This window comes from Myotis daubentonii, chromosome 2, assembly GCF_963259705.1.
Source record: "Myotis daubentonii chromosome 2, mMyoDau2.1, whole genome shotgun sequence".
Classification (NCBI taxonomy): Eukaryota; Metazoa; Chordata; class Mammalia; order Chiroptera; family Vespertilionidae; genus Myotis; species Myotis daubentonii.
In genome coordinates, this window is record NC_081841.1 from 166,062,872 (window position 1) to 166,134,960 (window position 72,089).

The following is a 72,089-nucleotide window of genomic DNA, read 5'->3' on the forward strand; positions in this document are numbered from 1 at the left end:
GGAGAGGGAAATATCAGTGGGCTGCCTCTGACATGCCCCCTATTAAGGATTGAGCCTGCCACCCAGGAAATGTTCCCTGACAGGGAATAGAACCAGTGACTTCTTGATGCATGGTACAACACTCAACCAACTGAGCCACACTGGCTAAGGCCATAATATTAAAATCCTAACTCATATATCAGTTGAAGAAAAAGAAGTGCTGAGGTCTTTGAATATGTATTCTTTGGGGGAGGGAGAAGGGAAGATTTATGTCTATTTACTCCACTAGCACCTGTGCTAGGTGTGTGAACACTCAAAAAAAGGAATAAACTGACTGTGCCAGATGGGGACAAGAGTACCCTCATTCTCCACCCAGGTTAGTGAAGTGTGAAACCAGGTACTCTTCTCCTTTAGCCTCCTTCTACCACCCACTTTGGGTATAGCCATATACCTGTTCAAAACTTGGACAATCTAATATCCCCAAAGTAGTGCCAAAGCAGCAGTATTTAGGTTTAGTATTAAGCCACTAATTTAATTAAAACAAGCCCCTACTATATTCAAAATACTATAATAAATCCTCTGAAAGATATAAAGAAGAATGAGATATAGTCTTTGCCATCCGGCAACTGACAATCTAGTTGGGAAAACTTGTTTGGAAGTAATGGCAGTTTATAAAAGAGATCCTAAACGGCATGACAGCATCATTCTATTTAACAAAGATTCAGTTAGCATCTATGAATCAGTATCTAGGTGCTATACTAGACATTATTTGTATAAAAATTAGTAATCCTCAAGAAGCTAATCTAACCAGGGAGACTCAGGTAGATGAAGTTAACTACACTGTGATGTGATTTATTGTTCTATGTGATGAATAAAATGGTGCATGGGTGTCCAAAGGAAAGTTGTGTGTGGGCAGGAAAATCAGTCATGAGGATGGCTTTCTTATAAGGCTAACATTTAAGATGGACCCAGGAAACAAAGACAATGTATTACTACGCAGAATATAAGAAGAGGACTCATGAGGCAAGACATTAAGTTAAGAAAACATGTAAAAGTGTGTTTGCACTGGGGAGGGAAACTGGGGTAGTGGAGAGAGAGAAATCATTGTAGCCAGATTGTTCAGTGTCTTGATTTATTGTCTTGTTTTTAAGTATATTTTTATTGATTTCAGAGAGAAGAAAGAGGGAGCAAGGGACAGAAACATCAATGATGAGAGAGAATCATCGATTGGCCACCTCCTGCATGCCCTGACCGGGAATGGAACCATGACCTCCTGGTTCATAGACCAATGTCCAACCACTAAACCACATCAGTTGAGCTTGAGTTTTTGAATAGGTTAATAAAGAACTTTAATTTTTAAAACAATAGAGTATTTAGTTTACATTAAATATTCTGAGTGCACTTTACCTTATCACAGCAAAAGAGTTGGGTTTATATCAATAAATTTGGAACTTATATTTGGATTGATGAGCCTTAACACATAAAATTCTTGATATATGCTGAATTCACTTTGGGAGCCATAGGAGCAGGCGTCCTCCTATACAACTGAGAAGCTTCTTTGAGCCCATTAGGAGAGACCTAGCAACAAATTAACATACTATCAACAAAGGAATAAGTAGCAAATTTTCCAAATTGCAGGCATTAATTTGAAGTCAACCTGCTTCTCATTAGTTTATTCATTTAATAAAGGCCATTTTTATTTAATGATGGTTAATAATTCCCTCTTTCAACACCAGAGAGTCTAGTCAGTATGATGGTGCGCATGGTGATAATAATTTAATAAGAGCTCATATTTGAGGCTTTTTGAGTAGTTTTGTAGAATGAAATTTATCCTAAAACCATTATGTGCATTGCATTGTTGTTATCACAAAACTTCTATGAGGTACACACTGTTTTTATTCCTTGGCCCTTAAAGAAACTGAAGCTTAAAGAGATGATGTGTTTCTACCAAGGTCATGCACTTAGTTGCAAATTCAGCTCTCAAATTCTACCTGACTTTGGAAATGACATTTTCAATGTTGCTCGCGTGTTGTTGTTTTACAAAGCTAACTCTAGCAGTAAGTGAAAGGCAAAACAGGCACAAGCTAACTAGAAAGAGAAAGCAAGCTAAGAGCCTGGAACAGTTACCCAGGCAAGAAATGAACAAAGCCTGGTGTCACACACTGACCAGGAGGAGGATGTAAGGCAAACAGATGCCAGAGTCATCTGTGAGATTGTGTTGACCAAACTTGGACATCCATTGGATGTGAAGGATAAGAAGAGACAAGAGTCAAAGGTGATTTTAAAAATAGCTCAAGTGACTAGGCAAACGATGATAACATCAACCAACACAGGGCAGGCAAAGGAGCAGGTTGTAGTGGGTCATTCACAGGAGTGGTTGGAACTGAAGATATAACTTTTAAAATCAGTTTGATTTTAATAATACCAATACTATAGGGGTAGATGTCTTGACTCAGGGAGAATCTATAGTAAGATGAGATAAGGAAACAAGCTGGAATCCTGGAAAAATTCCCAAATCCCAGGTATACCCGTGGTCAAAACAGGTGCTCTGAGCGTTTGAAGAAGGCAGCATTTAATTCTGGCTGAGGGTCTCAAGCAGGCATTTTGGAGGAGGTAGGATTCACAGTGGAATTATTTATTTATTTATTTATTTATTTATTTATTTATTTAGAAGAAGGGAGAGAGAAAGATCAATTTATCATTCCACTTACTTATGCATTCATTGGTTTCTTCTTATATGTGCCCTGACCTGAGATAGAATCCACAGCCTTGGTGTATTGGGACAATGTTTTAACAAACCCGGCCAGAGCTATGGTGGAATTTCTTTTTTTAAATTTATCTTTAATTGTTGAAAGTATTACAGATGTCCCTTGGTTTGATGTCCTCCCCCATTGACTCCCCTCACCCGGAACCCCGCCCCCCTCCCAGGCCTTCACCACTCTATTTTCTGTGTCCACGGGTTATGCATATATGCATATAAGTTCCCCAGTTAATCACTCCCCTCCCTTCTCCCTCCCTCCCACTTTCCCTCTAAAATTCGTCGGTCTGTTCCATGCCTCTATGTCTCTGGATCTATTTTATTCATCAGTTTATTTTGTTTGTTAGATTCCACATATGAATGAGATCATGTGATACTTATCTTTCTCTGACTGGCTTATTTTGCTTAGCATAATATTCTCCAGGTCCATCCATGCTGTTGCAAATAGTAAGAGTTCTTTCTTTTTTACATCTGGGTATATTCCATTGTGTAAATTTAGCACAGTTTTTTTTATCCACTCATCTGCTGATGGGCACTTGGTCTGTTTCCAAATCTTAGCTATTGTAAATTGTGCTGCTGTGAACATAGGGGTGCATATATTCTTTCTGATTGGTGTTTCTGATTTCTTAGGATATATTCCTAGAAATGGGGTCACTGCACAAGTGTACATTCTCACCAGCATTGTACTAGGGTTCCCTTTTCTCCACATTCTCGTCAATACTTATAGTTTTGTTGATTTGTTGATGATACCCATTCTGACAGGTGTGAGGTGATACCTCATTGCCATTTTAACTTGCATATCTTGGCTGATCAGTGATTTTGAGCTGATCTTGTCTCTTGACCTTCTGTATGTTCACTTTGGAGAAATGTCTATTTATGTCCTTTGTGCATTTTAAATTTGTCTTCCTTTTGTTAAGCTGTATGATTTCCCTGTATATTTTGGAAATTAACCCCTTGTCAGATTTATCATTGTCAAATATGTTCTCCCATGCAGTGGGCTCTCTTTTCATTTTGTTGATGGTTTCTTTTGCTGTGCACAAGCTTTTTATTTGGATATAGTCCCATTTGTTTATTTTCTCTTTAGTTTCCTTTGCCCTAGATGTATCCCTAAACATATTGCTACAAGAGATGTCTGAGATTTTGCTGCCTATGGTTTCTTCTAAGATTTTTATGGTTTCACAACTTAACATTTAAGTATTTTATCCATTTTGAGTTTATTCTTGTGTATGGTGTAAGTTGGTGGTCTAGTTTCATTGTTTTGCATGTACCTGTCCAGTTTTCCCAACACTATTTATTGAAGAGACTGTCTTGACTCCATTCTATGCTCTTGCCTCCTTTGTCAAATATAAATTGAGCATAATGACTTAGGTCAATTTCTGAGTTCTCTCTTTTGTTCCACTGATCTATATGCCTGTTCTTGTGCCAGTACCAGGCTGTTTTGAGTACAGTCACTTTGTAGTATAACTTGATATCTGGTATAATGATTCCTCCAACTTTATTCTTCTTTATTAAGATTGCTGTGGCTATTCGGGGTCTTTTTTGGTTCCATATAAATTTTTGGAGGTTTGTTCTAGATATGTGAAATACGCCATTGATATTTTAATGGGGATTGCATTGAATCTATGGATTGCTTTGGGTAGTATACCCATTTTAATTATGTTGATTCTACTAACCCATGAACACGGTATATTCTTCCACTTGTTTATATCTTCCTCTATCTCTTTTTTCTATGTTTTGTAGTTTTCTGAGTACAATTCTTTTACCTCATTGGTTACATTTATTCCTAAGTATCTTAATTTTTTTTGTTGCAATGGTAGGTGGGATTGTTTTTTATTTTTTAGTTTCTCTTTCTGAGAGTTCATTATTGGTGTATAAAAATGCCATCAATTCCTGGGTGTTAATTTTCTATCCTGCAACATTGCTGAATTCATTTATTAAATCTAGTAGTTTTTTTATGGAGCCTTTAGGGTTCCATATATACAATATCATGTCATCTGAGAATAATGACAATTTTACTTCCTCTTTTCCAATTTGGATGCCTTTTATTTTTTCTTCTTGTCTGATCGCTATGACTAGGACTTCTGGTACTATATTGAACAAGAGTGGTGAAAGTAGACATCCCTGTTTTGTTCCCGTTCTTAGGGGAACTGGTTTTAGTTTTTGCCCATTGAGTATGACATTGGCTATAGGTTTGTCATATATGGCTTTTATTATCTTGAGGTATGATCTCTCTATTCCCACTTTGCTGAGAGTTTTTATAAAAAAGGATGCTGGATTTTGTCAAATGCTTTTTCTGCATCAATTCATATGATCATGTGATTTTTGTCTTGCAATCTGTTTGTGTAATGTATCACATTTATTGATTTGTGAATATTCTACCAGCCTTGCATCCCCAGAATAAATCCCACTTGGTCATAGCGTATGATCTTTTAATGTATTGCTGGATCCAGTTAGCTAATATTCTGTTGAGGATTTTAGCACCTATGTTCATCAGGAACATTGGCCTGTAATTCTCTTTCTTTGTGGTGGCTTTATCATAGATAAATTTTTGAAAATGCTGGCTGATAGATCCTCCCTTCCCCCAACTGGTGGGTGGAGTATGATGTAACCTGCAGCCTGGAAATACCTGAGTGACTAACCATGTACCTTATATGGACTATACATTGGACCACCAATCCACACCTGCCAAATACCCTAAGCCCTTGTCCTATATAGACAATGCAGTAAACCACCAATCAGTGTGCGCCAAGTACACTAAGCCCCCCACCCCTTCCCATTCCTCTCCTCAAAAGGCGTGCCCACCCCTGCATGTGCTGCTGTCCTCCCCTTGTGAGACAGCCTGGCAGGTCCTTCTCCTCTAATAAAGCCTGTAGTCCTGGTTTTCGGCCTCTGTCTGATCTTTCACTGGCCTCATAGAAAGAGCTTGGAAGTGTTCCGTCCTTTTTAATGTTTTGAAATAGTTTGAGGAGGATAGGTGCTAGTTCTTTGAATGTTTGGTAAAACTCCCCTCATCCAGACCAGGGCTTTTATTTGCCAGAAGTTCTTTTTATTACTGCTTCAATTTCATCAGTAGTTATTGGCCTATTCAGGTTTACTGATTCTTCCTGATTGAGTTTTGGAGGATTGTATTTTTCTAGGAATATGTCTATTTTGTTGGAATATGGTTGTTCATAGTATTTGTTTTACAATCCTTTGTATTTCTGTGAGGTCAGTTGTTACTTCACCTCTTTCCTTTTGGAAGATTTTATTTTTCTAAGAATATGTCCAATTTGTTGGAATATAGTTGTTTATAGTATTTATTTTTATAATGTTTTGTATTTCTCTGAGGTCAGTTGTTATTTCAACTTTTTCATTTCTGATTTTGTTTATTTGGGTCCTCTCTCATTGTTTCTTGATGAGTCTGGCACAGGGGTGGGCAAACTTTTTGACTCGAGGGCCACAATGGGTTCTTAAACTGGACCAGAGGGCCGGAACAAAAGCATGGATGGAGTGTTTGTGTGAACTAATATAAATTCAAAGTAAACATCATTACATGAAAGGGTACAGTCTTCTTTTTTTTTAGTTTTATTCATTTCAAACGGGCCGGATCCGGCCCGCGGGCCGTAGTTTGCCCACGGCTGGGCTAGAGGCTCCTCAATCTTGTTTATCTTTTCCAAGAACCAGGTCTTCATTTTATTGATCTTTTGTATTTTTTTAGTCTCTATGTCATTTATTTCCACTTTGATCTTTATTATTTCCTTTCTTCTGATTATTCTGGGATTTTCCTGTTGTTCTCTTTCTCATTTTTTTATGTTGTAGGGTTAGATAACTTATTAAAAGTTTTCTTGTTTTTTGATGTAAGCCTTTAATGAACTTCCCTCTCAGGGCTGCTTTCACTGGCCACAGTGAAATTTAAAGGTTCAGATGAGAGAGCTGTAAAAGATGAGAATTCCATTCCAAGAGAATAGTTTGAATAACAGTTGATGAACACCACTCCAGGAACTTAGCGTGTTCACAGGAGGGATGAAGTTGGGGTGGGAAGGAGAGAAATTGTGCTGTGGTTGGTAGAGCTGGATCATTGAAGGGTTTAACTTGTAGAAGATGTGTACTGGTGTGGAAGAATTTTGTGCAGGAGAATTGTGTGATCATTCTAAGTTTCAGGAAGAAAATTTGTAGAAGTCTCTCCATGGGAAAATAAGAGGCTCTAACCTCTTCCAGGCCAGATCTCCAATTGACTGCAATGTGTTAAGGAACCAAGGAAGGGTGCCTTAGGCTTTCTTAGGCTGAAAAGGAGATGGAAGAATATGTTTTCTTTTTCATAAATCCTAGGAAATCTTTAACTCAGACCCGTATCTGACCCACGAACTAAAGAAACGGACTCATTAATCATATAATTATGAAATATCTGGCTTTTAACTTGAGCAAATTTATAAACTAGTTATGACAGCATTTCAGAAGGAAAATATCTTTCATCATCCCTGTAACTTAAAGAACAGAATCTTAAATTATATATTTTTTACAGTGTTAAAAATTTGGATATTGTTCAAAAGTTTGCCACTCTGAAGAATAAATTATTTGTGACTTTATAATTATACTTCAGATATGATGTATTTACTCTTCCAAGTAGATAAATTAAAATTTAAAAAGATTTTTTTTCTGATCTAGGAAGTTACATAGCTTCCTTTATTTATACATCTCAGTGATTTATGAAACATATTTTTATGCTACATTTTATTTTTTTAAATGCTCCAAGAATTTCTATTCCTGGAAATAGTTCTGTTTATTCAACACTATTAAGTTTTCTTAAAACAACTTAAAGAGGTCCTACCATTGTGTTTTACTTTTCATTTTATACACTTTTTTTTTCAGAAATACTAATATTGAAATGTGAATTTTCAGGGAAATATAGAAATGATATTATCAAAAAGGCATCAAAAAATAATAAAAAGAACCAGGAAGTATTACAGTAACATTTTAAATACGGATGTTCAAAAGCTTTTCCTGTCCTTTGTTTGCTATTTTCAGAAAGGGTTAGAAGTTTCACTAGCTAATGTCGACAGTTGTTTAGAAAAGTTTTCACAGGAGTTTGGAAGGAAATATGGCCTTCCCATGAGAAAGGGGGAATAGGGATTCTGCTGGGCTGACTTTAACCTTAAGCAACAGAGACGGAAATGGAAACTCATTCTTCTGAGAGAATTAACAACAGTGTCCTGTACTCTCCCTGGAGAGTCTGTTGCTAAATTTGTGCTCAGCAATGTTCATACTTGGTTCATATTACATAAAAGAAAGGTCAGAGATGTTTAAAGCCATTTATTTTAAACAGCCTGAGAATTTGATTCCCATGGGAGTAGGATCCCCCTCACCTCCATAATGAAGACGCCACTGGTATCTTTTTTATTTCTGTGAAGAACCACAATAAGGAGAGATGCTATGATAGAATCAGACCTCGTGTAAGCATGAGTTTTCTCTCAGCATGGACCCAGACACTGAGGATTTATATAACTTAAACTTAAATATTCATGTCAATTAGATAACAGAACGATACTAAGACATAAAAGATCAGAAAGGCAGTTTTCCCAAACTGTGTTTTAGATATATTCATATGTTCCTTAAAAAATGAAAGTACATCTGAGAAATGAAGAATCAAATACAATTAAACAGGTTTCTTTACTTTAGGAACTATGAAAACTATTAAAAGTAATAATTTGTTTTTCACTCCAAAAAGTTGATTATGAAGCATTGCTCAAATTTATACACTTTTCCAGAAAAGTATGTTAGAACAAAGTTTGGATAATGCTGAAGTAACAACATGAATGAATAGATGAATGAATGAATGAATGACAAATGAACATTACTGGTATGTCTACTATTTGTCAAGCACTTTTAAAAAGATACACACACACTTAATGCTTACTAAAATAATATGTATTAGTTACTATTATTATTCCCATTGTTCTGATGAGAACCTGGGACACATTCCCAAAGTTCTCTAGATAGAAAATGCCTCCTCCAATTCATGCTCTAAATTTTCTCTAATTCAGTGATAACGAAATATATTTGTTCATTAACTCATCAGTAAAAGTTTAAAATGTACTGGCATAACTATAAAAATATAAGTATTGCTATGTTAATGTATTATATCTATAATAAAATATAGCAAAAGTAAAAAGAGTAGAATAAAAATAAAATGATTACTTTAAAATAATTCTTTATTGATTATTAACTGTAAAAAAATAAATTTGCTCCTACTACAAATGATAAGACCACCATCATTGAATATAGTTAATTTTAAAATTAATGTTTTGTGATGCAGTGACTTTAAAATCTGATTCTAAGGTTCAGTAAATATTAATAATTGGTTTGGCAGTTGAAATGTTGGAAAAAAGACGTCTCAAAATAGTACTATATAAAAAACATAAGGTGTGGTTTTATTGCTAATGCTAGTAAATATAAATCCATATTTTACGTACTTTTTTTTCTCAGGCTTTCTTTCAGACTATCATTGTTTTTTCCATTTATCTTGACCGATGAAGAACTTAGACTTGGAGCTTTGTCATTTTCTTACTGCTCACTTGCATTACAAGAATTAAATGTTTAAGCTTATGTTTGGGCTTTAAGTATTATGTTAGATTAGTTTAAAAGAGATAATAATATGAGCAAGTGCACTTAATCCAGAAAACATAACTGTCAAATATTGGTCTATCCTGAAAGCAAAGTACTAATGAGAAAGTGATATTAACCCTCTACTCTCCCTCAGCATCCTGCTTACCACATATGAAATGAATGATACTTGGATGAGACCTTTGAAGTCACTAGTGTGTATCCCTGTATTAAATATTAAGAAAACTTAATTCTTATTATTTTTAATGGAAAACATAGTTATGCTCTTTCTATACTCCAGTAGGGAGCTTCCATCTCACTTTGGAGGCTATTCTTCTAAACCATTTAGTAAAAAAAAGAAAATTTGCTTGGAAACATTAATTTCATTAAAAACAAACAAACAAAAAACACACCATCTTTTTTTGAGAGAAAAACAATTTGTTACCTCTTGAAAAGTAACACTTTTGAATAGAGAATAGCATTTTATTCACAATAAATTTATTCAGTAAGCTAGAGCTATTCACTTAAGCAAATCTCCTTTAAAGTGACAATCAGCCTATCTTTATCTTTTTTTATGGTATACATAAATCCAGTATAATAAGCTCCAAAAGATATCCATTTATTCTAAGTTGAAAATTTCATTTCCTATGTTCATAGATAACATGTAGGGTTGAGAGTACACTTTTGGCAGGTAGGAGTTGTTAAAGAAATTGAAGAACTGCCTCTTTGTAACTAGATAGGAAAATGATGCCAGAGTTTGGCAATTGCCAAGTTCTATTTTTCCCTTAACTAAAAACAGAACCTCTTATTTCTGTAAAGCATTTTAGTGATCATGTATTAATCCAATTCTCCTACTTCACAGGAGGCAAACTGGATTAATGACTTGCCTGCAGTTACACAGTTAGCAACAGTCAGTATCAGAATCCAGTTCTCCTCATGGTTGCTCTGTTTATTCCACATTTTATCACTTATGAACAATACCCACAAGTGCCCTTTGTAGAAGGATAGCCTTGCAGCCAAGGTGCAAAGCATTTGTGCAAATTATTTACTCTCAATAATTCACTGTATTTAAATAAATGAACAAGGCATTTCTTTGAACAATCAAGCAAGTAAAAAATAGTCCTATTTTATAAGGCATCCTTTCTTTTATTTATACATATACTAGAGGCCTGGTGCACAGATTTGTGCACCAGTGGGGTCCCTCAGCCTGGCATGAACCCTCTCACAATCTGAGACCCCTCGGGGGATGTCAGATAGCTGGTTTTGGCCGGATTCTCGCAGGCCTGATCCTGTGCATTGAGTGTCTGTCCCCTGGTATTCAGTGCACATCACAGCAATTGGTTGCCTAGACTTTTATCTATCTATCTATCTATCTATCTATCTATCTATCTATCTATCTACCTACCTATCATCTATCTACTATATAGGTAGATATAGTAGATAGATGATAGGTAGATAGATAGATAGATAGATAGATAGATAGATAGATAGATAGATAAGTAGATAGATAGATGGACTGATTTCAGAGAGGAAGGGATAGGGGGAGAGAGAGATAGAAACATCAATGATGAGAAAAAATCATTGATTGGCTACCTCCTGCACACCCCAGACTGGGGATTGAGCCCCAAATCTGGGCATATGCCCTGACCAGGGATCAAATTGTGACCTCCTGGTTCATAGGTTGACGCTCAACCACTGAGCCACGCCAGGGGGGCAAGGCACCCATTCTTGATGTGCCTTTGTTGCCCTGGAATTTTATCTGTAAGATATGTCCCTGCTGAACTGCTTCATAAAATTCTAGGTTTCCCTGAAACCTAACATCTTTATCACTGTCTTTCAATGAGTAATGTACACTCGTAGCTTCCAACTCCTACAGGTGTGAGAGAGAGAAAGCAAATCTGGGATAATATAAATAATACAATGACCTTGGATAGGACACACTTTAGAAGTGTTACCGAGTTACTCACTTTGGTCACCTTATGCACATAGATTGCATTACTGACCACAGGAGCAAAGTGTGTGGGAGGGTGTAAGAAAACGTTGGCTCTAGCATGAATGTGTACCCATCAGGAGGTCCAGGGCCCCATGCTGCCATTGGTTTGCATGCATGGCGGGTCTGATAGGACTAGATCCCAACACTCCTCTCCATGGTGCAAGGCCAGGCCCTGTCCTCTGGTGTAGGAGGATGTGCTATCAGAGGCTAAGTTTGTTCTCTAAGGACATAACAGTGTAATTATGTTCCAGAAAAGAAAGGGTTCCCATCAATTAGATTTGGCAGAGACTGTGCAGGACATTGAGGTTGCTAGAGCTTGGAGAGCTTTTACCGAGTATTATGCCTCAGGTAATGCCAACACCCTAGTGCAGTGGTTGGCAAACCGCGGTTCGCGAGCCACATGTGGTTCTTTGGCCCCTTGAGTGTGGCTCTTCCACAAAATACCATGTGTGGGCGCGCACATACAGTGCGATTGAAACTTTGTGGCCCATGCGCAGAAGTCAGTTTTTGGCCTGGGCGAGTCTATTCTGAAGAAGTGGCGTTAGAAGAAGTGGGGGGTGTCGGCCAGGCAACAGGAGATGCAGCGCAAGTGGGCCATGGGATATGCAGTGTGGGTGAGGCACCAAATATCAACAATACTTAAACTATATAGGTAGGTTAATAATAATGTACCTACCTATATAGTTTAAGTTTAAAAAAACTGGCTCTCAAAAGAAATTTCAATTGTTGTACTGTTGATATTTGGCTCTGTTGACTAATGAGTTTGCCGACCACTGCCTTGGTGTCTCAAAACTAGCCTCAGGGGTCCATCCGGAGTTTAGGTGTCTTCCCTGGTCCAGGAGCAGTCCTGGGAAATGCGGGTCACCCTGGGAGAGAAACAATGTGACTCCTCAAAAGCGGTGTTGACTTTCATCACACTCCTTCCTCATGAGCAGAATGAGAAGGACTCTAGAGCAGGAAGAGAATTAAAAGGCAGCTGTTCAGCCGCCATATCTTGCTTAACCACAAATCTAAAACTGAAACATCAAAGCCATCGGTATCAGGAGAGACAGGCGGTCACATCAGAGATTGGTATGATTAGGAGATATGAAGACAATTGGAGATAAAGAGGAACTCACATTTACCAACCACCTACCAGGATCTAGGTGATGTGCTTAAAAATGCACTTATCTTTATATGTAATACTTCAAACAATAAAAAATAAAAAAAAATGCACATACCTTATCTTATCATGAATTCTAAAAAAGCTTGAGAGGTATTACTTTTTGCTTCAATAAGGATAAAGAAACTCTGAGAGGTTAAGCACTCACCCAAGGTCACACAGCTTTCTTCTGGTAGAGATCAAATGAGGGTGTTACAGACTTCAAAGCTCATGTTCTTTCTGGGATAAGGCACCAATGAATAATAGAATAAATAAATAAACTGCACTATTTATTTTTGTAGGAAATTACTCCTTTAGTAAAATAAGCAATCAAACTAATAAAATGATTCAGAGGAGTCTTAGTTAGAGTGTGCTTCCCACCAGCACATATATTCCCTGTAAAAGTTCAACCTACACTGATGATATTGACAGGACAATACTGTAGTTTAATCTGTTGTGGTTCCACGTGGGAAAACAGGAGTGGGAGCAAATGAGTGAAGGAGAGAGGGAGATAGAACAAGGCACCTGACCCTTCCTTCTGGCTAAGATGCTGGTAGGTCACTACCTCATGCTCAGAGCAGTGACTGCCACAGGGAATTATAGATATCTTCTTCTCAGAAAGATTCCCCAGAAATTTATGTTTAAAATTTAAAAGTAATTTCTTTCTTGGCTATATAAGTGAAATAGGCAGACAGAGAAAGATAAATACCATATGATTTCACTTATATGTGAAATCTAAAGAACAAAATAAACAAAATAAAAACAGACTCATAGATACAAAGAACACAGTGATGATAGACAGAGGGGAGGGGGCTGGGGAGGGGAATTGGGTGAAAAAGATGAAGGAGTTAAGAAGTACAAATTGTTAGTTACAGAATAGTCACAGAGATGTAAACGATAGCATAGGGAATATGGTCAATAATTCTATATAATAAAAGGCTAATATGCAAATCAACCAAACGGTGGAACAACTGTTAGCTATGACGTGCACTGACCACCAGGGGGCAGATGCTCAATGCTGGTGCTAAGTATGCACCCACAGGAGGAGCGCCGCTCAGCCAGAAGCTGTGCAGCGGTGGTGGCGGGAGCCTCTCCCGCCTCCATGGCAGCACTAAGGATGTCCAACTGACAGCTTAGGCCCAGCTGAGGGACCCCCCTCTCCAAGTGCATGAGTTTCGTGCACCAGGCCTCTAGTATTGTAATAACGATGTATGAGACCAGGTAGGTACTTGAAATATCAGGAGACCACACTATAAAGTACATGAATGCCTAACCACTATGTGGTATACCAGAAACTAATACAAAATAATATTGAATGTAAACTGTAATTTAAAAATAAAAATAAAAAAGTAATTTTTTCTTTTCTCAATGTCTAAGCGTTTCTTTTCAACTATCACCATTATAGTACATTTAAAAATGAATAAACTAGAGCCTCTCTTGTATTAAGTACTTTTGTGTGTGTGTGTGTGTGTTTTTAATATGGTGGGTTTGTTTTTTTTTATTGATTTCAGAGAGAGGAAGGGAGAGGGAGAGAGAGATAGAAGCATCATCAACTGGCATGCTGAGCCTGCAACCAGGACATGTGCCCTGGCCGGGAATCGAACCGTGACCTCCTGGTTCATACGCAGACGCTCAACCACTGAGTCACGCTAGCCAGGCAGTACTTTTGTGTTTTAATACCTGCTGAACAAACACGGGTCAAAGAATCAAGGCAAAGGCTGCAGAACTAGTGCTAACTCATATTAGTAGAGAAAGGGACTAAAGAAATTATAAGAATTTCTTCTATAAACTTTCATAGTTTGGCTTAGTATGAAATTCAGCTACTGTTTTATATTAACTCAATGAATTATGCAATCAAATTTTGAATTAATTAGACTGTCATGTAAACCAAATCAATTACTTAGTGGCTCCACCCTCGTTTTCTTCTCCACTTCTCTTTAGGAATTTCACCTAGCAGGCTGCAGGATGTGTGAGCGCTGGGTACAGAGGGTGAGGAGGCGAGCCAGGCACCCCTTGCATGTGGGCCTTATCTAAGAACTACCGGGAGGCAGGACTCCGGGTCCTTACATTTTACTACAGTGACTGAAGTCAGCTTTTTTATGTGTCTAAATGGGACATAAATTATTGTTAACTTGAAATAGAACACGGTGATTTAGCATGGTTTTAATTGGATTTGGGCAATAAAAATACCCTTTGCTACTGAAAAAAGGAATGCAAAATTTGAAAATGAAGGTTATATAACCTCTTTATGGCAAAAAAAAGAGCAGTCTTTTGAAAGGTTGTCCTTCTCACAACGCTGATTTTATATTCCTAATGAGGCCTGGTAGACAAAAATCGGCTTTTGAAATGTTTCCACTCTCTTCAGTGTTCTCTATTTAATTAGAATTACTCCCTATACTAATCTCCCCAGCTAGCAATCTAATAGCCATTAGCAGAATTTATTTACTGTTTAAATTGCTACTTAAAGTTTAGGCTGGGTTCCAAGAATTTAAGCAGGTAACTAAGAGAAGGTTTGGCATTTTAAGTCAAACCCATGTCTCATCTCTCCCTTCAATGTATGTATAAGAACTTCCCTTGCAAAAAAATAAAATAAACTTAAAGTCCTAGAAAAGCAGACCTGTTTTTTTCTGGGAGGGTAGGGTGGGGATGGGGATGGGGGGGCAGGGTAACAGGACAAGCAGATAATTCTACCTGGATGTACCTGCAAATCTGTTGACCTTGGAAAACGTTTAAGTCGATTCTTTTTTATTTTTGGTAAGCACATTTGCAGAATCTTTGAGCTTAATAATATAAGAGACAGACAGCAAATTAAAACAATAAAAATGGATCTGTCCTACCCAATAGGCAACATCTTTTTATTTCCTGTAGGGGAGAAAAGAAAGCTAGAGTAGTAACCAACGTAGAATTTGGGAAGTTCACTATTTTAACTTCAGTATATTTTGGAGACAACCTTTATTTTCAGGTTCTATCAAATTCAAATAAAATACAAAATTAAGTGTTTTAGTTTTAAAATCCATAACTCTTATTTTTTATATTAGTCCTGTTTTTAGATTTAGAATCACAAAATAATTGCATTCTGTAGTTATTAGGGTTAGAAAAATCAATTAAAATAAAATGGTATGTTTTCAAATGATAGCCGACCAAAAACTTCAATGAAAAAATTTGAGTAAACTATTACATAAATTGTCCTTAAATTTAAGGACCATGGAAGAACTATTTTATGTTGTTCAACTTTCTCAATTCTGGTTCATTAATTGAAACACACAGAAAGCTTAGAAAATATATTTTCATGGCTTTCTTTTTAGATATGTTTCCAAATTAAGAGTTTGCATGTCAAAAATAAAAAAGTCTGTTTTTTCTTTCATTATTTTGTAGGGTTAGAATTGCTGAGAGTAACTAGATGAGATCTATTACTAATGAACTGATTTGAAGGAATAATAGCAGTGGCAATGACAATTACAACAAAAATACTGTTGGGCCTCATGTAAGATGTTAGCTTGGAATATCTTAATTTTAAATAATAATCTGTTGCCCATGTATAAAGATGCCAGAACAAAAATATCATCAATGAAGAATACATTTAACAGCTATTTTTCTACAAGCATTGATAGAAAGAAATAACTGTGATATAAGCAAAGTATGGGACTTGGAATAAAAAGTCTGGACTAGAAGAAATTTTCACTTGCTTACTATGTAATTTGGAGCTTACTATATGACTCTCTCATCTACAGAAACTCTAATTTCCTCTTATGTAAAATAAGAATATCAATGTCTGTCCTACAAGCATCTCCGGGCCAGCTGTGAGGATCAAAAGTCAAATGAGATACTGTATGTGAAAGCAACGAGTCAACAGTAGAGTTCTGTAATGTAAGTCATTACCATAAGATGTAATGAGTTACTATAATTTACACAGATGTGGTCCTAATTTCCACATTAAGGTCTCTGTCGAAAAGTCAGGGTATAAAACAGAAGTAGGGTACATTGCTACATAATTAAAGATATTTAATCTAAAATGGTTTTATTTCTTTCCTGCTTCATCCTACAAAGGAAGTGCAGTGGCTGCCTAACAACCAAAGCTGCTATTCATTAAGTGCTTTGTTTATTGGCATGCATTCATGCCACAAACATTGCAAATCCAAGGCATGTGTTAGATACTGGGGGCAAAATGGCCCTTGCCTTGTCAAGGATTGCAAAAACTAACTTAACGAAGGCAGAGGTGATATGCCATAGTTTTAATTATGAAACAATTTACAAAAAGAATAATTTTAATTCCTCTTTTATATGTGAGTAAACTGATGCTCAGAGATGTTGAGTAACCACCCCAAGGCCTTCAGCCAGCAAGGTGGGCACCAACAAGAGATGCCATCAAGTTCAAACGTTAATGATTTTGACTGCTATGTTTGTATTGCATCAAAATAAAAATTTTGGTGCTTTCCTAGAGACCCACTAAAGCTCTAATAGGTAGTCCAGACATTAAATTGTTCAATTATAAAGTTATTTACATACACAGTGATATTATAAATATACTAGAGGCCTGGTGCACGAAATTAGTGCATGGGCAGGGTGGTCCCTCAGCTTGACCTGCACCATCTCCAATCGGGGAGCCCTCGGGGAATGTCCAACTGCCAGTTTAGACCCGATCCCACAGGGGTCGGGGGCCCCTAACCACTCACCTGCCTGCCTGCCCTAACCACTTTGCATGCCTGCCTGATTCCCCTAACTGCCCTCCTCTGCCGGCCTGGTTGCCCCATTAACTTTTTAAAAAATCTTATCCCCTTCGCACACAATTGTATTTGACTTCCTTATTGGCTTCTCCATCTCACACAATTTTTCTCTCCCCTTTATGTAACACTTTTTCCTACTGACTCATCATTTATAAACTTTTCTTTCCTCCTTATTTCCTACTTCTATTCCATCATCCTTCTTCCCATCTTTTTCCTACCCTCCCTCCCTCCCCAGATTCCTTCTTTCCTTTATCTTTACCCTTGCCCTCCCTCCCCTTTTCCTTCCTTCCCACCTTAATTTTTTCTTCACTTCCTCCCTCGGACCTGCTTTGCTCCCTCCCCCATTTCTTCCTTCTTCCCATTCTCCTTTTAAGCTCTACCTGCTCCCCTTTAAAACTTTTTTTACCTCCCTCTTTCTCTCTCATCCTACCTTTCCCATACATTCTTCTCTACTTACTTCCACTGTTTTAATATCTATCTACCTGCCTAATTATTCACTATCATTTTTTTTTTCTTTTCTGACCCCTACTTTTAAGATCTATCCCCGGTATACAACTATACTTGATTTTCATTATATCTCCTATAGTTCACTCATACAACCTCTTTCCTTCTTTAACTCTGCTCTCTACTGATTCCTTTATAAAGTTCTTCCCTCCCTCCTTCCCTTCTTAAAGCTTCTGTTCAGAGGGGGACGGGGGGGGGGGGTGTGTTAACCTCAAGCCCAGGGATCAGCCCCGGCCTGGTGTTTGCCACCCCCACTTCCCTGGCCTCCCTGCCGCTGTCCTGCTCCCATTCCCTGCCTGGGACGCCTGGCCCAGCGAGGGTGGCCGAGGCCCGTGTGGCCCTGGTACTGCTGCTGTGAAGCAGGCGCGCCTCTGCCCAGAAGGCCTCGGACCACCCACCACTCTGTCCCGGACCCGTGGGTGCCTCCCTGCCAATGGCCCGCCTCGGGGACCACCACCCTCTTCCTACATCTGGGCAAGCCTCCCCACTCCGAACTGCCTGTGGCCTGCGCCTCCCTGGGCACACCTGCTCTGCCCCCCTGCGGTCGCCACCCCCTCTCACGTGCAGCCCTATGTTTCCTCCCCTTTTCCATTCCTGCATCTTTTTCTTGTTCCCTTTCTGTATTTCTGTTTCTTCTCTCGGCTTGTCTGCATGCAGGCCTGCCTTCCTCTCCCTCTCCTTTCTTATCCCCTCCTATCGTATCCTATCCTACCTGGGGCCTTGCAGCTGCCTGAGCAGAGGGTGGGGACGCAGCCTGCTGATCCAGTTATGACGTGATGCTGTAACTGACAATTTGCATATTCCTCTACTATTATATAGGATCAGTTTTCAGAAAAGAAAAGTATTTTATATTTTTTAACATGACTTTCTGTTTAATACAGGAGGTTTAATGTACCATTTTTTTAAAGTCCCATCCTTTTTTCACCAAGCAGTGAGTGCATGATGTATTGATGAAGCAAATCAGAAATAACTATTCTAATTAAGAACCAAGTGTTAAAAGAAAGAAAAAAAAAGTACCAAGTGTTTCCCTAGGTCCTTTTTGCTTGTGATAGTAAGTTTTATATGTCAACTTGGCCAAACCATGGTACCTAGATATTTGGTCAAACATTATTCTGTGTTTCTGCAGAGGTGCTTTTTTCAGATGAGATTAACATTTAAATCTGCAGACTATGGATTGCTCTCCATAATGTGGGTGAACCTCATCCAATCAGCTGAAGGTCTTAATGTTTATGTACTTCCTCCATGAAAGAAGGAAATTTTGCCAGCAGATGCCTTTAAACTTGAATTGCAATATTGGCTCTTCCCTGGTCTCTAGCCTGCTGGTCCAGCCTGCAGCTTTGGATTTGCCAGCCTCCATAATCACATGAGTGAACTCCTTAAAGTAAGTACTCTATTGGTTCCTTTTCTCTGGAGAACCTTGACTAATGCACTGCTCAAGGGGTGATTAGCAGACCTACAAGAACTGCACAACTAGTATCAAGGGAGCTTTCTGGAAATGCAGAATCTCAGATCCCTCCCTTGACCTATTGTTCGAAATCTGCATTTTATCTGGGTCCCCAGGTGATGGGTGTGCACAGTTAATTTTAAGAAGTCCAACCTAGGATCATTAGAAATTCAAGCCCCCCCCCCTTTTTTTATAAGCATATCTCTGTTAGACTTGGCATTTGTCTTCAGGGTGTTTGAAGGTGGTTTTATTTCCAGCTAGTTGAGTACTTTGGGGCAGTGAAGGAATTGGTGAGGGAAATCATTGCTAGTTTTATTTGACCACTACCAAAGGTTCAAAAAACTTGATAAAACTTTGTTCAATGTTGTGATCTAATTCATTGCCAAGCACTGGGAAAGTCTAGTACATATTTCTATTTGGATTGATGGGGTAGATGCAGAGGCTGCTCAGCTAACAAAAAATATTTTGAAGGGTCACGAATATCTAAAATAAGAAATACATACATATAAAATCATAGTAGACCTATCTCTATAATTGTGGTTAATAAAAACCCATTCATTCAAATGAAACTTACAGAGCATCCACGTTGTGCCAGGTATTGTGATGAACGCTGTAGACAGAAAGAAGACCTCATCCTGTCTTTAAGAACCTTACACTCATTTCAGGAGAAAGATGGTGTAAGTAAAAGCAATAACATGATGCAATTGCCACCCTCCCCCCCCCCCCAACAAATGTCCATGAAAAGAGGAAAAAGTAAGCTTTTCTTTAACTAAACTCTTACTTTCTAATTCATTCCACATAAAATAATCAGCTGAGTTTTCCAAAATGGCTACTTCTTCATACCTTTCCTTTCTTAGACAGCATCAATATATGTTTACTTTTTATTTAATTAATTCATTCATTTATTCATCAAAGACTTATTGATCACCTCCTATGTACCAGATGCTGGGCTCAGCCCTCAAAATCCAACTCTACACCAAATTAAAAAGATCTAAAGGAGAGAAAAATGAAAGAAATAATCACACAGATAACTATATATCTACATTTATAATATGTGCTAGGAAAGAAAAAGACAGACTAATATGACAGCAAATCACAAGAGGACATTATCTAGACTCAGGTTAGAAGGAGATTCCCCGAGAGGTGACATTTTCACTGAATCTTAAAAGAAGTATAGGAGTATCTCAGGTGAATGGATGTGGGATGAGGCTAAGATTCCATGGAAAGGCAGTAGTATTTGTGTAGGATGACATCAGAAAAAGAGAGAGGCAGACCCTTATGGCTCATGAGTGAAGGGGCAAAAAGAATAGGTATTGGAGTGAAGAACCATAGTATTCAGGATCTTGAAAGAAATACAACTTTGTTCAAAGAGCAAAAGAAAGTCATCATCAAATCTGTGTAACAAGGGATCAAAATGTTTAGAGTACACTTTTGAAGGACCACTCTTACTGCCAGCTGGAAAATGTTATGGAATGGCCCAAAATAGATTTTGGGAGACAGGTTAGAATCAAATACAGGTTCTTTGGTTTGACATTCAGATTCCTCAGAGTCGAGGCCAAATCTATCTTCCTAGTCTTTATTTCCACTCTCCCTTACATTAATGTGCAGTTCAGCTGGATTGGTCCATTCTTAAACTCTCCTGAACAATACTTTGCTTAATCTAGATATTTGACTTTCCAGAACACTTCCTCACCACCAGTTTTTTCAAGAGTTAGAAAAAATGTAATCTATCCTCGATACTCTGGTTGAATATTGCTCATTTCTCTAAATATCACAACTGACTACCATATTTCTGAACATTTAAGACACTGCAGGTTGTAAGAGACACCAACATTTTGAACTACAAATAAGTGAATAACTTCATAACAAAATTTTAATAGTAGTCTGTTGAAGTATATAAATTGGTCATTCCAGCTTAGCATTGCTTTAAAATTTTTCCCATCTTGTGGATCTCTCCTTTTCTTAGGTTATATAAAACACTTAGTTGCTTTTTGTAAGAAAAATTACATTGTAATAATTTATCCAAACTGTATTAAAAACTCATACATCTCAACACTAAAAACCCCCACAAAAATCCAATTAAAAAATGCATAGACACTTCTCTAAAGGGGACAAACTGATGGCCAATAGACATACGAAAAGATGCTTAATGTCACTAATCATCAGAGAAATGCAAATTAAAACTTCAATGAGATATCACTTTAGATCTGTCAGAATAACTGTCTATCATTAACAAATTCAGAAATGACAAGTGTTGGCGAGGATGTGGAAAATAAAGGGAACCCTCGCGCACTTTTGGTGGGAATGCAGACTGTTACAGTCACTATGATAAATGGTATGGAGGTTTTTAAAAAAATTAAAAATGGAACTGCCTTATGACCCGGCAATTTCACTTTGGGTATATATCTAAAGAAACCCAAATCACTAATTCGAAAGAATATATGCACCCCTATGTTCATTGCTGCGTTATTTACAATAGCTAAGATATGGAAGTAACCCAAGTGCTCATCAATAGGTGAGTGATTTAAAAAGTGGTGGTACATATTATACAATGAAATATTACTCTGTCATAAAAAAAAAAGAATGAGATATTACCATTTGCCACAGCATGGATGGGCCTAGAAAGAATTAAGCTCAGCAAAATAAGTCAGTCAGAGAAAGACAAGTAACATATAATTTCACTTATATGTGGTAGCTAAAGAACAAGATAAATTAATAAAATCAAAAAAGAGCCCTAGCTGGTTTTGCTCAGTGGATAGAGCGTTGGCCTGCAGACTGAAGGGTCCCAGGTTTGATTCCGGTCAAGGGCACATGTCCAGGTTGCAGGCTTGATCTCCAGTAGGAGGCGTGCGGGAGGCAGCCAGTCAATGATTCTCTCATCATTGATGTTTTTATCTCTCTCCCTCTCCCTTCTTCTCTGAAATCAATAAAAAATATATTTATATATTTAAAAAAAGAAAAGAAAAAGACACACAGATACAGAAAGCAAAATGATAGTTGCCAGAGGGGAGGTGTGTTGAGGGACTGGGTTAAAAAGGTGAAGGCATTAAGAAGTACAAATCAGGCAGCCCCTGCCCGGCTCGGAGGCTCCTGGCGGAGAGGAGGCGGCGCCCCGAGGGGCTGCGTAGGCCCTGGACAGAGACAGGGCAGGGCATTGTTCCTGCACTGACCGCCCTCAGCAGCCCCGGCATGACCTCAGGGAACGGATATTCTGCCTCCAGCATCGCCGGCATTGCCCCCCCCGCCCCCTCCCCCCCCCCCCCCCCCCCCCCGCAGAATGGTAAGAATAAACCACCACAGGCCAGTGTGAAACCCCAAACCCTGACGCATGTTATCGAAGGGTTTGTGATCCAGGAGGGGGCGGAGCCTTTCCTGGTGGGACGCTCGTCCCTGCTGGTGGGGAATCTCAGAAAGAAGCATGCACAGGGGTCTCTGCCTGAGAAACTTCCACAGCAGGGCCACACCACCGCCACGGACTCCGAGATGGAGGAGCCCTGTCTGCAAGAATCCAAAGAGGAGGGGACGCCCCTCAAACTCAATTGTGAGCTCTGCGGCCGGGTGGACTTTGCCTACAAGTTCAAGCGTTCCAAGCGCTTCTGTTCCATGGCCTGTGCAAAACGGTACACTGTGGGATGCACCAAACGAGTGGGGCTTTTGCACTCAGGCCGAAGCAAGTTGCAGAGAGCAGGAGCCACGGCCCACAACCGCCGTCGGGCCAGCAAAGCCAGTCTGCCAACTCTTACCAAGGAGCAGCCAACAGGCTCTGTACCCCTTTCGGTTACTGCTGCATTGCAGCTAACCCATAGCCAGGAAGACTTCAGCCGCTGCTCAGGTAACTCAAGCTACGAGGAACCCCTGTCACCCATCCCAGCCAGCTCATCCACCTCCCGCCTGCGACAAGGCCCACGCGACCTGGAGCTCCCTGACATGCACATGCGGGACCTGGTGGGCATGGGACACCACTTCCTGCCAAGTGAGCCCACCAAATGGAATGTAGAAGATGTCTACGAGTTCATCCGCTCTCTGCCAGGCTGCCAGGAGATAGCAGAGGAATTCCGTGCCCAAGAAATCGACGGGCAGGCCCTGCTGCTGCTCAGGGAGGACCATCTGATGAGTGCCATGAACATCAAACTGGGGCCAACCCTGAAGATCTACGCTCGCATCAACATGCTCAAGGACTCGTAGGGCTGGCCGGGCAGCCACGGTTCTGGCCCAGGACGCCTCCACTCAGCTGAGCAGAGCCAGACAGACATTCCTGAGGGGCCCAGACATGGGGCCAGTCGGAGGGCAGGGGCTCTCCCTGTGGAGCATGGCTGGTGGGGAGGTGTTGGCACCTCCCAGTGGCTCTCAGGGGCCTTTCTTTCTGTGGGAGGGGCTGAGAGGTAGGTGGCGCAGAAGATGGGGCTTTCTGCTTGTAAATACTGATAGCACTGGCTTCCTCCAAAGTCCCAACACTCTAGCCCCACGCTCTTCCCATCTTTGTCCCCCATTTTCCAGGGGGTATGTGGTCAGGCTCCCAACCTGAGTTGGGTTACTTCCCAGGGCAGCCGTCAGGCCTGGATAGAGGCCTTGAAAGCCCTTCCTGCCTTCCTCCCACTTCCTTCTCCAGGCCTGGCTAACGCTCCCGACGCAGCTTCTCCCCCTTCAGCTTGTTTCTGAAGCAGCCAGGTGTTTCCCGCCCTCACCCTCTGCAGGTGGAGAGAGAGAAGCTGGGCCCAGTTTGCCATGCCTGCTGGCACAGACGCCTTAAACGCTGTGTGTGACTGTATGACTGTGTGGGAGCCTGGACTGACAGATAAGCCAAGAGCCACACTCTGGCATCTCCAGGTGTTTTGTAGCAAACAGCCACTTAGTGCTTTGTCCCGGACTCCACTCGGCCTCAGGATGGGGAATAGAAAGGAAGGGCGGCCCCAGTGCAGAGAGGCAAGATCAGAACTCGAGTTAGATGCTCCTCTCCAGACTGGCCACGATGCCTCTAAAGTCCCTTCCCCACACTGTGAAGGCCCCCCGACTGCCCTGCTGTCACAAACATTAAAGAAGCTGCCGGCCACAGTGCTGGTGGGCGGGCTGGGTCAGGCTGAGCCTCCTGCTCGCTGCCAGGGGATCCCAGTGGTGAGGCCCAGACAACCTCTGAGGGAGAGAAGAGCTGGAGTGACCACTGATGTGGAGAAGGCAGCCTCTGGCCTCCCGCTCCCACACTTGGCCTTGCGAACCTGCTCCCAGCAATCAGCTGCCTGCGGAGGAGGCAGGGCAGGAGGGGCGAGGTCTGCCTCCCACGTGCCCTGTACTCGGCAGCTCCCCGGGGGCAGGGGGCCTCTCCGGGAAGAGGTGGCTGCCTTCCTCAGCTTGTTCTGTTCCCCACTCACACCCCTGGCAGGGTTGGAGATGAAGGACTTTTTTAACCATTTGTTTTTGTTTTTTTAAAATAAATCTGTAAAATCTGAAGAAAAAAAAAGAAGTACAAATCAGTAGTTAAAAAATCATCATGGGAATGTAGAGTACAGCATAGGGAATATAGTCAATAATCTATATTAATAAAAGGGTAATATGCTAATTAGATCAGATAGATGGGACGTTTTCTGGACGTCCTTCTGGACAAAGCCACAGTGGCGGGGATCGAGGCAGAGGTGGTTAAAGGTGATCAGGCAGACAGGCAGAGGGGTTAGGGGTGATCAGGCAGGCAGGCAGGTGAGAGGTTAGGAGCCAGAGGTCCTGGATTGTGAGAGGGATGTCTGATTGTCAGTTTAGGCCCAAACCCTGTGGGATCGAGCCTAAACTGGCAGTCAGACATCCCCCCGGGGGTCCTGGATTGGAGAGGGTGCAGGCCGGGCTGAGGGCCTCCTCCATGTGTGAATTTCATGCACCGGGCCTCTAGTATTGTAATAACTATGTATGGTGCCTAGTGAATACTGGAAATATTGGGGGAAAAACACTTTATAAAGTAAATTATTGTCTAACCTCTATGCTGTACACCTGAAACTAATACTAATATTGAATGTAAACTCTAATTGAAAAATATAATTTAAATTAAAAGAAATGCTGTACTTGAGGTTCAAAAAAATCAACTGAGATTCAAAATATGATTAAATACTCTTTAGTACTTACTTTGTACCAATCACAAGGGTTAATATTTCACACATGTCTTTTTAGTCTTCATAACAACCTTTGGGTCACAAATTATCTTTCGGATGAAGACATTAGGCTTACAGAAGTTAAGTAACTTGCCTGTGGCTATACAATTAGTAACAGAGGAGGGCATTTGCAAAGGAGTTTGTCTCTAAAGCTCATGAACTTGAAGTACTGCAGGAATGTAGGTGTACTGAACTTATACAGATATTTACAAATGTAGGGCATCTTTCCACTAGAAGAATTTCAGATGCTTCTCACTCAGAATGAAAATTCCAAAGTTATGGTTACAGTGATCTCCCCACATCTTTAACCTCACCCTCCCTCATACAGCTGACAGCCTTTATCGCCACATGGTCAGAAGGACATGTTACAGTTTCCCCTCTATTCCTCCGTTTCCTCTGTTGCAAACTCCATATTATGGGAAGTTTGAGCTGAATACTTCTTGTTATGGGGCACTGTCTTGGGCATTGTAGAATGTTTAGCAGCATCCCTAGCTTCTACCTGCAAGATGCCAATAGCTCCTTTCTCCAACCCCTAACAGTGAAAATCAAAAATGTCTTGAGGCTCTGCCAAATGTCCTCTTGGGGGCTCAAATTGCCCAGGACAGGAAGTGAATAACACTACCAGTCATTTTTCTATGACTTAGAACCTAAGTCATAGATTATTAGCTTCCACAAGGCTATTAGCATCATTCTTAATTTAATTTGCTAGTGCACAGTCACAGATGCAGTGAATGCTCTTTCTTCCTCTTACTGTAATGTCTGTGACGCTGAAGGTACACAATAAATACTGCATCAGTGACAAGTATTGCACCTGGGCCTGCAGTTTTGAGTGTCCATGTGGCAGGGCAAAGACCCAGAAGACACATTACTGGGTGACCCTATGACTTTGCACAGATGATTAGAATCATACCAAGAGCCCATAAAAGAATCTATTTTCAAAGTTTAAAGTATAGTGTTACCAAATGTTGGGAACTGAGTCAAATAGGCTCCATCCTAATTGCATGCATCAAAATCCAGGTGAGCCCTAGCTGCTTTGGCTCAGTGGGTAGAGCGTCGGCCTGCGGACTGAAGGGTTTCAGGTTTGATTCCAGTCAAGGGCACTTGCCCGGGTTGTGGGCTCCATTCCGGTACAGGAGGCAGCTGATCAGATTCTCTCTCATCCTTGATGTTTCTATCTCTCTCTCTCCCTCTCCCTTCCTCTCTGAAATCAATACAAATAGATAAAAAAGAATAGACCTGGATGCAAATGTTGACTGTGTGGATGCTCATGCTCCTGGGTTCAGTTCCTCACAAGCAGAGTGACGCATCCCAACATCTCTTGGGGCACCGGGTCATTAGTGTGCCAACATAGCAGGCACTAACTGAATCCCGAGGCCCTGTGCCACTGCCTGATGCTGCTAGGCCGCTTGGTCACCAGGCTTTATATGCTCACAGTGACCGTTAGATAGATAGGCATCCTTAAATGCTGTTCTGAATTTACAAAGATGACTTTCTAACAGGAACGTCTGGAACAGTCTTCTGGTGTGACCAGCCAGGCACAAGGATACTTTGTGTCTACTTTAGAGCCGGTTTGGGGATGACAAAGGGTGTGCTGAGCCTATGAAGAGCTTGGAGAAATGAAGGATGATACAAAAATGTTGCTTACCAGAACACTGCCTGACTGTAAGCCCTACTGATGAAACTCAATAAACCAGATACTATTCAGAGCACAAAACCATTTCAAAATGGACGTTGTATTAACTTAAGAACCACGTGGACCTGAGCAGCCTGTTTTTTGACAAGGGCAGAATTGCTCCAAAGTTCACCACTTCCTCTCACACTTTCACAGACACTTTCTCCTCAGCTTGATTATCCCCAATTCATTCGTCACAAATATTCATTCTACTCTATGTACAGAAGCAGGCTAAAACTATGGGTTAATGACAAGAAGTGAATTCCAGCAAAACTGGATTTGCAAGAATAGATGGACCTTTCCAACTTATTTCTTAAACATCTTAAAAATGTATTTTTCAACCCATATTTTTTAGGGAAAGGTATTATTGAGTTTTGAACCTTTAAGAATAAACATAGCAAAACATAGCTGTCCAACTATTAATCCAGCATTTCTACATTTCATTTAGGATTTAGAATATTAATAAATTTACAATGTTATTTCATGAGTAATACTAATTCTGTTTTATCTCTCCTAGCAAAAACTCTTTGGCTATTTAAATAGTGGTACCCATTGCCCTGGCTAGTGTGGCTCAGTTGGTTGAATGTTGTTTCATGCACCGACAGGTCATGGGTTCGATTCCCATTCAGGCAGGGCATATGCCCAGGTTTCAGGCTTGACCCTGAATGGATCTCTCTCTCTCTCTCTCTCTCTCTCTCTCTCTCTCTCTCTCTCTCTCATCAATAAAAACATATTTAATAAATAAATAAATAAATAAACAAATAAATAAATAAATGTAGTAACCATTGCCAAGACCTGGAGACCATACCCACTACAGAATGCATCAGGGCTTTTTCCAGTATCTGTACTGTCATGGCACCTTGCTTGTGTCTTCATTTGAAACGTCCTGTCATACATTAGAGTTGGTAGCTCTTTCCTTTTGCATTATATCAGCTAGTCCTGTGACTCATACTGAGTAGCCATTCAAAAAACATTTGTTAACTTGGAATGGCAAATTATGTTCGTGCCCCAAACGCATTCCACTTGGTCCATGTATTAAGCCAAATTATTGTGTATTAGAACTGTTTTTGAGAAGTACACTCCTTCCGGTATGCTGGTCTTACATGTCTCATGTAGCCATGCCAAAGGCCAAGGCAACAGGCTTCATGCTAACCTCTTTTAATAGTTTACTTAAAAAACATTAGCTGCAAATAAGACTGGCTTTTAAAAATTCTTCATCAATAAAAATGTAGTTTTGAATAAAAATGTAAAACATTTGCTAGCCGTGGATAAAAAAGTTTGTGTTAATCTTTTTATTATTATTTGCTCTATTTCTATCTCCCTTTCCTTTTTTGACTGTTAAATATTTTAGTTTTGTTTTGTTTTTCAGAGAGGAAGGGAGGAGAAATAGATACATCAATGATCAGAGAATCATTGATTGGTTGCCTCCTTCATGTTCCCTTCTGGGGATTGAGCCCGCGACCTGGGCATGAGCCCTGATGGGAATCAAACTGTGACCTCCTGGTTCATGCTCAACTAGTGAAGCACACCAGTCGAGCTAATATTTTTGGTTTAATTTCGTGCAGAGGTGTACTGTCATTAGTGGTAGTCACATGGTTGTCTTTCATATGAGGATGATGGTGTGGCATCCAAACAAAATCCAACTATAGGATATATATAGGCTTTGAGAACCATGTGGAAAATATGTACATACATACACACACACACACACATTATATATATATAGTCTAACAGTTTTGTCCTTCATGAACGGCCAAACCAGTTATTAAGTATTCCAGATGTATAGCTTCAACTCTGATGATCTGTTAGGCCAAGTCAGATAGGCCTTATCTTAAAATTCTGCTCTGGTTTTCAATCTGTGAGACCCACCCTTGGTTATGTCAGAGAAATGAGGCAATTGTCCTAATTAAAATAGAAATTAGCATAACTTTTGCACTAATGAATAATGAAAACCAAACAATGGGTAGTGATACAGTATTGCTGTAATTAGTTAATATTCTTTTATTTTTCTTTACTCAATTATAATGTTCTGCACAAGATGACAATCTTGTTTTTGATCTACACTAAACACTAAACAGTTCCCAAAGTTTAGACTTTTGCACTGACATTCTGTTCCTTTTTCACATTAAAGAGAGAAAAGCAAAAGGACTAATGTGGCTATAACTGCAAGTGAAATTCTAAACCTATTAAACCTTTGAATTTTGACCTATATGCTCAAAAGTTAGTAAATTACATCAAACCCCTCAACTGACTATTAGATACCTCACAGCACTGTGCAAAGAGCACATTCACTTTTCTGACATCATCAGTGTCTTAACTTACATAGCCTGGAGGCAAGCAGGAGAGAGAGAGAGAGAGAGAGAGAGAGAGAGAGAGAGAGAGAGAGAGAGAGAGAGAGGCTCGTATGTTAGAGCAAGAAGTTATGCATTAGTTTGGTTGGGAGTACCTGCACTAAGTTTTCACTTTCTTTTTTCAGACAAACCCCAGAGCATGCTCCAACAAGGCAGAAATTTGGTAGGGCCTTAAATAACATCTCCTCAAAACACATAAATGAATGTTTTAAGTAACATTCAAGCTGTCACTCTTAAATGAATCTCACTATAGAGAATGTATAGGTTTCCAAAAAAACAAAAATGCAAGAAGCCAGAAAAATATAGTTAAGATTTGCATACGTGTTTAGCAGTCAACTGATGTTTGCTGTGTCCTTGTACTTTGAACCTACCACAGTATCAAAATAATGGGCAATGATTTTAAACTCATGGTATTTATGAATTTTCATGAATTCAGAGATTAAGAACTTGAGGTGGTTATTCCCATCACAGTGCGATGACTTGCAAAATTTAAAAATTCCCTTTAACACACTGAAGAGCACCAGCTGCTTTTAATCTGTTAAGACATAAAAATTTAATTTTCTGTATTCTGAAAATGAATTCCATACTGTTTTTTAGATAAACTCAACATTTAATAGGTTGGAAGCTTATTGAGGAATCCAATTTTCCTACTTATCTTTAAATAAGTATTTATTTTCATCAGGACTTCATAAATACTTAACACAAAACCCTTTTCTCAGTATGTTCGACATTCAACCTAGTGAATTATGCTTTACATCCAACTCCATTAAAAAAAGGAAAATTAGCAATTCCTTGGTCAGTTCTCAAACTGCATGTAATCAACCACTAGTGGAACAATTACAAATGCAAATTCCTCGCTCAGCTGGATGACTCAGTTGGTTTCAGCGATGTCCCATATATCAAAAAGGTTGCGGGTTTGATCCCCGGTACAGCTGTGTACAGGTGGCAACTGATAGAGGTTTCTCTTACATTGATGTTTCTCTTCTCTCTTTCTCTGTCTGAAAATCAATAAACAGATCCTTGGTTAGGATTTAAAAAAAATGCCAATTCCTAGGCCACACCCTCAGACTATCTAGAGACTGACTCAGTGAAGGATTCTTACTCTTCTTCAATAAACACCCAATGGGCTCTGATGCTATTTGTCTAAAGAACACTGAACACTGCTTATGCAGTAGAAAAAAATCTTATTAACAGAAGTTCTATCAGTCCATATGGCAGTTTTTGATGAATAAAGCTAATTAGTCAAAATTTTTGTGCTTTACAAGCCTTGCAAAATATCCAATGACAGTGAATAAGACACCCTGCCCAATTTTTCAACATTCTTCTTCCTCTTAGGACATTTTAAGGGTTAAATTTAAAGAGATTTAGGATTGCAACATTCAGTATCCTGAGGTTGAAACTTATCGAGTAAGTCATTTCTAAATTATTGTAACCTTCTGTTTTTTGGAGTAAGCTTTGAAGACATTGAAAGTCCTTACAGCTATGTGCTGGGTTAGGAGACTATATAGTTCCTTGAAAGCCAGTTAAAAACAAAACATAAGACAACCTGTACGAAGTCCTCTTAAGCAGAGGAGGCGCTTTAGAACAGGAAACGAGATTAAATACTAATGACAGGTAAATCATTTCCTAAACTTCCGGAGATTCTTGGCAGCAAAAAGTTGTGCCTTTGAAAGAAAAAAATTATCCGCCACAAAGTGACTGATTAATCAAGTGACTTATTACAAATAAAAAACCCTTGTATTTGGGCTTGTAGCAGCTTGCTGTGTTTGCTCCCAAAAGACAACTGCAAACACAGACTTATTGTCATGCTGAATCTTTTTCTCAGAGTAAAATTTAACAATTTTCTGGATAATTTGATTAAATAAGACAGGGCCCTCTCACATTGTCCTGTTTGAGCTTGAATTATTAGGCCAATATAGGATGACATTTCATGATACCCTTTACCTGAATCAAAAACAAGCTATGTTTTCCATGTCTTTCCTAACATAAGGAATTTGGTATCATGGCGATTAAACAAATCTTGAGTCTAAAAACAAACAGACTGAAAAGAAACAACAACACATATAAGTCAATAAAACATTTTGGCCTCACTTACAAGCATGTGTATTCTGCATGCCTGACAGAGGATATTCAATAAATGTTTGTTGAACTAAATTCCTTTCTCTGGTCTTGAATTAGCTTCATGGCAGTCGTTCTTAATACTGGATATAAAAAAAATCTAATTGTTAATCTTTTAGAGAGTCTCCTAAATGAATCAGTTTAAGATTTAAAACAATAACCATCTTGCAAAACAAAGGCAAGCCAGCAAATCTGCCAAAGCAGATGGAAGAACAAGAGCAATGAGATAGCCAGGATAAGTTCCCATGATTAATATAGATAAGTGTGTCAAATGCTCAGTTATTTCTCTCCTGACGGCTAGAATTATCTCTGAAAATCATCAAATCTCCACGATATTTTAAGGCAGTAACGACAGATAAAAATAATCTTATAGATAAGTGAAACTATTTCACTGAAATGCTAGCTTTCACATAGAATGTGGTTTCTGTCACTTTGAAAAAAAGGGTGGGGGGGGGGAGAAATAAGACAAGAGTTCTGTTTAATTTCAAACGTTAATATATTTTCTATTTTATATTGAACATTTGCACCTGTAACCCCTCATTTGCAGCAACTATCACATCCTCATAAAAGGGGCAAAATTTGTAAGATGCCTCTTAAAATAAATATTCTTTTTTATAAAATAATAAAACTTCAAATAAATATTCTTTACACTAAACAATATGTTGAAAAAATTAGAAAATAAAGGTTGAATTTTACTGTAACTGTACAATATACATGAAGTCCAAAGGGAAATCAGAGTCTTACAATAAAGGCTTTCTGTAAGGCAAAATACAATCTAAAAACATACTGATTGATTCACATTCTTCCGAATGTACAACATATTAGTATAATATTTTGTGACTGTGCCAAATAGCATGGCACAACATGTTTTTCACAGTTGCAAATATTATTGTATATACAAAAATATAGCACATTATCTCTGGAGAAAACAATGGAAAAAAAGTCATTTGCTAATTTACAAATTTTGCAAGGACTATTCACAAACAAAACATTTTGCCTAGGAGTGTCTGCTGCTTTAGCTTACGCAACATGTGTGTGAGTCGCCAGCTTCGGTATCCCATACCTTGAGTTCTAACAAGCATATCAGTTAAAATGGCACATGGACAAAAGCATTTCACTCCAAACAGCAAAGACTATCCCAACCCTCTATTAACAGTGCCAAGATTCTAACTGTTTAGTTGGTTGCATATGTGTGTTAAAAAGAGAGAGAGAGAAAAAAGGAACAATCCTATCACTGTAATATTCCTGATTAATAATGCTATGTTGGTTTTTCAAAGTTCCTGGGTGGGACAGTGGGAACTTTGCAGCAAACTGTGTTTGAGTTTTTACACCGGCATCCAGGCCTATTCACCCGATCGTAACACCCCTGGCACAACTTAAGGCAACCCTTGGCTGGAAGGTAACACCATAAACAAGGCAAAAAGAGAGACATGACGCCCATTGCCGACCAACGTGTACAACAGTGAGACTGGCTGCAAGAACACGGGTTGTCAGCACAGTTGTCCTCGTCATCATTAGAACAGTGATAGAAGAGACCTTTCACACAGCACACACAAGTCCCATAGTCAATCACGTTCTGGGCCGAGCAAAGACACTGCTTGTCGCAGATCCAGTCTGACGGCAGAGGCCTCGGATAGGTGCACTCCTTACACTTGCACTTGCCACAGTCCTCACACCTGTAGGCATGCAGGCCCAAATCTTCCTTGCTCAGCGGCTTAAGCTCACCTGGCTTGAGCTCAGATTTGGGCTGCACCCGGATTATCCCATCAGCAAGTGGCCCAGAAGAGAAGGATGGTCCCAACAGTCTCTGTTCAGAGGAGCTGCTGCTGGTACTTGTCCTCGTGCTGCTCCGAGACCCCGAGCTGACCGTGCTGATAGACCTGGACAGAGGTGCTCGTGCAGCAGAATGGACCTGCGAGTGCTGCAGCCTGGGAGGCTGGCGGTGCTCGGGCAGACCGTGGAGTCTCTCGTGTTTGTGCTGAGCAGAGGGGCGAGGAGCAGGCTTGAGGCCAGGTCTCGGGACAACAGTAGGCCCCTCTGTGTACTCATTGGTGTTTCGTATAGCTCTGATCTGATCCAGGGACAGCACGTGTACCTGCTGGACGAGGGCTTCTCTAGGGTCAGGCTCCCCACGCTGTCTCCCACTGTTACGGGGTGCCTGCAGCAAGGGCTGTGACCCACTGCCACTCTGAGCTCTGGCCTCCATCGGGTCTTGGAAGTGTGGTCACTCCAGCAGGCTTAGAACACATCTGAATTCCTGCAGAAACCAAGAGGAAAGAGCAGGTTTACACTCCAGGATACTTCCTACTCTCCACCCACCTGAGTTAACTCTTCACTTCCCACTTCCTCTAGAGAAACAGGAATTGTACCGGAGCGGCTGTGGGAATGATTAGAATAGCCACATGATCGATGCCGGCACCAAAATGTAAAATTTTGGCTGGATATTGACAGTCCTTTAATCTTGTGATGTGTAGTGACACAAAGCTGACTTTGTTTCAATCACGTATCAATTCCTTATTCAAATAAACATAAAATTTGCAAGGTTTAGGTTCCCTGTAAAAATTGCAAGGAATTAGAACATAACCATTGCAACTGACATTTTCAAAAGTTGAACACCTTTTCCAAATTAAGATTATCATGGTCATTTGTCTTTAGCATCAATAAATACATCCTGGAAATTCTTACTTTAAGTCTGCTTTTACATCAAATACCTTAAACTATTACTTAGCTAGTATTTTGTAACTTTATAATATCCCCATATGATGAATATGGCAGGCAAAAAATAAATATTCCTCCCCCAAAGAATAGTTATAAATTTTACAACAGTCATGCACTATCATTCAATACACAGTAGGCACAAAGTTTTAGAATTAAAAACAAATCGATTCAAATCCTGTTAGGTGCCAGGAAGACAATCAAGCAAACTCACACAAACAAAACGGAATTTATTTTCAATTTCTCAGCTTCAGAGTCAGATATTTTACAGTCCGATTGCCTAGAACTTAAATTCTGTAGCTGACTGTTTTAGAAATAAATTATGCCAAAATCTTAAATGCTTTGCCCGTTTCTAAAAAAAAAAAAAAAAAAAAAAAAAAAAAAAAAAAAAAAAGATTAAAAAAAAGTACTTGAAAACATAAACCGGTTGGTGATAACCGGAAGTGTTTTAAAATTCAAGTGTCACGTCTCAAATCTATCATTCTGACAAGTCATGGCTTTAATTACAATCTCTCTATAAAAACTACCATCCCCTTTACCACTAAATCTACAATGAATAAAAACGGGCAAAAGTAGACTTTTACCCAACCTCTGATTTTTAGAAATGAGACCCAGGCAGGTGACACACGCCTCCCAATCCCGCAAAGGCAGAGCTGGAAACCGGATCTCACTCCCAACAGAAAGGGAGACAAGACAACCTTGCCCTCGCTTTCTCGGCGTTTATCGGCTCCATCGGCGCTCCAACACCGTCCCCAGCAGGTGGGACACAGTCAGGGCCCCGAGGGACTCGGTCTCCGTGCGGATCCCGGTAGCCCGGGGGGCAGGTTGGCCCCCACGTGCGCAATCGCCGCCGCGAAAGGCAGGCGGGGGCGGGCGCCTCCGGGGGGTGTGCAGTGAAACTCTGGAGCACACCCGCCCAGCCCTCCCTTTCCAGCTGAAACCCCCCCCCCCTCACCCCAAGGGAGCTGCCTCCCAGATCCCAACCGGGCCACTCCACCCCCAGGCAGAGGTCACGTAGCCCACCGCAGGGCGTTCCCGCAAAGGCCCTCGCACATCCGGCACTGGCTTCCAGCCCCGACGCCTGGAGGACGACAAGTCCTGCCTTAGACGCACAGCCGCGACACGGAGGTCTAACCCGCGCACACAGGGCGACTCCATCAAGGGGCACCGGTGCGCCTGCAACTTGCACACACCTACATTTCTGAAAGTTAAGGAGAAATCACTTTTCAAAGAAAGGACATTTCCCAAGGCTCCGCTGCACGTCGGGCATGCAGGACCCATACCCTTGGGCTGGGAACTTTCCGCGATTTGCTTGCAGTGGAAAGAAGCATCTTTGGGGAGAGATTTTTTTTTTTTACAAGTTATTTCTGCCGACCCCTGGCCTGTTTCGCAACCGCGCCCCCGTCCCCCGCCCTGCAGTCCCCTCACTCCTAGTCCCGCTTTTAAATTACTTTGAAACCCCCATTAAGAAGTGTCTGGTCAGGTTTAGGATTAGGGGGGAAAGTACTTCAGCACCAGGGTGGGGCAAACCGACACAGAAACCACTTTGTAAAAACGCACGAGATTCCAAATTAAAAAAACAGCAGCGCCAACAAAAAAAAAGTAGATCAGCCAATCAAAGGGGGGAAAAAACTAGCCTCTTTTGCCACCTATTTTCAGGTAATGGAAAACGATCGCGACCGCTTGATGACTTTCTTCCTGTGTTGGGTCAGCCCGATCTTCCAAAAATAAAAAAATGAAAAGCGTGACCCAGGCCGACCACGGAGAAAGGAAAAAAGAGAAAGCGGCACTTCCGATCCGGAGCGACCGGCGCCAGGCAGGGCGACGCTCCCACCCGCGCCGGGCTCTGTCCACACGGGACAGAGGCGGGGGCTCCCCCACCCGGCCCCCTCTCCCTTTTCCACCCGCGGGGTCTCGCTGCCCCCGCGAGGCGAGCGACTCGCGCGCCCTCGGTCCCGCGAGCACCCCAGCCTCTTTTCCAGGACTCGCCTCGCCTTCCCCGAGGGGTACAGGTTAGAAATGCGGGCGCCTGCAACGGCGACCTGGAAAACACAGGGTTTCTCTCCCTTTCCTACTCTCAGCGCCGAATTCGGGACCAATGCAGGGCTGGGAGCCGACTCCAGGCGAGCCTCCGCCACCCCAACCCCCCAGAGTGCGGGCGCGTGGGACCGGGGACTCTGCACCGAGCGCGCTGCAGCCTCCGCCCAGGCAGGCCGAGCCCCCGGCCGGGCAGACCCGCGGGCAGCTCTCAGGATCTCCCCGGGGAACCTGGGAGCTAGAGAATGGGAGGCCACAGGAGAGAAACCCCACTCCCGACCCGGCTGCACCTACTCCATGTTGCCCAAAACGCGCCGGCCACGGCGCCAGGAGGGGGAAGAGCCGAACGCGCCTCACCGTGATCGCGGCTTTGCACCAACCCCTCTCCGTTGGATTCTCTTCTTCCAGCGAGGTGCAAATAATCCCAGCCCCGATGCAAACTTTTGCCCCTTCTTTCCAAACTCTGCTTCAGTCCAACTTCGGGGCGATCGGCGCGAGTTAAAAAGGAGAGGAGGATCCGGAGCCAAGTCCCCAGCCGATTAACACTCCGAGGTTCAGGGCTGGAGGCGACGACCCCCCCTTTCCAGAAGCGCACGCGGAGTATTTCCTCGTTTTTCTCAATGAACTGGAGGCCGAAGCGCCAACGGCGAGTCTCTCTTCCTGGCAGATGAGCGAATGAGAAAAGAAAACGGCCTTACGGAGACCCTAAAGCCAGAGGGCCAAGCCGTGAGGCTGCCGCCGCGTCCGAGCGGAGGCGGCGCGGGGCCGCGGGCCGGGCCGGGCGGGCGCGGGGGCCTGGGCGCTGCGCGCTCCGCCGGCCCCTCTCCTCCGCTCGCGCTGCGGCGCGCAGCTCTCCGCCGTGCAGACTGGGCGTTGTGGAGGCGCGGCGGCGAGGCCGAGGCGGGGGCGGTGGGTGCGGAGGAGGAGAGGGCGGAGGAGGAGAAGGAGGAGGAGGAGGGTCTGGGGCCCGGCCGGGGGGGCTCGCGGTTGGCCTGCGCCCTCGCCTTTCCGGAGGAGGCAGGGAGCTCTGCGGCGGCCGCGGCAGCAGTAAGTGGCGTCATGTGGATCCGAGGCGGAACAGAGCAGTTGTTGTCCCAGAGGATATATCGCATCCGGTCCCAGCTCATTGGCTCCGCGGGGCTACATTCACTCACACTCCAGCGCCCGCCAGCGCTCGGAGCCGCAGGAGGCATTCAAAAGGGCAACCGCGCCGCCCTGCGAGTCCCCGGGCAGGTCCTGCCGCCCGGGCGCCGTCACGCGGGGCGCCCGCGGGGCCGGCTGGGCACCGCGGGGTCAGTTTATCTAGTTTCAAGGAAACCCTGACCCTAAGATTTCCCCAGAGGCCATGCGGACGAGCCATAGGCTCGGTCTTACTTATGGAACTTTCCCCCCCACCCCTGCCACTAGGAAAAGGAATAAACGTTTAAAACTAATTCGGGCCACTCAATGTTAGCATTTAAAAGAAGTTGCAGGTTTTAAGACTATGGCAGAATCCATTTCAAACCCACCTCCCCTCTTCGGATCCCCCTCGAGGGGGCGACGGGGAGAGAAGAAGGGGGAGGGGAAGGGGAGCGGGAAGTGAGGTGGGAGGGCTATTGGTTTATTCTTTGTCTACTGGATTAACCCGATTATACACCAGGCACCAGCACCCACCGCCTCCCCCACCTCGGAGCCGAGTCCTAGAGGGACGAGATGCAGATTCGGGTTTCAAGTACCTTCTGCTCTGGCCGGGGATTTGGGTTTGATTGTGTTAATTTGTAGTTTTTTCTGTTTTAATATTAGATTTTATTTTAAAGGGGGTGGTTAGCTACATACATGGAGGCTTTTTGAAGATCTCTCTGTTTTGTTTTACACAATAGCTGGTGGAAGTTATACAATAAGCCCTTTGATAAATAGTTAATTCAGTCATGAACACACGATTACTAAGGGCCACATCACGGGCTCCTGAAACGGGAGGGGGCTCGCCGTTACACAGCAGATTTCCTCCTCCTCTTACCCAGGACAGTCATCCTTCATTTCCTCCTCTTCTGTGACCTAGAATACTTCTCAAGAAGACCCTATTGTCAATTTCGGTAATATGAACTGCATTTTCCTACTTAAAAATGTAAAGATAGAAATGCATACACACGCACTGCTCTAACTGCCGCTCAGTTACTAAGAAACGTGCTTGCGCGTGAGTACCAGTGAGAAATTACACCCCCCCGCCCCCGCCCCGCACACACATACACAAACTCCTAATATTGGATTCAAGTGATTTACAGAATGTTTTCACAGGGAAGTACGATTAGTACTTCCGAATAGCACCTGCGATCGTGCCCCCGTGTGGAGCTCCGGTGCTAGGAAAACGTGGTGCTTGATTCCTCGGGTTGGGTCCTGCTCCAGCCCACATCCGTTTGCAGCCGCCCTGGCACTCGCTGCCCCCTCCGAGCTCTCGCTCTCGCACGTCCCGGGCGGGCACCTTCCCTGCCGCGCGGCGTCCTCGCCCTCCCTTCTCCATGTTTCGTTAGGGCTCTCCCCACTCTCCCGGGGTTTAGAACCAGAGATGGCAGGGGAAGTGCCATGCGTTATTTCCGGGCGCTGGCCTACGTGCCCCCCCCCCCCACCCTCGGGTGAGGGTGGACGAGGCTCGGTGAGAGGGCTCGGCCGCGTCCCGGGGGCTGCAGGCGCCGATCTACCGAGCCCACCCTCCCCACGCCAGCCGCTCCCCCGACGCCCTAGTTCTGAGAGCCTCCGGGTGACGGCAGGCGCCGCGGCACTTACGGCGCGTCCGGCCGCCAGAGGGCGCCCGCCAGGCGCGGGGCTGCGGCAGCCTTCTTCCCCAAAACTCTGGCGAGGTTGCTTTTACTCATAAAATATACATTAGGTCGGCTGGTTCAAAATGCAAAAAAAAAAAAAAAAAAAAAGTATTTGTAACATAAATGCCATAGCAGGTAGCTTTCCCTATCATCTCCTCCGACACATTCTGTTTGTAATGCGAAATGAGGTACCTTGGGTTCGGAAGAACTCCAGCCTTTACCAAGAAGGAGGAGTTGGGGGCCACAGCCAGGTTGTGCAAGCCTGGTCGGAACGCGCTGCCCAGCGCCCGCAGCAGAACAGGTGAAAGAGACGCCTTCCCTTCGCCTCTTCAATCCCCTGCCCCCGCCGGCTGCTGCTTAGAAGACACTGTGCCCATGCTATTCTCCCAGCGCTGCAGGAACTCTGCGAAGACAGGTTGTTCTGGATCAAAGCATAAAATGGAATTTTAAAAAAGGAGCTTCCGGCTGGTTAGAGCACCTTATATTTTTATCAAGTCAATAGGGAAGAAGCTAGGAAATTATATTTATCCTTCATGAGCTAGAAGGAATCCCATGTAATCTAGCTCTCCCCTCCTTCCCCACAGCCTCCCACTTGCTGGCTGGGAAAACATTTAACCTATAATTTAAGCACGAGGTAAAAACAGAAATCTGTTGGATTCTTTCTAATTTACTCCTTACTATTTATTTTATGTAGTGCAATTATTATTTTTCAGACATGGTGTATAAAGCAGTATATTGTGCCTTCAAAGTTTACTTAGGGAGTTATAATCCCTAAGAGGAATTATGTTTATGTGTATGCATGTGCATGTACACACAATGAAGCGTTTGGTGCAGCTCTTGTAACAAATTCCCAAGTTGATTTTCATGTTGCATTACAAAATTATGACTGGGATTAATTCTGGATGATTCTTTGGAATTATGAAAGAATGTTATGCAAAACTTGACAATGGAGTCCATTTTCAAATGTGTTGTGGAGACTTCCAGAGAGGCAGCCTTGATGCCTGAATAGGTGTTGCCATTTGCTCAATGTTGAAAAATATCAAGTCCATGGAAACTCATGCTGCACCAAGTTCTCCAAATTCTGGGGGTAACATGCCTACTTAGTCCTAACAGTTGAACAGGACTGGATGTCATACATTTGGGATCTCAGCCTTCATTTTACTTTCCATATTCATTTATTTGGATTTACTTCCTTTTATAGCTATAACTATTCTCAATGTATTTATTTATTTTTAATATATTTTTTATTGATTTCAGAGAGGAAGGGAGAGGGAGACAGAGATAGAAACATCAAAGATGAGAGAGAAGCATTAATTGGTTGCCTCCTGCATGCCCCTAACTGGGGATTGAGCCCGAAACTCAACCTGGCATGTGCCCTGACTGGGAATTGAACCGTGACCTCCTGGTTCATAGGTTGACACTCAACCACTGAGCCATGCTGGCTGGGCTTGTTTGTTTGTTTGTTTCTTACTTTTATTTTTAAAAAATCTTTATTGTTGAAAGTATTATATGTCCCCTGAGTGGGACCTATGTGAATTTTGCTTATTTTTATCTTTGGTAGAAGACATCAGGATGGACAATGAGGACATGCTTTTTTACCAGTAGGTATGTCGGCCTAGTTAAGTCAGATATTTTCAAGGTTGCAATTACTCATCTAAGCTTCTGATTTATGTGTAGTAATAGGCGAATGTAGCTTTAAGCAACTCTAGTTCAAGTTTCTTTTTGAGGTTGACCAAATCACTTGACCTTACTGGGTTCAGAACCAGTTTTGATAACCAAAGAGAAATCTTGCAGTGATATGATGTGTCCTTTTTTTTGTTTGTTTTTTTGTTTTATTGCTTAAAGTATTACAAAGAGTATTACATATGTCTCCTTTTTTTTCCCCCCTTGACCTTCCCCCAGCCTCCCCTACCCCCCCCAGTGGATATGATGTGTTCTTGAAACAAAGAAGAATTAATAGCCATTGATGATTTGGTTATTTTGTTAGTTTTATAATCAAGGAAATTTATTTATCTATTCACATTTAAACCCAGCCTAGAGCACACCAGTGTATACTGTTTCTAAGAATAGCAATTTAGGTCTTTCAACCATTATTTCTCCTCAGATCCCAATTGCAATAATAAACTTAATTTCTGCAGGGACTCTTCTGAGAGGGACCTTCCTTGTCAGGGCTGACCAGCAGACCCTGAGCAATGGATGAATGATTACTCTGATACAGGTTCTCTGTGAAAGAGAGGGCTAAGGGACTGCCTGGCTAAAGGGACCAGACAGCCTCAATTGCCTACCTTGTCAGGCTTTTATTGTAACAGCAGTTTAAGATAAAGTTTATCTTTTAGATACAATCAGTAGGGTAAGTAATCTTGAGGGGGATACATGTGTCTGCAGTGTCCTTTAAGCAAGGACATTTAAAGATTAAGCATAAGGATTCCGGTAAACACCCGAGGATCTGCACATGCACAGACTTGTTTGGAAAGGTCAAGAAGCAATTAGGGGTGCTGCCTTCAGTTGGAATTCCGAGAAACAGGGCAGGCTGCCTTCAGCCCACTTCCCTTTTGGAATGTCCTCCTTACAAACTTTCCAACCAAGTCTCCCATGCTTCACTACACTTCCTCAATTAAAGGGTTTTCCAATAATGGACCTTTTGATTTTGGCAGCATTGTGAGTCATGTCACTCTTTGAATTGCTTTGATTTTCTAAATTCTATTGATATTGCCTCTAAGAGGGAATTGGGAGTGGCTGCACTAAAACATGCAAAGGAATTAAAAACGGACCACTTGAGTTCTTATCTAGGCGGCTTGGAGAACTGGGAACAATTTATCTCTGCATCTAACCGTTATTCCTAAATCAACTCGGTGATGTCCTTTATTTCAAAATCAACTTGGGAAAGATCTGGAGTTATCCCAGGGTAAGAGGAGTAGTCTTTGTGGCTCCTGTGGGTCTAGTCTTTTTCAGAAATCTTACATTCAATCTTGTGGTTTTTATTGGTTAATCAATCTTCCTGCTAGATCTATGCACATTATTACTGAAATTTATGCAAAATCAGATGTGGACTGAAGTTCGTTAACAAGGTAAAACAGTATTTCTGTGCTGGCCAACATGATTTTTCTCATTCTATTTCCAATATATTTATTTCTTTACTGAACATCAAGTGTCTTCCTTTGTAGGACTGATGTAGGCAGAGAAAGTGTAATCAGTGGAAACAGTATATTGTTGCTTTGCCTACTCTCCCCACAATAACCCTAGGTTTATTTGTTTTTTTCTGTTTGTTTTAAACATTTAAGCCCATTTTCCCCCTGAATTTCTTTAACCCAGATGCTAATACTTCATATAAGTGAAAATCATAAGTTGAAATGATTATTTAGATATTACCGGCCAACCTTAATAGCAATAGGGAGATTTTAGCCTCTGAATAAATAGGAAGTTTTGGTTTTATACTTCTCATTATGTGGACACTTGATTAGAAGGGCATAGGAAGTTCAACCTGTTCTCTAAGGAAGATGTAGCCAAACAGATTCCACTAAAGCCATTCTTAAGGTCCAGATGACACAATAATATCAAGGCTGCCAGCCAGTCCCAAACCAACCTCAGTTAACAGCAGTGTAAACATAAAAATGTTCAATCAGGGAAATGGAATAAGAGTGTATGCAGATTTAATTTGTGCCTTTGGACAAGAAGTGTTTTGAAGTTACAGTGAATTGTGAATCATTTATGAATATGGTGGGATTATATCAAATAGCTTTTCTATACATACTCCCTGTTGGCAGAGTCTCTTTAAAAAGATAGACTATTCCAAGTATTTGGAGAGTATACATCAGGCCTACTTTGGACTTCTTTGTTAGGGTCCTGGAATGGAAATAGATTTTTCACCATCTCATTCTTAAAAAAGGATTGATTCCAATCTCAACATTAGACACTCCATAAGTGCTTTCCAATAAGTGAAACTAATGAATGTAATCAAAATAAGTAAATATTTAACATCTTAATTTTGTGACAACAAATGAAAAGTTTTTAAATTTTTTAATGACAGAATTTAAGTCATTCCTCTAGCCTGGAAATTATCATTGTGTTTTGCATATTTATCAGGACGTAACTGAAATGAGTTTTGCTTTTTTTTTTAAATTTTTTTTTTATTGATTTGAGAGAGAGAGAGAAAGAGAGAGAGAGAGAGAGAGAGAGAGAGAGAGAGAGAGAGAGAGAAGCATTGATAGGCTACCTCCTGTATGCCTCTGACCTGGAATTGAACTGGTGATCTTTTGGTAACAAAATAGAAAGTTGCCCAGCTGCTGTGGTGCTCAGCAGTTGAGCGTTGGCCTGTGAACCAGGAGGTCACAGTCAGATTCCTGGTCAGGGTCCATGCCTGGGTTGTGGGCTCAATCGCCAGTAGAGGGCGTGCAGGAGGCAGCCTGTCAATGATTCTCTCATTGATGTTTCTATCTCTCTCTCCCTCTTCCTTCCTCTCTGAAATCAGTAAAAAACTATATTAAAAAAATAGAAAGTTAAAAAAGGAATCTTCTTTTTTTAATCTTCACCAAAGGATATGTCTTTTTTTTTTCTTCTTAGAATGTATTTGGAGAGGAGAGAGAGAGAGAGAGAGAGAGAGAGAGAGAGAGAGAGAGAGAGAAGGGGAGAGAGAGAGAAACATCGATGTGAGGGAGAAACATCCATCGGTTGCTTCCTATAGGCTCTCTGACTAGGCAGGGATCAAACCCAAAACGTAGGTTTGTACTCTGACCGGGAATCAAACCTGCAATCTTTTGGTGCACAGGTGATGCTCCAATCAACTTAGCCACCTGGCTAGGGCAAAAATAAATATTTTTAAAAATGTTTGTGTCGTTTATTTTTCAATTATAGTTTACATTTAATAATATTTTGTATTAGTTTCAGGTGTATAGCATGGTGGTTAGAAAATAAATCTTTGTGGAATTTTCATGTGATAGAAAGGAAGCCGGTAGGGGACACCTATTCTTAAACTATATGATCAAGAAATTATCAAACAGGTAGATGGTAGAAGGCTAGAGAATACAGATTAAAGTAAACACCTATGAGTTTCTTACTTTGAAAAGTACATGTGGCAAAAGTATGGCAATATTAATTAAAATCAATGTTAATCTGTAAATTCAAATTAAGAAGTTAGCATTTTGCTAACTTTTAAGAATGTATTTTAAAAATAGCTGCAAGAAAGTCACCACATAGTGAATCATTTTATTTTTCTTGTTCTTTGTGAAAATCTCCTTGTCATTTTGAGAAATACGCTTTTCACCATACCTGTATCATACTCTAAAAGATTTTGACATAATGCACTTGCCAAGTTAGAAATCAGACCTTTAAAATTATATCATTGCTTATTTTTTAATGGTAATTCCTAAAAGAAAATTATACTGAAGGTTGTACTCTTAAATATCCTCATAGGTTCTGAAATCTAGGCCACATTGGGCAAACCCAAAACATTTAAGCATCCCCTGCTTCTGATTATTCCTCGGATAAAGATTCAAGTCCTTAACCCAACTTCAAGGTCCTATAGTCCAGCACCCTTCTCTTCCCAGTCATCTGTTACACCACATTGCCCTGTTTTCTGCTCTGAAGCCATGACCTGTAGGTTGCTCAAAATTACCTCTTTCCTGCCAAAGGGACATTCTCTTTTCTGGCCTTTTGCCATATTAACTCCTACTTATCTTTTAAATCTCTGTTGTGATTTTTTTCAGGACAGCTTTTTCTGACCTCTATGACTAGGTCAAATCTCTCTTTTTCCTCTCCTGACCTTTTCTGCTACAAAATTAAGTAATCATTTGACTAATAACTGTTTCCTTCACTGTATTCTAAGCTCCATGAGGTTAGAATCCAAGTCAGATTTTGCCTGCCATTTTATCCCCAGCACTGAAGCGTCTGGCAATTTAAGGAACTTAAATGTTATTTTTAAATAGGGTGAATAAATGAAATAATTAACTGTAGTTCCCATCTGTGAAAGGGTTGCTGTGGAGATTGCATGATATAAAATATATACAAAGCTTAACACGTGGGAAGCTCTCAATAAATAGCAGTGATAATTTCAATTAAATGCGTTTGGTAGTTTATTTGGTAAAATTAGCTATTTTGCCTCCATATTTTCAATAACTTTTAAAATTTGTAAGCACAATTTGATTTTATGTATCTTATTTGTGTGAGAACACACATTGAGATTTAGAACAAGTTTTAATGACTGTTATTAGCTGTATTCAGCTATGAATAGTCAGTATTTATATTAATTTTTGTTTTCATGTGTAACCTTCTCAAAGTAGGTAGAGCACTTTAGGGAAGAAGGGACTGGCCGATTTGGCTGATGTGGTTGTTTCTGCCTGTAAAGTCTACTCATTGAATGCCTGTTCAAGAAGTCTGTAGGCATAAGAAATGTGTTTCTTCTTCAGAGTGGCCTCCACATTTGGGCTTGTATCCAGCACTGAACTTAACTTTATTTTGGGGGAGGGAGATTTGTGTCTGCCCTGGTGTTGAAGTTCTATCCGCTGTGAGAGGAGGATGTATATTCACTTACATCAAATGATCTGTGGCAGAGGTATTTTTTGTATACTAGAATGCCATATTTTATTCTTTAGGTTATTATGTTGTGTGTAAAGGTGGATTTGCACATGCCTAGAGTATAATAATCCAACAGAATTCTGAGGTTTAGAGTCTCACACTATTTACCAAGCGTTAATCTCCAGAATTTGGAGGGAAAATACATATCAAGGGCTCTCACTTATTTAATGTCAATATGGTGTGGCCTTATGGGGGCAAAATTCTTGTCTTTTTGGCCTTGGCCTGGGAGCTATGGCTCTATCACTTTGCTCAGGGAGTTCGAGATAAGAACTAACTAGTTTCTGACTGCAAGGAACTGACAAACTAAATGGGAGAGTATGCAAATAGCCATGAAAATACTAGAAAGCCATTGGGGTGAATCCACTAAGGCAGTTTACAACTGGATGTTATTGATGCTTGAGGGTTTAAGGAGCAGTGCAAGAGGTTCATGAAAGACACAGCCTCTGAGCAGGGCAGTTGTTTGATCTCTTTGAGCCCCAGTTTATCTATCTGTCATCCTCTCATTTTGATAATACAAATTTTAAGTGGTTCACTAAGAAGCTAAAATTCTCTGAATATGTACCAACGGTGTGGGTGAAAGAGACCAATGTAATTTTATAATGGCATTTGGCTAAGAATCCTGCAAGTATATTCAAGACATCATAGGGGCATTTCAGCCTCAGGCTGGGCCAGAGTTTGTGGCAATAGACAAACGATTCTCTTCCCATATTTGGCATCTTTTCCCCAAGAACTTCATACAATTGTTAAAATAAGTTGTTTTCAGGTCCTACCTTCTTCTTCTTCTTCTTCTTTTTTAAAATTATTTATTTATTTTAATATATTTTATTGATTTTACACAGAGGAAGGGAGAGGGAGAGGGAGATAGAAACATCAATGATGAGAATCATTGATAAGTTACCTCCTGCATACCCACTACTGGGATCAAGACCTTGACCAGGAATCTAACACAAGACCTTCTGTACTCGGGCTGATGCTCTAACCAGAGAGCACCACCAGCCAGGAATAGATTCCCTGTTTCTGAGGGCTTGAGGACAGGTTGATTTGCTAGAATAAATTATGCTGTGATAAGAATTCTTGTTCATATGTATTTGCACATTTGTCTTACTCTCGTAGGACATATCAACTGACAAAACTAAAGCAGTTTAGTAATGAGTTTTATGCCCTTTGTTCAAGGGCAAAATTATTCATGAGTTGGGGGAGGACTGTAACTTACAAGCAATGGAGCACTGTTCCAGACAAACATTCAAAGAAATAGGATTTATTTGAGGTAAATTTGTGCCTATTAAAATTTTAATAATATTGCTAATAAGCTCACTAAAAGATTATTCCAGTTTACATTTCTATTCCCAGTTTATGAGAGGGACTGTTTTTTAAAACTCTCACCAATAGTGAGTTTTGTCAAAATTTTTAGTCTGTGTTATCTGATAGGTGAATCATGACATCTCATTGTTTCATTTTGTATCTCTTTGTTTACTTCTGAAGTTAAGCATATTTTCATATATTTACTAGACATTTGCATTTTTTTCTGGTGAATTCAACTTGATATCCTTTGTCCATTTTTAAATTGGGGTGCTTGCCTTTTGTTGATTTTCATCTTTCTTATTTTAGAATCTAAATATTGCCCCCCCTATTTTTCATTTATTTGTCAAATTTACTTTTAGTATTGTTTTGTTTTGTCTTTTGTCATAAAGACATTTTCAATTTGTATGTAAACGCATGCCTAATAATCCTTACATTTCTGGTTTCTGGCTGTGTTCAATTGCTTAAAAGAGTTTCCTGGAATCCAAACTATAAAAATATTGACCATTGTAGTAAATTTACAGTTTAATATTAAGGATCAAAATCATTGGAAATTAATTCGGTAAATAGATAGTAAAGCCATTTTGTTTATTGGCATAATCACTAGGCCAAATCTGGAGAATGGATAAGTTTGGAAGATGAAAACTGAAGGAAAATAATACTTGAGTTTTGATTCAAAGCATGAAAATTCTAGCCCCAAATTATGCCAGGCTTGACAGATTAAAGACATAAAAATATGGGACACTCCGTCACAATTGCATTTCAGATAAACAACCAATAATTGATTTAAATAAACATAAGTATGTCTCATACTATATTTTATCTGGTGACCTCAAATTAAGGAAATTAAGTAAATAACAATAGAAGAATATTTGAAATTAAAGTTAGACATTTCAAAATCTACTGCTACCTCACTTATTGGGATATTTAGATTAGAATATATTTTTTTAGAAAAACTGCATCATATCCTGAAGATTGTCTGCATTCTCACTTTATTAATCTCTACAGAGGTTTTTCATGTATGGTGTGTGTGTCTGCATAACCAAATAGAAGTGTGAATTGAGCTTTATCCAAGACCCAACATGTAGTTAGCCACTTTTAATTGGAAAGTTATTATATATTTTTTCAAATAGCAATTCTTTCTTTGTTTTCTAGATCAATGGTTCTCAAACCCCAGCTGCAACATTAGAATTACATGGGGAGTCTTAGCTGGTAGCTCAGTTGGTTAGAGTATCTTCCCAATACACCAAGGTTTCAGGTTCAATTCCTGGTCAGGGCACATACTAGTACAAGTATCAACCAATGAATGCATAAATAAGCCAAACAACAGTTTGATGTTTCTCTCTCAAACCAATCAGTCAATACATTTTAAAAAAATTAAAAAAAGAATTACATGGGGAGATTAGAAAAAATCAGATGACATGATCCTTCACATAGAATCTGATTTTCATTAACCTGGGAGGGGGCCTTATATAAAAACTAGAGGCCCGATGCATGAAATTCGTGCAAGAGTAGGCCTTCCTTCCCCTGGCTGCTGGCACCAGCTTCCCTTGCAGCCCTGGCTTCATCCAGAAGGCCGTCTGGAAGGACGTCTGGTCTAATTAGCATGTTATCCTTTTATTATTATAGATTAAATCTCCACCTGCTGTAGTTTCCTCACCCATAGGTGGAGATAAAAATATTTCCTTTGTCTGAGCATCAGTGTTAGGATTACATGAATAATACATATAGAGCTTTAGAAGAGGTCTGATTTGTAATAAGTCCTCAATAAATGAAAGTCATTATATTATTATAATAAAGCCATAATAGAGATTGATAGCTCACTGAGAACAAGAATAGAAAATGGAGTAGACACTAAACAAAGTATAGATAGATGAAGATGCTATACCGGCCTCACACTTGCTTGAAAGAGCTGATTAATGATATCTTGTCTCATCTCCACATTTAATGATGGTATTGGGTTTGAAAATCAGCCATGGTGAGTTTATTTACAACACAGAAATCACCAAATCCTGTGTACCCCAGAGAACCAATTATTAACATTGACCTCCACCTGAGAAGATAAGGGCAGTTGAAAGGGAAGTCTGAGGTGAAAAAAACCACATGCTTACTTTGTGGTTTGGCCTGGGCATCGGCCTGGCCAATCATGGCATCTGTTTGTCATTCATGGAACTGGGGCCTGAGCTGTGGGTTCCCAGGGGTGGTGGATGGAATAACATAGTGGTCCTCACTTGCTTTTGAATCTAGACTCACCAGGATATGATAGAACTCTCAACCAATCATTAATTCTAAGTCTTGGGCCAAGTTACTTAATGCTGTTCTCAAAAATCTAAGGATTTAAACTACTAGAACAGAGAGTATAATGGTCGTCACCAGAGGCTAAGGGAGAGGTAAAATGGGAAGAGGTTGGTAAAAGGGTACCAACTTTCAGTTCCAGGATGAATAAGTTCTGAGGATCTAATATACAGCTTGGTGACTATAGTAACAATACTGTATCATATACTTGAAAATTGCTAAGAGAGATCTTAAGGGTTCTTATGCACACACACGGAACTATTTGAGATAATAGATGTACTGATTAATTTGTTGTGGAAATCATTTCAAAATGTATACATATATCAAATCATCATTTTGTACACTTCAAATATAGTACAATTTTATATGTCAACTAGGGGCCCAGTGCACGAATTCGTGCACCTTGAAAGGAACGGTGGGCTGTGAGCCTGTGGTGGGTATGGGGGCGGGTTTTGGCCCATCCTCTGCACCCCAGCCCGGCCCCTCCCTCCATGGCCCCCAGTTCCCTGTCTGCTGGAAGCCCCGCTCCCACTGCTGCTGCTCCCATGTGCTGACGGCGCCAGCCCTGCTTGCACCCACTGATGGCGCAGAGCAATTGGGGCTAGAGCCAGCAGTGGGTGCGAGCGGTGGCTGCTGCCCCAATCACCTCTCAGGAGCAGGGGAAGGTGGAGAAGACCTCAGGGGCGATCAGGGCCAGGAGCTGCCGCTCGCACCCACTGACAGCACTGAGCAATCGGGACCAGCGCCAGGTGCTGGGCCGGTGCCAGCAGCAGGTGCAAGCTCTGGGCAGGACTATGGTGTGCAGGAGCAAAGAATTTTCAGTAACCACCAGAGGCTTGCCCTGACGACAGCGACCAGCACCCCGCCTTGTCTGGTACCCTCGCTCACCTGCTCCACCATCCCACCACAGCTGACACCCGCCATGTTCCGTGCTCTGCCTCCTGTTGCCGACACCCGCCAATTTCTGTGCATGCCCCCTGGTGGTCAGCGCACATCATAACAACCAGTTGTTTGGTTGTTTTGCTGTTTGGCCTATTTGCATATTAGGGATATATATATATATATATATATATATATATATATATATATATATATCTACCTCAATAAAGCTGGAAAGAAACAACTAAGGATTTGTTGTTAAGGATCTGAAGATATACCAGGGGACACAGGAAGCCTCAAGATAAATAGGGTCCACCTAACTATTTCAATCCACGTACATTCTTAAAACACAAGCCAATAATAACAATAACAACAACGCAACCAAGAGAAGAAATCCCATTGAAACTTTTAGGTTAGTTTTGGAACACTAAGAATATGTTCTCTGTCCTTTCCCTTTGTTGGGTTCTCAGGTGGAAATATATGGAAAGTACTGGAATTCTTCCATACCTTAGTTTTCTCACTGCTTAGAACAGATTGGTTGTCAGACTGAAATGAAATCAAGGATTTTAACTGCATAGTGGTTGTAGTTAAATCCTCAGTTTTTAAGAACATTTGTTGTGTCAGCTTATGACCCAGGAAAATGGAACTAAGTAAACACTCAGCCAGAGTCTGAACTTTGACCTTGGGCCTCAGTAGCCCTAAGTGCTTCGAAGACCAATAGTCCTAATTGATTCAACCAAGACAGAGCTAAAGAGTCTCATTGCCTGACAATTTATTTTTGCTGATTTCTACATAAATCAGCATTTGTTATAGTTCAATTTAACCTTCATTTGACTTGATTTAACAGCAGACATAGTAAAAATCTTCCAATGATGAATGAACCATTCCTCATGTATGGAATCTGTTTTGAAAAAAAACAGTTTGTATCCTTCTGCTAATTTACAATAGATAAAAAATGTGCAACATTGTTATTTTGGATTATTCTTTATAAATCTGTGTAAAATCATGCACTTAAAAATTTTTAATATGATGCTTTTAATTTCTTAAAAACTCCAAAGCACAATTTTATTTTAGCAAAAAACAAAAAACAAACAAAGAAAACACACAAAAATTCATAGTACTTCGCTCTGCAGTTAAATTCAACCAGAAATGTACATTTTTATAAATCCTCCTTGGAAGCAGCAAGTATGTAAAATTATTATATACAATATTTATGCTGCATGCATATAAAATTGACTATAGACCCCAAAAGTATGCCCTATGGAACCCAGGCTTGATTGTCAATCTGAGGACCCTGGAAAATAAACTCTCTTTGTCTGAACATATGAAAGGTAGCAAAAGAGAGTGAAAACCAGTTTTTTTTTTTTTGTTTTTTTTTTTAACTTTTTTGTTTTTGTAGGAGAACCAGCAGAGGAAGAAAAGATCACTTCCTCTGTAGACACTTTATGGGTTTCGGATTCTGTAAACTCTGCCCTGTAACTTGACCCCAAAGCTAATGAAATCCTGTTAGACTTTCCCTGCCCTCCTTCCTGCTTCCATCTTTTTGATCGTCTCACCTTTTACAGACTTTTTATTTGTGTACAGGGTGATCCTCATATCATTGTTTGGCGGATTTTACCCAGGCACTTTTCACCTACATCCTCGCTTCCCGTCCTCTGGCAGCCGGTTGGGCTTCTTCCTGCCTTGAATACCACATCGCCTAGTTATTCAAGCTCAGTCATTAGCACCCTGTCCCCCTACTAAAATTATGAATGAAAAGCCTTGTTGTTCTTTACAAATAACTCGGGCTTCCTCAGTCAGTCAAATTCGGAATGGAAGTGACTGCCGGACAAAGGCGCGGGATGATGGACAGTCCTCACAGCAAGTCATCAATGCCTACAGGAAGTTTTTAAAGCCTCAGTATAGGTAGAGAGGGCTGGGCGTTCCCGGAGGACAAGCCTACAGAAGGGGGCTGGGATTGGGGGCGGGGGGGGGGGGGGGGGAGGAGGGGGTAGAGGGGGCCTCTTTGTACCCATTTGAGTTTTAGAAAAAAAAAATACACAAAGCCCAGAGATAACAATGTATAGAGTCAATTTTGCCCTATCAAGAACTTAAAAATCCTCCCATGGAGACATCTACCTTGCAGTAATTCTGGTTTAAACTGACACTCACAGACAAAAGTGAAGGCACCGACCATTTACTGAGTTTTGAATGCCGAACGGAGCGAGCGTGGGTTACGTCCTCGGAGCTGCACAGCTCCCCGCTGGGAAGTGGCATTGTCTTGGGCCCCTTTTTCACCACAGGGGAAAAGGTAATTGACAGCCCGATTGTCCGGCCGGGACCCCTGCTGTTTTAAAATCCTGGAAGGCCCCCGTCACACGTTGTCAATAATAGCCGTCGGAGGTGCGGAGTGAGGAAGGACTGTTCAGGAAACAGTTTGAGCCCTTCAAGTGGACAGGCCTCAGTGACTTTTCTTGCACTCTGGCTGCCACAAGCAGCTTATTCGAAAATAACCTTAAAGTAATAAATCAAACTTGTTTCCTGAACTATACAAGGAACAGCTGGTTATTTTTCCTCACTTTTTTTTTTTTTTCTAAGACAAAAAAAAGAGAGAGAGGAGAGAGATTTTTAACTACAGGAAATCAAGCATGTCAAAATTTGGCAAAGCAATTTGGATGATTGAACAACTAAACACTTCTCTTTTTAATGTGATGCTTTCATCGGTCTTTTTTATTTAGCCTTTTCCTTTTTGCATTCTGTTTGCTGCAGTGAGCGGCCCTTATCTGTTCTCTCCCCACTTTTGAAAGGAAAGTGAGTTTAGTGGCTCTCGTTCTTAGAATGTGTTTGGTGTAGTTTCCAATTTATTGTACAGCTGAAATTTGTTTTCTTCCACAGAGGTTTGGGATTTAGATGTACAGCTCCACATAGTTGTTTCTCATGAGACCCATATATTTTGGAGTTGTGATGACAAGGCAGTTTTTCTTCCGTCTGTTGATTTAGGAACCCCACGCTAGTGCATATGTCCTCACTGAAGCAGTCTGGTATTTTAAGGAAGCACATTTGGGGCTTTTTCTATCTCTTTGTGTCTCTTTGTGCTTGTCTTTGTGTTTTTCTTGGTGTGCATCTTTCCCTCCTTGAATGTGTTTGCTTTCCAGATTCTGGAAAAATCTGCCAACCTCTGATTGACCTTACCAATAATTAGAAATATAACTAAACAATATAAAACAATTACCTTTTGTGGTGATTGCTCTTTCTCTTTACTTAATAGATGGCTGGTATTCAAACAGAAATCCATCCCAAGTGAAAATATCAGAGTATATAGCTTAAGAGATTAGGTTTTCACAACTTGTGGACATTTAGAATTAAAAAAGAAATATAATCAAGCATCTGTCAGATTTTAACTATGTCTAGTTCAGTCAATTTATTTAAACAGTCAATGTTTGTTTTTTTAAAAATATATTTTTATTGATTTCAGAGAGGAAGAGAGAGGGACAGAGAGATAGAAACATCAATGATGAGAGAGAATCATTGATTGGTTGCCTTCAGCACTCCCCCTACTGGGAATCAAACCCACAACCGGGGCATGTGCCCTTGACCAAAATCGAACCCAGGACCCTTCAGTCCACAGGCCAACGCTATATCCACTGAGCAAAACCAGCCAGGGCAAACAGTCAATGATAAAATTAGATATTAAGTTATATAAACACCTCTGTCACAGGATAATTTGACCACCATTTAATAAATTAGAACAAGAATTGCTGGTCACAATTTAGCATTATATGAAAAATTGTAAATTGGTATATTGTCCTATGTATGATAAAATTATTTTCCTCCTTCAGTGTGTTAAAGAGATGATCAATTTGTAATAAATTACTTGCAATAAAAGTTATGTTTACAGAAAGATAATAATGAAGTTCAATTTACATTAGAATTGGGTCGCTGTCAGCTTCTTTTCTATTTCTAGTCTTCCCCTTTTCCATTTTTTCCTTTATTTTTGCAGTAAATGACAATGCCATAATAGCACAAATAAAGGCAACTTTTTGCTATACAGCTAGACTAACGCACTTTGCATTTATGCTATGATCTTGGCTGATACAACTTTGAATTCAGCAGTAGGTGTGGTTTTCATATAAATGTTTCTTCCATATATGGCTGATATTCATACTGAACCTGTTTTGATGTAACACTTCTTTACTTTCAGCCTTTCAGCTTCAAACATGTGATACGTGACTGGATGGAATTCCTTGAGAACTGTATTAACATGTTTCAAGGAGTTGAATTCTGAGGTTAGTACCATGTCAGCAAACGGTGTTCCTTGAAAATTTGCACAGCAATTTTATGCCTGGTTCATAAATGATTCTCTAATTCACAAGTGAATTATAATATCAACATGATATTTAAAATAATATAATAAAACATCTAGTTCTGTAGGTATTTGTGTCTTTCTCATGAAGCCACAGCCTTTTGTGTTGCTAAGAGATGATCAGAAATTGATGCGTTAAGTGGACTTGGGACCTGCTGGTGTCCTCATGCAGCCTCACAACTCCTCCCCTTGGCCCTGTGGACTTCGGCCACAGCAGGGGCGAGATAGCGAGTGTAGACTGAAAGTGCTCTGTGCAGACTTGCTTTCTGGCCTCCCGTTCAGCTGCCAGTCTCGCAGCTTGCCCTGAGAATGGACTTCCTGTGCTGTCATTTACACTCAGTATCACACTAAGCACTCTTTGTCACTCAGCCTTTGAGACAGAAGGGGGCGAGATAACAAATCTAGACTGCCTGTGTTGACTTTGCGGATAAAGTAAAGGGCTGGAGTCGAGAACCCTGGGTCTTATCCTAACTTTGCAACTGCCTTTCCTGTGACATTGAGCCAGGCGTTTGACCTGCCCATTCCTCAGTTTTCCTCATCTCTCAAGTGAGGATCATTATGCAGTGTTCCCTTATTTTATCACGAAGGTGTGATTATTGAAAGGCATTTTCGAGCTTAAAGCCCTTAGCAAAAGGGAAAAAGAAGCAAAAAAGAATGACCTTTTCTGGCCTTTGGGGAGATGGAAAGGAAACCACAGCCGCCTAGTTGCTCTCCACTACCTGAAACAATTCTTTCTATAATCCTATATGTAGGGAGTTTCCCCTCCTACCCGGGTCAGTCCCCCCCCCCCCTTGCCCCCGCACCCCCCATCAAACCCTTTTCTTTTGCCCTTTTCTCTCTTTCTCTCTCTGTCTCCCTCTCCCTTTCCCTCTACCCCTGCAGTGTTTCCTATATAACCACATACTATCAGATCAAGGTGTATAGAAATTGGCAAAGACGAAGAACATCTCTAATAGGTTGTGTACAAAGTGGGTATACAGAGAGAAAGAAAGGAAGGCACTTTGAGTTGAATGGATGGGGAGTGACAGTCAGGGCTATCGAAGCTTCTGCCAATGTATTGAGCTTAGGAAGATAAACCTTCAGAGATAGCTACCAGCTGGCTAGATGGGTGTCTGAACCCTAGACCACTTATTTAGAAGGTTCTCTTTGCAACAAGATGGGGTTGGATAAGGGTAGGAACCCTTAGTAAAATTCAAGGGTTCAGTCAACAGGACGGCATGGAGCGCCTCTTCTGGCCATCTATGGCTATATCCTTTTTCCTTTTCAGTTAAATTATGCAGCAGAGTGTGATTTTGAGTGGAAAGAAATTAGGTCCCTTACTTCAGTTAGAATATGTGAAATATTGTGAATTTTGAAGAATGCATTTTAATATATTTCATTTTTTTAAAAGCTTTGACTGGTTGAGTTTTATTGCCTTTGTCTTGTCTTCATTTTGTTTTGTGAAGAGATTGATAATATAAATTGCCAATCAGAAATTAATTCACATAGTATTCCTCTTGGCCTTTTTCAGAAGGGCAGTGTATATTCTGGCTTGCTTGTTTTTCCAGAGCGACACATCTATTAATATGTGTTTAAATATTTTTCTTTTGGAAGACAGTGATCTCATTTCAGTTTTATATGTTTTTCATCTGTATGTACATGGTTTTTACATGGTGTGACATTGTGTTTATATAATATTTCCCATTGAATCCACTGTATATTCATGGATGTTTCATGCTATTTTGCTACCTAAAGATAGGCTTTTTTAGTATGAATCCATTAAAGAAAAAAACAAGCAAGTAAAAAACTACATGGGGATATATATATATTTTTTAAATTAAGAATTATTAGAGGGCATAGGGGGGATAAATGGTGATGGGAAAAATAAAAGAATATATACAAAAGGAATTGTTATTTTTTTCTTGTTTTAATGAGAAGGATATGAAAGTATAATACACAGGCTCTTAAGAGGAGGCAGAAGATTATTAAATTTTAAACTGTTTTCTAATTTGTTTCGCTTTGTACAACACACATGTACTACTTTTATAATTTAAAATATTAATAAAGAAAATGTTTCAATACTGATTTAATATAAATAGTTAATGAGAAAATTTAGCAGTCACAAATATTTGTACTTCATAAGTGTTTTGCCAATCTTGATAGAGTGTCTAAAAATCCACAAAGAAAAGACAGTCCCTTTTGTTTTAACTGAACATAGGCAAAAACACAATGGTTGGTGCTCCCTCTGCTGGTTCTCTGAAACAATTAGCTGGCCAACTTGGGAGGATGAAAAGACAGAAAAGAAAATTATGATGATTCTTTGCTCTTTATTATTTTTTAATATCTTTATGTTGAAAATATTACATGTGTCTCCTTTTTTACCCATTCAACCCCCTCCAGCCCCCCTCCTACTGCCACTCCCCATGACCCAGGCCCTTACCACCCCACTGTCTGCGTCCATGGGTTATGCATATATGCATACAAGGTCTTTGGTTGATTATCTCCCATGACCTTTAAACACCCTTTCTACACACTAGTTTTATCCCTGATTGACATCAAGTGCCACTGTAGTTTGTGAAAATGGATTCTTTCCTAACATGTAATAGTGATACTGAAGTTGGGTTAGATAATCATAAATTTTAAAAAGTGAATTTCTTCTTTCTCATTTCATAAAGTAGGGCATAAAACACAATTATTCTTAATTTATTAGGTATTTTTGGGGTAGGTATTAAATTATATAACTATATCTCAGTAATTTGATCTAGTAGTCAGTTGGCTATTTGCAGGTTATACTAGTAAGCAAAACTGATGAGGGAGTGACATTATCACTGGACAATTACATTGTTTATTAAATACCTTTTTATATCATTACTGAAATTATACCTTTTAATATAAAAGATATTTGGAAATTGCTTGAGTTAATTAATATTGATATCTAGACTATAAAGATTCTTAGAATTCACTGAGTTCATCAGTTTGTTTTCTGAGAATCCTAACTTTCCTGGATAGAGTATGTTAAGCCATATATACTAGTCATTTTCAAACACTTGTTCTAAATCATTCCTGAATATTCATCCTACTCTGTATTATCTATATATTTAAAAGGCTAAGTGACCAACCGTCCATCTGACTGACCATCCAACCCATAGGCTGATACATATGACACACACTGCCAATTTAAAAATAAACATTGACTCGCTCATGTGCATACATATAAAGCTCTCACTGGCACCAATCTAGACAGAGTAGGAATATTCCTACCTGAACCCATTTTTGGACATGGTCAGTTACATGTTGCTTTCTCTTGAGTTCAAAGAGCATGTGACAAAGTTGTAAATACTTCATCAGAAGGGAAATTGGTCAAGCACTCTGAAAGTGTTTTTACTCTTAATATGGTATACAGAGAGATATTAGAATAAGTTTAACCAATTTATCAGTCATTGTTTTTATCAATGTTGTTTTTATATCATGTCTTTGTTGCTATATTATGTTGTTATTATTTATTTATTAATCAATTTATATATTATTGTCATATACATTTTACTAATTTTCTTTCATCTCTGACACTTCTATTATAGAGGAAGGGTTAATAACGATATTAAAATATTTATTCTAATTAATATCCTTTCAATGTGCAGGAATGCATGCACCAGGCCACTAGTAGTACTATATATAATCTTTTCTTAATGGTGTTTAATATGAAATTCTGCCTGTGCATATTCAACTCCTACTACTACTAGCTTTTGCCTTGAGGTTGATGCCAGTTATGGTATTAACTGATAGAAAAAAAATTGAAACTATTTCTCCTAGGTATATATCCATTTAATAGGGAGCTCTGGAGAATCTATAAGCTTTCAAGAAAAGCATTTTTATGGTAGAGTTTAGGGAGAGGGCTTGCAGTAAGATAAAATAGACCAGAGACAGGCCACCTCTAGAAAATGGACAGGTACATGGTAATAGAGAGGAGAATGAAGAGAGCTCCAAGCAATAGGCAATAAAGAATAGGGGGTTGCTGTGCAGCAGGGAAGAATAGGAACTGAAGGAAAACTGTTCTCCTCTCAAAAAATCATCTGTGTGCCCCAGCCGGTTTGGCTCAGTGGATGGAGCGTTGGGTCCTAGGTTCAATTCTGGCCAGGGGCACGTGCCTGGGTTGTGGGCTTCATCCCCAGCAGGGGGTGTGCAAGAGGCAGCCGATCAATGATTCTCTCTCATCATTGATGTTTCTATCTCTCTCTCCTTCTCAGTCCTCTCTGAAATCAATAAAAATATATTTTAAGAAATCATCTTTGTGAGGACATACAGATGTCCAATAGACATATAGAAATGCTCAATGTCACTAATCATCAGAGAGATGTAAATTAAAACTACAGTGAGGTATCACCTCACACCTGCCAGAATGGCTTCCATCAGTAAGTGCTGGTGAGGATATTGAGAAAGGGGAACCTTAGTGCACTGCTGGTGGGAATGCAGGCTGGTGCAGCCATTATGGAGAACAGTATAAAATTTCCTCAAAAATTTAAAAATGCAACTGTCATTTGACCCAGTGGCCCCACTTCTGGGACTATATCCTAAGAAACCCAAAACACCAATCAGAAAGAATATATGCACCCCTATGTTCATAGCAGCATTATTTATAATAGCCAAGATTTGGAAACAGCCCAAGTGCCCACTAGTAGATGAGTGGATGAAAAAGCTGTGGTACATTTTCACAATGAAATTCTATATGGCTGTAAAAAAGAAGGACTTCTTACCCTTTGGGACAGCTTAGATGGACCTGGAGATTATTATGCTAAGCAAAATAAGCCAGACAGAGAAAGGCAAATATCACATGATCTCACTATATGTGGAATCTAATGAACAAAATAAACTGACAAACAAAATAGATCTAGAGGCATGGATACAAGGAACACACTGACAGATCTCAGAGGGGAGGAGGGTGAGGGGGACAGAAAGTGGTGGGGAGCACACGAAACTTGGCTGGGAAGTTTGTAAGGAGGATATTCCAAGAAAAGGGAAGTGTGTGAAAGGCCGCCTGCCCTGTTTATTGGAATTCTGACTTAGGGGAGACTTAGGGGAGTATCAAAGGTGGCACCCTTATTTATTCCTTGATCTTTCCAAACAAATCTGTGCATGTGCAGACCCCCAGGTGTTTCCTGGAATCCTTATGTTTAATCCCTGGATGCCCTTGCCTAGAGGACAATGTAAACACATATGTTCTCTCAAGATTACTCACCCTACTGATTGCATCTAAAGACAAAAATTCCAATAAAAGCCTAACGAGGCAGGCAATCCAGGCTGCCTGGCTTCTTTAGCAGGGCTGTCCCTTAGCCTTCTCTTTCACAGTGAAACTGTATCAGAGTACAGTGGGGCCTTGACTTACGAGTTTAATTTGTTCCGTGACGGAGCTCATAACTCAAATTACTCGTATGTCAAATCAAAAAGTGAATGAGTGAGACACATGATGCTGGGCTGATGTTGTGGCGTTCACTGTGACGTTCGCTGTGCCAACTAGTGGTGGGGTATCTGAAGCTGGCTCGTAACTTGAATTTTAGCTCGCAACTCAATGCAAAAAATCGTCCGAGAGACAGCTCGTATCTCGAAAAACTCTTTAGTTGGGACACTCGTAAGTCAAGGCCCCACTGTAATCTGTTCATCCGTCATTCAGGGGCTGCTGGTCAGCCCCGGTAAGAAAGAGATTAACCAAAGAACTTATATGCAAATATGCATAACCCATGGACACAAACAATAGTGTGATGAAGGTCTGGGGTAAGGCAGGGGATGGGTGAAGGGTGGAGAGGGGTGGAGGAAATGGGGGACATCTGTAATACTGTCAACAATAAAAAGCACCTTTTTGAAGGGCGCTTAAGGCATGGTAAAGGAGAAAGAAGATAACAGGGTAGAAATGCAGACCTCATAATTCAATTTTACCCATCACTGATGAGCCAGATACCTTAGTCAGATCATCCTAACACTCTGGAAAATACCTGCTGGAGATTTAAGCAAATGACAATGTTAGGGAGAAGCAATTTCAAACAACAGAGATCCAGCCACAGCTGTTGGAATTTAGGTCTGAGATTTCTAGGCTCTGGAAAGAGTGGGGAGAGAGATGAGTGTTGGGGGGATGGATATATTGAGGGTGCTCAAATTTTAGGATAACGATGCTGGAGGACCTGGACTACGAGGCAATGAATCAAAGCAAATTCAAGACTAGATTCCTGAAGCTGGGCTCTGAGGTCAGGAGGATTCTTGGCAGAATGCCTGTTTTGGACCTTGGGATATGAGCAGTCAGGGTCAAGTCCAGTTTGGTACTGACCCCAATGTACTGCAACATTCCTTCATCCTTAGTGTGGTGAGGGTGTATACACATGAGTGCATGTTCAGTTAGAACCTACCAGTCACCCAGACAATTGCTCCAAAGTTGGGTTTTGGGATGGGGTTGGGGGTCATGCCCTTTGCTGCTTAAACCATGATATTTCCGCTAATGCTAACTTAGTCTACTTATAAAGTCAGTCTGCATTAGAGGTTAAGGGTTAAAGTGACCAGAACACCCCTTCTTTAAACAACTTTTGCATTTACCTTCAACCCCCCATAATGGTTCTCTAATTTTTTTATGCATTCGGTTTTAGGTCTGTCTCTTCAGAGATATATTTTAAGTTTTTTAAGTGACTGTTTTTTCTGCCCGCCTCCCTCCCCAGAGAAACTTTTGTATTTCCCTAAATGCTTAACTTAATTTTATGCCCCTATTATTCTAAATGACAGCTGTTAGTGGGTGTTTTTCCAACAATGCTCTATGTAGCTGTAGCAGATTCACTGAGTTACCACACGAGGGTGGGGGAGGGAAGGGAGCTTTGGTTTTACATATTTGGCTCTTATATAGTACTTCCTTTGAAGAAAGAATTGACCTTAAAATATTCAGAAAACAATGTGTGTTTTGCTGATGCTGATTAAATTGATACTTAGAAGGAACTGAATGTAGGGAACTTTTCATTGAAGGCCTACATTTCTAAAATGGGTTCTTTATGAATAAGCTATTTACGAACTTTTTGATCCTATATGAACCAACTTAAAGTTAAATGTGTTTTTTCCTTGTTTTGTTCATAAAAATTATTTTAAACTATGCCTCTTATCGTTAGAACTATTAGTCAAAACAATGCTCATGTGCTCGTAGTGCGTACGTTTGAAACAAGAAAAGTCCCTCTGTATTTCTCAGGAGTTCCACATGGAATAGATTAGATGGTTGCACATTTCCCCACCCTTGGACCACATCAAATTCTGACACTAAGCAAGGCATTAATCTAAATCAGGCAAGGAGGCATGTAAGGGCGGGGGGATTTATTTCCGCCCTTCTTTAACCAAAGCTATCTTTTATCTGTGTTTACATTGTCTGAGGAAAAAGGGTAAATGGTATCTTCTTCCCTGCCTTTCATCCTCTTCTGGTCAGAGGGATAGAATCCTTTAGATCTCGACCGTTAATGGTAGCCATTAGCCACGTGTGACTGTTGAGCACTTGAAGTCTGATGTGCATTGAAAAGTACAGCAGATTTTAAGGACTTGGATTAAAAAAAAAAAGACTGTAAGATATTTGTATTTTTATATTGATTATATGTTGAAATGACAATAGTTGAGTTAAATAAAACATTCTTTTTTTAAAAAAATTTAAATTCTTTATTGTTTAAAGTATTACATAAATCTCCTTTTTCCCACATTGACCTCTCCCCGACCACCCTTACCCCCCAGCACATGCTCTCACACACCCCACCCCCGTCTGTGTCCATTGGTTATGCTCACATGCATGCATACAAGTCCTTTGGTTGATCTCTTACCCCCTCACCATCCGCCTTCCCTCATAGGTTGGACAGTCTGTTTGATGCTTCTATGACTCTGGTTCTATTTTTGTTCATCAGTTTATATTGTTAATTATATTCCACAAATGAGTGAGATTATGTGATATTTATCTTTCTCTGACTGGCTTATTTTTCTTAGCATGATGCTCTTCAGTTCCATCCATGCTGCTGCAAATGGTAAGAATTCCTTCTTTTTTATAGCAACGTAGTATTCCATTGTGTAGATGTACCACAGTTTTCTAATCCACTCATCTGCTGATAGGCACTTATGCTGTTTTCAAATCTTAGCTTAAATAAAACATTCTTAAAATTATTTTCTTTTAATAAATTTCTGTTTCTTCTTACTTTTTTGCTACTCAAAAATGTTGTTACATATCTGGCTCACATTTCTATTGGACAGAACTCCCTTAGACCAACAGTTTTTATTTTTATTTATTTAAAAATTTTATTGAATTTATTGGCGTGACATTGGTTAATAAAATTATATAGGTCTCAGGTGTACAATTCTATGATACATCATCTGTATATTGTATTGTGTGTTCTCCACTCCAAGTAGGCTCCTATCAACATTTACCCCTGATATACCCTCTTCTCCCTCCCCCAACCCCCTTTCCCTCTGGTAATCACCATATATCCATACTGTTTTCTGTATTTATGAGGTTGTTTTGTTTTTCTTAATCCCTTCACCATTTTCACCTAGATCTGCAACCCCTCCCCTCTGGTAGCTGTTATTCTGTTTCTATTTTGTTTGTTACTTTATTTTGTTCATTAGATTTCACATATAAATGAAATCATATGGTACTCATCTTTCTCTGATTGGCTTATTTCACTTAGCATAATGCTCTCCAGGTCCATTTATGCTGTACTAAAATTTAAGACTGCCTTCTTTTTTACAACCAAGTAATATTCCACTGTGTAAATATATCACTTTTTTTTACCCACTCATCTCCTGTTGGGCACTTGGGCTGCTTCCAAGTCTTGGCTATCCTATATAATAAAAGCCTAATATGCAAATATACTGAACGGTGGAACGACTGGTTGGCAGAGGGTGGGGCTGGCGAATGGTCAGTGCCAGGCTGGCCAATGTGGGTGCCAGCAGGAAGAGGCAGGGGATGGCGATCAGGAGGATGGTGCCAGCCAGTGATTGGCGCCGTCCTCCTGATCACTGTCCCCCTAATTGCCATCCCTTTCCGCTGCCTGCTGGCATTCACTGGCTGGCGTTGTCCCCCAGTCGGCCTGCCAGTCGCCTACCATAGAGGGAAGCCAACAGCAGTGGCAGCGGGGCAATGGGGGTGGTGGTGGCTGGAGCTGCCCCCTGGTGGTCAGGGCACTCCCACAGGAATGTCCATGGGGAGCGGGCCTAAGCCATCAGTTAGACATCCTCTGAGGGCTCCTGAACTGTGAGAGGGTGCAAGACAGGCTGAGGGACCCGCCACTCCCACCCGGAGTGCATGAATTTTCGTGCACCGGGCCTCTAGTTGTAAGTAATGCTGCAATGAATGTAGGGGTGCATATATCCTTTTGAATTAGTATTTTGGGTTTCTTCGGATATATTCCCAGAAGTGGAATCACTGAGTCAAAAGGCAGTTTCATTTCTTATTTTTTGAAGTAACTCCATACTGCTTTCCATAGTGGCTACACCAGTTTGCATCCCACCAACAGTGTACTAGGGTTTCATTTTCTCCACATGCTGGACAACACTTGTTGTTTATTGGTTTTTGATGGTAGCTATTGTGACAGGTCTGAGGTGATATGTTGTTGTGGTTTTTGTTTGTTTTGTTTTGTTTTTCAATTTACCTTTCTTGGTGAAAGTATTACAGATGTCCCTCTTTTTTTCCCCATTGATCCCCCCCCCCCAACTGCACCCACCCTCTCCCAGGCCTTCAACACACTATTGTCTGTGACCATGGGTTTTGCACATATGCATATAAATTCTTTGGTTAATCTCTCCTCCCATCTTCCCTCTGAGATTCGTCAGTTTGTTCCATGCTTCTATGTCTCTGGATCTATTTTGTTCATCAGGTTATTTTGTTCATTAGATTCCACATATGAGTGAGATCATGTGATTTTAATTTGCATTTCTCTAATGATTAGTGAATTTAAGCATCCTTTGTATATCTATTGGCCTTGTGCATGTCCTTTTTGGAGAAATGTTTGTTCAGTCGTTTGCCCATTTTTTTAATTGGGTTGTTTATTTTGTTGGTGTTGAGTTTTATAAATTTTTTATAAATTTTGGATATTAACCTCTTATCAGATGTATCATTTAAGCCACTGTTTCCTTGTTGATTTTCTGTCTGGAAGATCTATCCATTAGTGTCCATGGGGTGTTAAAATCCCATGCTATGACTTCATTGATGTCAGTCTCCCCCTTTATGTCCATCAGATATGCTTTATATATTGAGATGCTCTTATTTTGGATGCACAACTGTTTAAAGGGTCATATCCTCTTGTTGGATCGATCCCTTTGTTATGATGTAGTATCCTTCTTTGTCTCTTACTGTAGCCTTTGTTTTAAAGTGTACTGTGTGTTTTATTTGGATTATTTTATGTAATATCCCCAACATTTTGAGATAGGCTCTTTGTTACCGATTTTTCTGAATAAAATTAACTCAGCCAACATCGCACTGGTAGAAATGAACTGAGTTAGGACTTGAATGCAGGCAGTCAAAAGCCAGTATTTTTATGGAAACCACCAGACTGTTTAGCATTATGGGTGGCATTGCTGGGGCCTTTCATTGTCTACTATTGAATATTTTGGTATTGTTTAAATTTGTGTAATGAAATTCTATTACTTATATTATTTTTAAAACAGAAGAAACATACACACACACATAAGACTTCAAAAAAGAAAGCCTAGACCTAGCCAGTTTGGCTCAGTGGATAGACCTTAAGGGTCCTGGGTTAGATTCCTGTCAGGCACTCATACCTTGGTCTTGGTCAGGGCTCGTGCAGGAGGCAACCAGTCAATCTGTTTCTCCCACATTGATATTTCTCTCTGTCTTTCCCTCTCTCTAAAAATCAATAGAAAAATATCCTTGGGTGAGGATTAAAAAAAATGAAGCCTACAAAAAATAAATACAATAAAAATAATTTTAAAGTAAAAACCAACAAATGGGACTATAGCAAATTAAATTTTTTTTTTTGGCATAACAAAGGAAACCATCAACAAAACAAAAAGACAACTTACTAAATGGGAGAACATATTTTACAATAATACATCTGATAAGGAGTTAATATTCAAATTTAAAAAGAACTCATAGTACTTAATATAAAAAAACCCCCAAACAATTCAAATAAAATATGGGCAGAGGACATAAATAGACACTTCTCCAAAGAGGCCAAACAGTTGGTCATAGACACATAAAAGATGCTCAGTGTCACTAATCATCAGAGAAATGCAAATTAAAACCACAATGAACTATCACCTCACACCTGTCAGAATGGCTATCATCAATAAATCCACCAATGACAAGTGTTGACAAGGATGTGGAAAAAAAGGAATGCAGACTGGTAAAGCCACTGTGGAAAACAGTATGGAATTTCCTCAAAAAATTCAAAGTAGAGGTGCCTTATGACCCAACAATTCCACTTTTGGGTATATATCTGAAGAAACTCAAAACATTAATTCAAAAGAATATATGCACCCCTATGCTCACTGCTGCGTTATTTACAATAGCCAAGAAATGGAGCAACTCAAGTACCCATCAATAGATGAATGGATAAAAAAATGGTGGTACATATGAACAATAGCATATTACTCAGCCATAAAAATATTAAATCTTACCATTTGCCACAGCATAGATGGAGCTAGAGGATATTATGCTCAGTGAAATAAGTCAGTCAGTGAAAGATAAATACCATATGATTTCACTTATATATGGAATCTAAAGAACAAAATCAAGTAACAAACAAAATAGAAACAGACTCATAGACACAGAGAGCAGACTGATGATTGCCAAGAGGGGAGGAATGTTGGGGGACTGGGAGAAAGGTGAAGGGATTAAGACGTACAGATTGGTAGTTACAAAATAGTCATGGGGATGCAAAGTACAGCATAGGAAATATAGTTAATAATATTGTGATAAATATGTATAATACCCATTGGGTACTGGAAATATGGGTGGGGAAACACTTTGTAAAGTATATGATTGTCTAACCACTATTATGTACACCTGAAACTAATACAAAATAATATTTAAAGTAAAAAAATGTGAGAATTAACTTTTAAATTCTATATACAACATTTAAAAAATATTTTTATTGATTTCAGAGAAGAAGGGAGAGGGAGAGAGAGAGATAGAAACATCAATGATGAGAGAGAATCATTGATTAGCTGCCTCCTGCATGCCCCCTACTAGAGATTGAGCCCAACCCAGGCAAGTGCCCTTGACTGGAATCAAACCTGGGACCCTCCAATCCACAAGCTGATGCTCTATCCACTGAGCCAAACCTACCAAAACTCTATACCCAACATTTTATAATACATGTATAAGAAAATGTTTTTATTTTAGACATGGGCAAAGGGGGCTGTCTGTCCATGTATAAGCTTAACTGGAGTTTTCTTTGCTATCAAATGTATGCAGAATTGCCAACTATAAATTATAGTAATATTGGGCAATATAATCAATTTTAAATTGCTGTTCTGTTTTATAGAAGAAATATTTAGTATTAGGTCATTAAAATGTTAACAAATGCCATTTATTTTTCAGAAATGGGCAAAATTATTTTTTTACATGTCCAATTAGATTTTCTAGTCTGATAAGTGATGCTCTATGTTGTATCAAAGGTAACACATTATTCTAAAACCTAAACTGCATATTTGTTAAAATTATGTTCCATTTTATTATCTTTGTTCTAGATTCTAATTTATAAAAGCATTTAGTAAGATATTTCATGTTTAGGCTAATCACTTTTTAATGTTTTTTTTTTCTGCAAGTAGCAATGGGTAATAACTCATTTTATTTCCTTTGTTTTATAAATTTATTGTTTTTCCAGATACCTGGCTCTTGCTAGTGGATTAGCAAATGGGAGATTTTAGAAATGAGAGTAGAAGACCATCCTTCCTCTCCTCCCTCTTTAATCCCTAGTTTCAGATAGTACATGCCTTGGGGTATGTCTTTGCACAAACTTTTTTTCAATTCTCTGTTGTGTGAAAGGAAATAAGAATATATGTTGGAAAATGAGATTTCCTTAAGGAAATTTTATTTTAAAATTCCAGTAAGAGCACATTTCTCCCATTATTGGATGATAAATACACAGGGAGGCAATCTCTGGCTTGTCCTCTGATTCCTTCTCAGGGTTCCCTAGAGCAAAGCCGAATACCTGGTCTGCTCTCCGCATCACCTTACCTGGCTCCCCAAACGTTCTTGGCTGCTCTCACCAGAACGATGGTATGTCTGGGACCGCTCAGGGAAGCTGTTAGGTGCAGCTGCACTCCGCTCCAGTGCTGGCCACTCCTCAGCTCCCCTGAAGGGAATATTCTTACATGGCCTCTCAGTGGTGTAACTGTGCGCTTCTGCCAGCAGCCTGGGCCAGGGGCCAAAGGAGAGGAAGGAGCGGGGAGAGTCTCCTTCACCACCAGACATACTTCTCTGTCCCGAGGGCCTAAAGAGAACTCAGTTCATCCCATAGTGTTATGAATGAAAAATCAGAGTGGCAGGTCGGAGCTGATCTTTAATAAAGGAACATGCTCTTCTGAATAAAATATGGTACTGGTAATTTTTTTAAATTAAATCTTTATTGTTCAGATTATTACAGTTGTCCCTCTTTTTTCTCCCCATAGCTCCCCTCCACCCGGTTCCCACCCCACCCTCTGGCCTTACCCCCCCCCCCCCCCCGCCACTGTCCTCATCCATAGGTGTACGATTTTTGTCCAGTGTCTTCCTGCACGCCCCCCCCCCCCACACTCCTTTCCCCCCTGAGAATAGTCAGTCCACTCCCTTTCTATGCCCCTGATTCTATTATATTCACCAGTTTATTCTGTTCTTCAGATTATTTAGTCACTTGATTTTTAGATTCACTTGTTGATAGATGTGTATTTGTTGTTCATAATTTGTATCTTTACCTTTCTCTTCTTCTTCCTCTTCTTAAAGGATACCTTTCAGCATTTCATATAATACTAGTTTGGTGGTGATGAACTCCTTTAGCTTTTTCTTATCTGTGAAGCTCTTTATCTGACCTTCAATTCTGAATGCTGGCTTTGCTGGATAAAGTAATCTTGGTTGTAGGTTCTTGGTATTCATCACTTTGAATATTTCTTGCCACTCCCTTCTGGCCTGCAAAGTTTCTGTTGAGAAATCAGCTGACAGTCGTATGGGTACTCCCTTGTAGGTAACTGACTTTCTTTCTCTTGCTGCTTTTAAGATTCTCTCTTTGTCTTTTTCTCTTGGCATTTTAATTATGATGTGTCTTGGTGTGGTCCTCTTTGGATTCCTTTTGTTTGGGGTTCTCTGCGCTTCTTGGACTTATAAGTCTATTTCTTTCACCAGGTAGGGGAAGTTTTCTGTCATTATTTCTTCAAATAGGTTTTCAATATCTTTCTCTCTCTCTTCTTCTGGCACCCCCATAATTCAGATGTTGGTACGTTTGAAATTATCCCAGAGGCTCCTTACACTATCTTCATATTTTTGGATTCTTTTTTCTTTTTCTTTTTCCGGTTGGGTGTTTTTTGCTTCTTCGTATTTCAAATCTTTGACTTGATTCTTGAGATCTTCTAGTCTGCTATTGGAACTCTGTATAATATTCTTTATTTCAGTCAGTGTATGCTTAATTTCTAGTTGGTCCTTTTTCATAACCTCGAGGGTCTCACTAGATTTCTTGAGGGTCTCACTAAGTTTATCGGCGGTTTCTAGAGAATTCTTGAAAAACCTTAAAAGTGTGGTTTTTGAACTCTATATCCAGTAGTTTGCTTTCCTCCATTTCTGTCATTTGTGACCTGTTTCTTTGTCTCCGCATTTTTTATGCTTCCCTGTGTTGATAGAGTGGTTTTCTGTGCTAGGTGTCCTATAGGGCCCAGTGGCTCAGCCTCCCCAATTACCTGAGGTGGACACTCTTGGTGCACCCCTTTGTGGGCTTTGTGCACAGTCTTGTTGTAGTTAAACCTTGATTACTGCTGATATCACTGGGAGGAATTGACCTCCAGGTAAATTGGCTGTGAGAATCAGTTGTGTATGCAGTGGGAGAACTTCTGTGCTGGAGACACCCTTCTGGGGCAAGACTTGCTTCAGTGGGGCTTTGGTGCTCACTGAGTCTGCCCCCTGAGTGTGTCCCTTATGGATCTGAGGAGTTGTAATCTGGATGGTCCCACTCTGACACTGGGTACACTGGCTCTTGGATCTCTAGGAGGTGCTAATTTAGCCTCTGCCTGAGGCTACCCAGCAGGAGCTCAGCTGTGAAGCAATGCAAGCTGCTGTGGGGCCTTGGGCCTTCTTTTGGAAGTTCTGGGTTTCTCTGACCCAGCTACAGTTTGTTAGGTAATTTTCAGATTGCAAAGGGCCAGGCCTTTCATATGCAAAAGCCTCTGTGCACAGCTTGGATGGGGCAGGGTCTCAGGGGATCAACAGGGCTGCCTGGAGCCGGTCCATCCTTGCTGTTTCAAGGGACCTGGCATATATGGCATACGGTTCTTAATATGTTTGCTCACCTTCTTGGCGCTGTGTTTTAACCAAGGTCACCTCTCCGAGAAAGGTTGAATCCCCAGGTAGGGATTTTCCCCTGAAGTTAGGGAGGGAATAAAACCCCTCAACAAAGTGCCAGGCGGGTAATTAATCTCTTTAACTATGAGCAATCATGCTTAAGCTACATAATCTTTACTCCCTGGAATGGAGATAAGAAACGCCCTAACCTTTGTAATAGAGATTGATAGGATTGAATCAACTGGTATAAATACAGATGTAACAAGACAGAAAGACTCAGAACTTAGAACACAGAATTCAGAAGACAGAACCTACAGGGACCCTGGAGACAGAAGAACTTCACTGGAGAGAACATGGCAAAAGATCCTGGACTGAACCTGACTATAGAACATGGCAAGAGAACCTGACTAGAACCTGGTGACTGGACCTGGCTGGAGAACCAGCAGAACCTCTCTGGAGATCCAGACCAGAACTTGGCTGGAGATCCGGGCTAGAGATCCTGGCTAGGCTGCTGATCAACTGAACACTGTCTCCGTGTCATTCCTCCTTCGCCGACTCCGTCCACACCTTTGGGGACCCCTGGACCTGCTGGGGTTGGACCCCGGCATCTGGCGCCTGAACAGGGACCCCTAGGTAAGCCCCACTCTCGGGATGGATAGGACTCCACCGTAGGAAGAGGGTGGATAGTCTTCGCCGACTCCATCCACACCTTTGGGAACCCCTGGAACAGGATTCCCCTAGGTAAGCCCCCCCCATTTGAGAACCCCACATTCGGGACGGATAGGACTCCACCAGGGTACTGCAGACCCCCCTATAGAGGATAAGTAGGGTAAGAAGGTGGATAGTACAGAACTTAGATTGAGAAGATGTGCCTTACTGAGTCCAAAGAAAGAAGACTCTGTATTGATTCTTAGATTGAGAAGATGTGCCATACTGAGTCTAAAGAAAAAAGACTCTGTATTGATCTTTAGATTAAGAAGATGTGCCATACTGAGTCTAAAGAAAGAAGACTCTGTATTGATCTTTAGATTAAGAAGATGTGCCATACTGAGTCTAAAGAAAAAAGACTCTGTATTGATCTTTTAACATATATGCTTGCTAGCAGAGGAATTAAGGTTACTCCCAGTCAGACAGAACGTTTTATACAAGAAGTATGTCCATGCTTTTCTGAGGAAGGAAAGGTAAATGTAATGGCATGGGAGAAGGTAGGCCCAAGGAGCCTTATCCTTAACCCCACTGCAGCCTTTCCACCCCGGGAAAGTGCAGGATTGTCAAGCTCTCCCTGGGATGATAGATCAGGACTCAGGTAATAGCAAAAAGCGCCAATCCTACTCTTAAAATGGATATAAGAGAGCATTTGAGGTTTTTCTTTTTAATGCCTGCTTTTAAAAAATAAAAAAGGGGGAATTTGCCGGGAGCCGGTCCATCCTTGCTGTTTCAAGGGACCTGGCATATATGGCATACGGTTCTTAATATGTTTGCTCACCTTCTTGGCGCTGTGTTTTAACCAAGGTCACCTCTCCGAGAAAGGTTGAATCCCCAGGTAGGGATTTTCCCCTGAAGTTAGGGAGGGAATAAAACCCCTCAACAAAGTGCCAGGCGGGTAATTAATCTCTTTAACTATGAGCAATCATGCTTAAGCTACATAATCTTTACTCCCTGGAATGGAGATAAGAAACGCCCTAACCTTTGTAATAGAGATTGATAGGATTGAATCAACTGGTATAAATACAGATGTAACAAGACAGAAAGACTCAGAACTTAGAACACAGAATTCAGAAGACAGAACCTACAGGGACCCTGGAGACAGAAGAACTTCACTGGAGAGAACATGGCAAAAGATCCTGGACTGAACCTGACTATAGAACATGGCAAGAGAACCTGACTAGAACCTGGTGACTGGACCTGGCTGGAGAACCAGCAGAACCTCTCTGGAGATCCAGACCAGAACTTGGCTGGAGATCTGGGCTAGAGATCCTGGCTAGGCTGCTGATCAACTGAACACTGTCTCCGTGTCATTCCTCCTTCGCCTACTCCATCTACACCTTTGGGAACCCCTGGACCTGCTGGGGTTGGACCCTGGCATCTGGCGCCCGAACAGGGACCCCTAGATGTAACAAGACAGAAGACACAGGGCTTGGAAGACAGGACCAAGAGAGGCAGAGCCTAGGCATAGAACCTACACAGAACGTTCTCTAGGGACAGAAGAACTTCGCTGGTGAGAGCATGCCGGAGGATCCTGGACAGGGACTGGCCTCCGAGCCTGGAGGCAGAGCCTGGCGAGAGAGCATGGCAGGGGATCCTGG

General features: G+C 40.7%; 2 protein-coding genes across 2 annotated transcripts; one reads left to right on the plus strand and one right to left on the minus strand.

Annotated features, from left to right (window-relative positions):
• Positions 1–22,296: 22,296 nt before the first annotated feature.
• LOC132228468 (polyhomeotic-like protein 2) lies at positions 22,297–24,545 on the plus strand. The gene has a single exon (XM_059684940.1). It carries the CDS (start codon positions 22,312–22,314, stop codon positions 23,305–23,307), a length of 996 nt encoding a protein of 331 aa, XP_059540923.1. The 5' UTR covers positions 22,297–22,311; the 3' UTR covers positions 23,308–24,545.
• A 7,321-nt stretch (positions 24,546–31,866) lies between these two features.
• On the minus strand, positions 31,867–36,642 carry SPRY2 (sprouty RTK signaling antagonist 2). The gene is made up of 2 exons (XM_059684939.1): positions 36,504–36,642; positions 31,867–33,651 (listed from the first exon to the last, which is right to left on the minus strand). The coding sequence occupies exon 2, from the start codon at positions 33,598–33,600 to the stop codon at positions 32,653–32,655; it is 948 nt and encodes a 315-aa protein (XP_059540922.1). The 5' UTR covers positions 33,601–33,651; positions 36,504–36,642; the 3' UTR covers positions 31,867–32,652.
• Positions 36,643–72,089: the final 35,447 nt, after the last annotated feature.

What these genes read in the sequence shown, in the direction of transcription:
- LOC132228468 (XM_059684940.1), top strand. Translation starts at nt 22,312, where the DNA reads ATGACCTCAGGGAACGGATATTCTGCCTCCAGCATCGCCGGCATTGCC.
- SPRY2 (XM_059684939.1), bottom strand. Translation starts at nt 33,600, where the DNA reads ATGGAGGCCAGAGCTCAGAGTGGCAGTGGGTCACAGCCCTTGCTGCAG.